Here is a 69,707-nt window from a genome sequence, read left to right as displayed (position 1 = left end):
TAAGGATTCAATACAAAGTTGACTGCTATTAAAAGCATACATATGATCGCCATATACGACGAACCAGAATTTCTAAACATAGCACCATTACAACTTGAACTACCTAACAAGCTTGACAGCTAACAAAAGAGAAACTGTATGGCGATACAGCAAGAGGGAACCAAAAGAGAACTATCACCCCAAACATTACATATACAAGCCACCTAAATTCTAGGAATACATCTAGGCTTGTCCCATCAAAAGAGGAGGCAGTTTCACGAAACAGAGCACGGTGTGCTCACACCCCAAAGGTTGAACTATTTCGGTAGGTTAAACAGTCTTCCGGCGTTTGAACACAGTGTCAAGTTCAGGTGGAACAAAGAAGACCGGGGTTGCAGAAGTAGAACCAGGAACAGATGGCCTGACAAAAGAGGGTCTGGACATGCGCTTTTTGGGGGGGAGAGGAGCAGTAATCATAGAGGGTATCTGAAATGGACAACCACGGGGAGTCAAGCAGTCTTGCTCAATCACAAGGGCGCTAGGCTGAATAGTTTCTTTAACCCCGGACATGCGCTCCCTCACAGTCGAGCAACTTTCTTGTTCAAGAGAATACACAACAGCAGCGTATTTCCCAGACCCATAGTTCGCATCTACAAGTTCAAAAGCATAGAGGCGCATCAAGCAATAGATGGCCTTCTTTGCTACACTTTGCTTAGCATCCTCAAGAGTCTCTGTATAATCCCCAACAACAGACTCCATAGCATTACTCTTGTGCGGACTTGTGAATGTCAACCAACAAACCCAAGTGTGAGGCCCAAACTGGAGATGCTCAATAGGAGCAAGCAAGACTTGAGTCTGGGCAACCACGGTGCGCAATACTCCTATATAATCCAGACGCACGTGTTTCACAGAAACTCGAATGTCCATACAATGATGTTCTGGAGGCAGGACCTGTGGATGTCCGCTTTCAATACCCTCTAACTCAACTCTCTTGAGACGATACAACCTCGCACATCTTTCAAGGGCCCTATTGCTAGCAGAAGTAAAATCCTCAACAACAACATCATATTTTTTTATAAGGCTACGGACAGCCTTCTCAACAGCTCTCTCGCAAGACTCCTCCAGTGTAGGAGCTTCTCCGCCAATGTACACATAAGCAATTGCACTCGTTCCCGGCCTCACCGCCACGCAAACATTATTTTTATCTATATCTAACATATCGTACATTGGCTTTGGAAAGTGCAAGCACTCTACAACCTGCCTCAAAAGAGGCTGAAAAGGAATACGGATTTGTGCGGGCGGCACTGCCATAACCTGTGATGGGAAAAGGCTAAATTAAGGGGATTTTAGGCACATAAGCAAGCAAACAGTCTGAGACTGGGCACGTATATGGTTAGTCACTGAAAGCAAGAAGTACAAGAACTCGCTGTTGGACTTAAAATCAGGATTGCAGATGACCATGCAAAATGAACAAGGCAATTAGCTTGTTAGCCCACTATACAACTGCTCTACAGGCAGCAACAAAAACTAAAACACTCAAATGTTGGCTAACCACCCTAGCACAAACCTAGACCTAACACTGGATTTTTTAAAATATTGGGATGTAAGTGTATGATAAACATAAAGGGGGGAAACCTTGCTGGGCTCACCACTATTAGCTGTGTGTACGTGTTGTCAGTTAGGACCAATTGAAAAAGGTGAGTCGGTTCCAAAAGACTTAGGTTCTCGTTAACTCTTGTAGCCAACCACACTATAGGTCACAGTCTGATTCAAGTAAGCACACTATAGGTAGCTATTCAGTCAGGCAGACTACATGGAGACAGTGACTCCGTCAGCCATACTTACTTATAGTATTAGGATTCGATTGATATTGAGCTATCCTATATGTTTGGGATTTTAGTGGCACTGTATATCCAGGGACAGTTGAACTCTCTTCAGTGTGTAAACCTTAAACACTACCAACAAACACACAATACACGATACTCCATCTATATTACGACTAAACATACCAATAGTAACAGATTGATACCCCGAATCACCCCGTAGTAATTAGTGTGTGACTGCTGAAAATTGCAATGCTATGTTAACTGCCACCCAATTGTCCCATTTCAGTATGCTATCACAACAAGCCAAAGACAAATATATAATCAGGTCAATGGACAAAACATCACCACACACATGGATGCACACCTAGGGCTTACACTATAAGCATAAAAGGATAAGGCTAGAGGGCGGTTGAAGGGTTGACTACCTCTAATGTTGTGACCCAAATATTACAGGGAAAAAGAGGAAACTCGGACGGAAATGAATGCTTTGGTAACCCCCAAGAGAGTTAATAAACCAGCAGGCAATGGCAAAACATGTATATGCATACAACTAAGCAACAAGAACACAATCTATTCAAACCAACGCTGCCTGTATTGCAGGCCAGGACGGAAAAACTATAATAACCGGCACAATGAACAGCAGGCAGAATAGTTCGGGCACTAACCTAACGCACTCAAGAGGCAAAGCAAGGATAGCCGGAAACACTCGGAACCAAACCGAGCAATGATGCTTGCAACACCTGTCCTGCCTATGCAACAACAGACAAGAACAAATGACTAAATTAGTTGTCCCCAGATAAAAACACGGATCCAAAATGCAAAACTTAGACAGTAACAAACGGCAGTTACACATCAGTTTACGTAAATTAGCTAGCTAACTACTCTAGCAAATATATGCCAAACAACAACTGGATAAAACATGCCTAATTACAAAAATTGGAAACAGAGGCACGTGTTCGCTCCAAACTACACGGATAAAAATTAGCATCAAAGGGCAGTTATGCATAGACAAAATAGTTCTATATTGTGTATGTGCGCACACACACACACAAGTGACAGGGAAAAAGTGCAGTAAAAGGCAACACGACGACCTAGCCAACACAAAGACCAAGCAACAAGGCAACTTGTTACAGCATTGAACCTCAAAATTCAGGGACGTTACCAATAAAGACGGCAAACTGAATTAGGGATCTCAATGCATAAACATCTCAATATTTCATCACAGCTTAGGGATATGACTACATAACTACCTTAGTGCATAATGATCCTCATCTTGTATTATATAGAAACTTGTGTTAACTGAAAGAATGGCACCCCAGAAGAACGGACAATAAATTTACAAGTATGTGCACAGAGTATACAAAATAACACTAAACAAATGGGAAAAAAACGGATGTTCTTTTTTAAAAACACCAGCAAAGGACCAAGGAGTGCACATTCAGTATTCACCGATACATGTCCATAGATCGTAGGAGGATTTCCGTCAAGGGTAGACAAAATTTCTGGTAGATCATATGGCTTGGGATTTTAAATAGGCAGATTACATTAGATTGACAACAAACGAGCATCAAGAAGCAACATTACAACCACTCTAATTATGTGAGTTAACATGAACACATAGCTAATCTTAACCTTGTTATTAGTATGAGTAATAAAAGGGAGCAAAGCTGATTGCACCACCTTTCCAAACAAAGGAAAACAACTGGTAAAAGGGAGCAAAGTTGATTGCACTACCTTTCCAAACAAAGAAAAACAACCGGTGAAGCAAAACCCTAAAAAGGAAAGAGAACCCCCCTCCCTTTATATATAGGTGTCTACTTTTGGAAACCAGCAGTTCTAGAAATTGGAAAAAGGACAACTGATAAAGCCCTCTAACACACACAGCCACAAAAAAAGGGATAATAAAAAAAGGCAGCATGGTGTGATTTTGAGTAAAAGGAAGGTTGTACTATCCCAGGAAAAGAGGGATGTGCACAAGCCGAACCCAAGAGTAAGGGGAAGGTTGTACTATCCCAGGAAAAAGAGGGATGTGCACAAGTTGAACCCAAAAAACAGGGTTGTCTTAGAAATCTAAGTGTGAAGCTAAAACACCATAAGTAATACTGTAGAGTATGAATTAACATGTAATGAAGAGGATTAATTCCAGAACCCAAAATCAAGAGAAAAAGGATTAATGCACCACAGTTAAGGGGAGAAAACACCACAGTTAACACTCCAACCTACGAATGAACATGTAATCAAGAGAATTAATGGAAGCAACAAAAAATAACATAAGGCTGAAGATGATTAATGCACCAGAATCAACAATTTACAGATGCAATCGAAAAAGAGGTAAATTGCAAAAGAAAACCCCCAAAATTACTCTGAATCAACAATTTCCAGATTCAAGATTTAATCGAAAAAACCCTAAATCGCAAAAAAAACTCAAAATTAGTAGATGATAAATATAGAACATACCTGTTAACAACCTATCAAGTTGTTAATCAAACCACCATCCTAACCAGTAACCAAAGGCGGAAAGATTTCAAGCATGTGGGAAGCAATGAACTATTTACCAATCGAATGATCATCTAGGAATGAAGGTTTGCCTAACTAACCAATTCAATTGCGTCAGGTAATGAATTCAATGCTTCCCACAGGCTGGAAGAGTTCCGATCGTCGTAGAAGAATAGCGCCGCCGCACAAGATAAGACGAACTGCGAAGAAGCAACAAGCTGGATCAAAGGGAGCAAAGCGAAGAAGGAGACACAGGCGGAGAAGGTGAGGCAAAAGGGGAAACAGAGGAGAGAAAAATGGAAGGAAGAAACAGAAAGAAAAGAGAACCGCCAGTAAATTAAGAAAGCAGGAAATAAAGAAGGAAAAATAAAGAAAGGAAAAGGAATTTGGGAAAATGCTTGAATCAAGGTTTGAACCTTGGGTGGCTTAGCAAATAGCATAGAGCAAACAAAGGGAAGGGATGTAGGGAAAATTCCTTATGAATAGTGAAAATCAAGGATATAAGACTCATAACACTATGCATAAGCATAGTGTTTCCATCCCACACATTTTAAAGGTTTGGGATTTCCATGAATCGTTCTTGGATTCACTACCAATCGAGGAAATTTACTGTTACCTTTCTAAAAGGATTTATTGCAGTGCAAGATATTTAATTATAAACAATAATTAAAACATTCATTGAAGCATGCAAAGTCTAAACATTTATCATGAATAATAACTTGAAAATGAAAGCAATCATGCAATTTAAACAAGTCATTAGCATTTTATTCGAATTATGTGTTCCGGCAGGTGTGAATAAAATGATTCCAAGACCCTAAAACCATTGAAGAATTAAGCACAGTTTGTCGACTCAATTCTAAAACATTTTAGGTAAGAAAAAGCCTTTTGCTAATAGTCTAGAAACTATTCTTGGTTGATAGGTACGTCTAAGAACTTATTAGGTAAACCTATCGATTTTGCCACGACATAAAAGGACTCCTTACTTATATCGTTGAGTTTCACCAAAACTAACATGTACTCACAATTATTTGTGTACCTTATCCCTTTAGGACCAATAAGTAACACCTCGCTGAGCGAAAACTATTACTAGATTGATGTAAAGGATATCCAAGTAAGTGTTTATTTTGGCATGGCACCTTATAACTCAATTTTTAAGTTTGGAATTTAAGGCTCTTACTATGTTGGTTAGATTTTAAGTGAACTAAAATCCTTAATCATGCAACATAATCAAGCCACAATCTCATGCATTATTAAGACATATTTAAAGCAATAAATAACTTAAAGCATGCATAAGATAAATGTGATCTAGTATGGCCCAACTTCATCTTGAAGCTTCAGCTTCAAAGTCCGTCTCGAAAATCTCCGTGGGAGGCACCATTTTCTTCAAATAGGATAAGCTATAATTAAACTAATTACAACTATTTGATGGTACGCAGACCATATTTGAATTGAAAAATAATTTTGGTACTTTAGACCAATTACATTCAAATTAATGGTACGCAGACCATATTTTCTATCCTATTTGGGCCATACTAGTCACTTCATAACCTGCAAAACAGTACATATACAATATATACCATTCACCCATTCATTATCATGAATGGCCCACATAGCTGGTTAGTAAAACACGTTATGCATCACATAAATATTTGCAGCAATTAATCAAGGGCACCAATAAACTACAAATTATTCAGTCCTTATTAATTCTAATCAAGTTGTTTTAACCTTAAGGATTTGTAGACCTAATCAAGAGTTTATGACTAAAAGGGCTCCCACTTAAACCAATAAATTCATATGCTTTACTAATTTTAAACATAAAAATGTATTTCTAGTCTAACCGGAAACATACAAATTTAATTAAAATTTAAAGCTCATATAAATTTATAATTGAATCCACATATTTAATTTATTTTCAGTCGTATTTAAATTAATTCATGATTTTAATTTTAGTAAAATAATTAGTAAATGATTTTAATTTTAGTAATAATTCATTTATTCTAATTATAATATTCAAAATTAAAATCCAAGAAAACAATTTAAATTATTAATTTTAAAATTAATTAAAATTACATAAACTGAAAATTTCAAATTAAAATTTTAAAACGATCTAATCGTAACACAAGGTACGCAACATCACCACGCAACGCACAACCATAGGCCACACGCACGCAGCCATCGCTGGCCATGTGCGCGCAGCCTATGTGCTGCGTCGCATCCATCACTGCACACCATCGCAAGGCGCCTCGAGGCACGCTTGGCCTCTGGCTCGCTGCGCGCGCCTGCCCTCGACGCATGCGAGCTTGCGCTCGCTGCTCGAGGCAGTGCTCGTAGCTTGCGAGAAAGCGCTCGCTGCGCGCGAGCGTTCGTCACTGGGCGTAGCGCTCGTCGCACGCGAGCTTGCGCACGCTGCGCGCGAGGCTTCGCACGTTGCGAGAGGCAGTTGCGTCGTGGCGCAGCTCGCCTGCTGCCCACACGCGACTGTCGTTGCCTTGCTCTCGCCCTTGCCCACTCGCCCATCGCACATAGCACACGACACAAGGCAGGGCTGCTGCCTTGTGCTCGTGCACCATAGCCTTGCTCGTTGCATTCGTACCGCATGGGCGACGAGCTCCCTTGCTCGTCGTCGCATGCCCGCACTATACAACACCCCTTAAGGGTAACACGTAGCGTCCATTGCTTTGTGCGTGCAAGTTATATGAGCGAATCGCATAAAAATTAAAATTTTATTTTCAAAATTAATGACAAATTAATAAATCATATTAATTTCATAATTTTAGGGCGAAAAATCGAAAATTTATTAATTAATTGATTTCCGATTAACATGGATTCAAGTCTAGGTCATAAAAATTTAAAATTTAACACAAATTTACAATTTTTATGGTGGTTTTTAATCATAGGTATCTAATTAAATTATTAATTAATTATGAAAATCAAATTAATTCTAAATTATTCCAATTTTCAACAAATTATTCATAATTACAAATTAGATTGCATAATTAACAAGGCTAGGCATTCAAACTTGTTAAACATATACAGTAGGTCAATCAAAAATTCAAGATTTATCAACAAGAATCGCAAATATTTAATTTAACATCTTAAATTTACAAACTTTTGCGTTCGAAAAACTAAAACCTCCGAAAAGTCATAGTTAGGCTTCGAATTTGGAAATTCTGGGTTTCGGAGAAATAGATTATTTTTGTCAAAATTTTATAATGCCTTTTACATGCGGAATTGACTCAAAAATCACTCAATTTGGTTGAGTAACGAATATTCTGCCGAAAAACTGCGTACATATAATTAAATAAACGCAATTTGCAATTAATTAACAATTACGAAAATTAATCACCCCTTTTAATTTCTTGCAAATTTGTATAATTTAACCATGTTCATGCAATTAGATTATGAAAATAATAAGAGGCTCTGATACCACTGTTAGGATATGATACATATGACAAAACATAAATCATGCGGAAAACCTTAATGCCAGGAAACATATTATTTACACATAATCATTTAGCATAATTTAGGAGCATACACTTTGTAGCGTGCCCTCCCTAGCTGCGCCCGAACCGAACAAGAACAAGTCTTTAGGACTCCAAATGTCGTCCCTCCGTAGATAGTCCACAGTACGTCCGGATCCGCCTCAAGTTAGACCAACTAGAATCGCCCTTAAGGTTACTAGGAATTTCGGCTATTGTGTTTGCAAGTGTATGGCTGATTTTTCTTTCAAAAACTTACCCTTTGAATACTTCAATCGTATCTATAAATTATGACCCTAGGCACTTATTTATAGAGGTATGGAAAAGGAATTATAATCCTATTAGGATATTAATTAGTTTAATTAGAATCCTGCTAGGACTCTATTAAATAATCATTATCTAATAGTTTTAGGATTTAATCATATTTCGAATCCCGATTGCTTTAGGATTCCCGCACGAGCATTGCACGAGCACCGTACACCCGCGCAAGCCTTGCGGCCCACGATAGGCGCACAACGCTCGGCCCACTGCTGCTGTGCTCTCGCGCGCGCGCCCCAGGCCTTGGCTGGGCCTGGCCTTGCGCTGGGCCTGGTCAAGGCTTGGCGTGCGATGGTGCATGTGGCTCGCTGGGCGATGGCCTGGCTTCGTGCTGGGCCTTCGTCTAGCGGGCCTCGTCCGATGCTAATTCGTACGATACGCTTCCGATTAAATTCCCGATTCCGGAATTCATTTCCGATACGAACAATATTTAATATTTCCGATTCCGGAATTAATTTCCGTTTCGAACAAATATTTAATATTTCCGTTTCCGGAATTATTTTCCGATTCCGATAATATTTCCGATTCTGACAATATTTTCCGTTTCCGGCAATATTTCCGATTCCGACAATATTTCCATTTCCGATAATATTTTCCGATACGTACCATGTTTTCGTTTCCGGCAACATCTACGACTTGGATAATATTTATATTTCCGATACGATCCATATTTCCGTTTCCGGCAATATCATCGTTTCCGGAGTATTCAGTTGCTTGTGACGATCTCAGCTCCCACTGAAACCAAGATCCGTCGATTCCGAATATCCATAGATAGAGTATTTAATGCCATTAAATACTTGATCCGTTTACGTACTATTTGTGTGACCCTACGGGTTCAGTCAAGAGTAAGCTGTGGATTAATATCATTAATTCCACTTGAACTGAAGCGGCCTCTAGCTAGGCATTCAGCTCACTTGATCTCACTGAATTATTAACTTGTTAATTAATATTGAACCGCATTTATTAGACTTAACATTAAATGCATACTTGGACCAAGGGCATTATTTCCTTCAAAAAGGACCTAATTTGTGTTTTTCGGTCATGCTCCGGTGAGTTAAACATGGGTTAACTTGCCGGTTTCTTAACATTAGGTCCCAATTGGTGAGTAAATAAGATTAAGGTACTGGTTGGTGATTTATGTGAAAACTTAGTCCAATCTCGTAAGTCAACCTAAACTAATTTAAGAAAGTTTCGGTAAGGACACCTTTTGATACTATTCACAAATGTCAATTTGACTATTATTTGTGATTTATGGGTAAGAAAAATAGAGTAGTGTGGGGTCTTGTTTGATTCGTCTTGATACGTAATTTCAGAATATCAACTTTTTATAATTTTTACGAATACAAATTAGATATATTAGAGCATGAATAATGGGAGTCTCTGAGAGGGGAAAAAAGAGCTAGCTCTTAGTTGGGAAATGAGATGCTCTTTATTAGAGTTTGTAAGATAAAATTCAAAAATAAGAGTTATCTCTTACAAATAAGAGCTAGTGTCACATCATTTTTTTGCATGAAAAAAAAGTGAAAGTGAGAATAAGAGCTAGTGTTAAATGTTTGTCAATTTCCACAAATTTTGGGAAGATACTACTTCCTTTGTTCATTTTTATTCGCAACGTTTGTCACTTTCACGCATGCCAATGCACAACTTTGATAATTAATATCTTTAATTCTCTTTAAGCAAAAATTATAAAAAGTTAATATTTTGACAATACGCATTAAGACGAATCTAACAAGATCCCACATGACTATGTTTTACCTTACGTATAAATCACCAACATAGATCAAAGTATAATATGTGAATAGTGTAGAAATCACAAACGTTGCGAGTATTAAAACTCGGAGAAAGTATTATTTTGAGTTGGTGCTTAGATGACGAGCATGTTCGGCAGTAGCGTTTGAAGTAGCGGGTAACGTTTTGACCTAATCAAGACGCTACTTGTAAAATTTGTAAGTGTTTGGCAAGATAACGGTTTAGGTAATGGTTAGCGGTAGAGGTATCGTTTGAGTAACTTTTGTCAAACATTAAAATGATTAGCTTTTAGCTTTTGACAAATTTATAATAAAGTTTTAAACAATATTCTACCTTTTATTTTATTTTATAATTCCGCTACTTTTACCGAATACAAATATCAGTTAGCCGCTACTTTGACAGCTAACCGTTACCCACTAGTCCGCTACTATTCACCGCTACCCGCCACTCTAACTGCTACCCGTTACTCAATCGCTAACCGCTAACCGCTACCCTCGTTAATTTTGCCGAACATGACCAACATATATGAGAGATTAAGAGACCCTAAATAAAAATCTACTTTTATTATTATTGTCATTATCCAAACATTTACATTGACGAACATAAAAAATCAATGGTACTCGTTATTTTGAAATTCGAAACAGAGGAGCAATTTCACCAAAGCTAAAAAGGTTGTCCCGCAAAACCCAACTTAACGCGCTTTCTTCACTCCCCCTCACCACCAAAATCACCACACATTTTCTCTCTCCTAGGGTTTCGTTTCCTTCTCCAAATTTTTCCAACCTTGTCAGCAATGGCGGAAGTGCTGAACATGCCCGTCGAACCCATCGATAATCGCCGTCGCAACAAAGACAAACCCGACGAACCTCCCACCGACTCTTCCCCCCCTCCACCACCACCACCACCTAACCGCCGCCGAGATCGCGATTCTAGAGAGAGAAGAGACGACCGAGATTTCGATCGTCCTCCACCTAATCGCTACTATGATCGCAATAATCGAGGTGGTGGTGGAGGAGGAGGAGAGAGAGACAGAGATTACAACAACAACAACAACAACAAGCGAAATAGAGGACTTAGCCCTAGCCCTCCTCATCCTCCCCCTCCTTACCGAGATAACCGACGTAATAATTATTCTCCCCCTCCTCGACGGTCTCCTCCTTATCCTCCATTTAAGCGTTCGAGACGAGACGAAGGTGGATATGATGGAAGAAGAGGGAGCCCCCGTGGTGGCGGTTACGGCCCCGGTGATCGAAGGTTTGTCCTTTGTGAATTTACGGTAGTTTGGATATTTTCTTGGTGATTTGATTTAGTTCAATGACCATTGAAGTTGAGTTGGCAGTTTAATTTGATGTATTTTGATGAATTGGGGTGTTGTTGATACATGTACAACTATACAAGTGAGGTTAGGCATTTTTTTTGGCGGAGTTTTGATTGTTTTATTGGGAATTTGTGACTTTTTGTTTCTTTTTAAATTTTTATTTAGATTGAATGAAATTGTGTTTATTTTAATTTTAATTTTCAGTCATTTGTTGGGTAGAATTTAGTGTGAGTACAATTCTCTTTCAAGTTCTTGATTCGGTAATAGGATTTGCAGCCGTAGCCATAAGGAATAGTTGATTAAGGTATGTTTATGCATCAATATGCTTCCCGACTTGCTTGAAGTATATTTTCTACTACGGATCATATGATTGACGGAGTAAGGGTGACTCTATCCGAAGTATGGGGTGAGTCTTCAGGTGAGTTTCATGCAAGACTCTTGGTTATAGAGTAATTCAATACAGTAAGGTACAAACTCCACTCAATATTTTCTACTACGGATCATATGATTCACGGAGTAAGGATGACTTTATCTGAAGTATGGAGGTGAGTCTTCAGGTGAGTTTCATGCAAGACTCTTGCTTATAGAGAAACTCAATACAGTCTGAAGCTTTAAACTCCACTCAAGACTCATTGGTGGGCCCATTCAAGTGGGTTTGCCAGAAAATGGATACTAACCACTACATAATGTTTTTAGGAATTTAGGAGTGAATATGGGGATAAAGTGTAAAAGTAGGGAGAGTTTGAATATTAAAGTATATAATGTGGCAGATTGTGAGGGATAAACTCACCTTTGGGGGGGTGTTATTTTGGAAGGTTGGGAAGAGTTCATCATGTATACAACTCCAAGAGTATAATGTACCTTTTTTTTATGGTAAGAGTTAATTGCAATCGAGCTACCCAGACTCCAAGAGTATAGATTATGTACATTTTTTTGAATTTCCTAGGTAGTCCTAATCTATTCTCCCTTTAGCAGCTGTTGTATTTTGTAACAACTCTCTCATTGTGAATGTTTATTTGTGCTAATAAACTCATGCTTGATGAATATGTGACCTAGGTATGTAATAGGAATTGCTAGAAAATTTATCTTCCTTCTCAAGTCGTTAAAAGGTTCCACATTATCAATCGTGTTGGCTACACATGCATAACTCCCATCACCCATGCATTGATTTATTCCATCCTCAGAGGGTGCATCTATGCACATTTGTTTTTCTATTGCTTGTTTTAAAATTTCTTGTCTGTGACAGATACAGTACTAAACTTTATCCTTGCGCAGCTAAGTCTCAATAGTGTTATTTATAGGCCAATTGTTTCTGAAAACAGGTTTGGCTATGATCACCCTGGTGGGTATGACCGTGAAATGGGAGGCAGGCCAGGTTATGCGGATGATAGGCCGCATGGTCGGTTTCGTTCCGGTGGCTATCCTGGTGGCCCATCTGGTAATTATCTGGTTCTTCGTTCTTCAAAATTTCGAGATATTACATTGTTGTTTGGCTGTTTAGTGAAACTGTGGAACTTCACTTACAGATGCTTTTTTTAATTTCTTGGAGATCTCTTTTCAATCCCAATTTTTTTAGAACTTAAGTGTTTGCTTTTCATGGAATTGCTAGGATCCGACTTTTAATTATTCACTAGATTTTAGCCCTTGCGATGCACGGCTTCTATTAAATTGTTAAGCTAAAATAAAACTCCTATGTATACCAACTGCTATATTTTTATATATTAAATTAGATCAGTTTTGATTTTGGTATAAACTTCATGTTATAATTATTAGAGTGTTTGATTTTGGATGAAATTAATAAACAATCTATGTGACACCTAATTATTTATCTACGTGGCACTCAATTTTTTTTAATTCAAAAATAATTTCAAAATCTTATTTTTCATTGGCCGAAACCATTAGATTTTCTACGTGGCGCTATAATATTGGATTAGTGATTGATTTTGGGTTGAATTTTATTTTAGATTAGTGTTTGATTTTGGATGAATTTTATTTTAGATTTATTTTTAATTATTAGAGTGTTTGATTTTGGATGGAGTTGTATATATTTAGTAATTAATTAATTAAAATATCTATGTGGCACCTAATTAATTATCTACATGGCACTTGATTTTTTTAATTCAAAAATAAATTATAAATCTTATTTTTCATTGGCCGAAACCATTAGATTTCTTACGTGGCGCTCTAATAATTCAGAAAATAATACCCCTATATATGTATTAGATTTGATTTGTTGCGCTACGTAATCAATTTTTAGAATAATTTTCAATCCGTAATATATGTTTTTTTCCTATTTTTTTGGGTATAGGGATAGGATTGGAGGAGGATGGGCTATGATTAAACTTAAACACCAATCAAATATATTTACATTGTTTATTGTTATTGAAAAAGTTTAACATATGTTAAATTCTTTTAATTGAATAAAGCTTTTATGTTATTTTATTTAATAAAAAAAATCTAATAAGTCAATGTGAATAAGTAGTACTCGTATCTTAATCCAGCTTATTTACATGTATGCTATCACTTAATTTTTTTTAAGTAATATATTCATTAAAATGTCTACTCCGTACATGCATAGAGTAGTTTTTTTAATTAGTACTCGCTGGGTTGAATTTTATAAATTAAATTAGAAATTTGATTTTGGATTGAATTTTATTTTAGATTTTATTTTAAATTTTAGAGCGTTTGATTTTGCATGGATTTGTATATATAGTAATTAATTAACTAAAATATCTGCATGACACCTAATTATTTATCTACGTGGCAATCAATTTTTTTAATTCAAAAATAAATTAGAAATCTTATTTTTCATTGGACGAAATCAATAGTAATCTTACGTGGCGCTCTAATAATTCAGCAAATATGCCTCCTTTATATATATATATATATATATATATATATATTAGATTTTTCTCACAAAAAGATAATTTGAAAAGAATATGAAGTATTCCTACAACTTTACAAGTTCTAAGAAATCTAATAATCTTTCAAGTTTTTTGGAACGAAAGACTATCACTTTTCTGAAAGCCTTGTTAAATATATTAATTTAAGATAGTTTGTGTTTACAAATTGACTATAGTTTCCTTTAGACATGAGAAGTGTAGTGCATCTACCATTTCTTTACATCTTTATCTTCTCTCTCTGAATAAAGGGAGCTACCAGAACATAGAAATGAAGTCTGTGAGATCCTTCAAAAAAATTTCCTGCTATTCTCCCTCATTTTTTTGTTGTAGATGCTCTTCGTCTCTGGAAGGCTGTTAAGAGGTTCATCCAGATTTTTTTATTGAAGTTGCTTACTTTCCTTTGGGTTATTGAGTGTGGACATGTTATGAACACTGTCGCCTTTCAAGGCAAAGAAATAGATCATGGATTTAGGGCTGAAACTAACAAATATTGCTCTGAATCACCTGGGCTTCTGAACTTGGTTCCAGACTTTTGATCTTTTATGTAAAATGGTGCTGCCAGCTCTTATGGCCCTTGTCAAAAATCGCAAGACTGCATTTGGTTCAGAGACATGCATATTGATTCCGTCACTTAGAACATAGCTCTACACTTGTTGAATGTTGGCTGCTGAGTTATGACACTTTTGAGGATATCTTATGAATGTTGGCCTAGGACAGTTCTTGAAGAAATAGTGTTTTAAATGGTTGGATTGATGATTTCTTCAACCATTTGTGATACTATTTTTCCAAGCTGAGTCCACGTTGCCCAAGTGGGCCAGATCTAGTCATTCTTCTTGGTGATATACTATCAAAGTACCCCTTATGCAAGTGATCTAAAAAATTGGCTGCAGGTATGACTGTTGTGAGTGGTCCAGAGATATACCTTTCTTTGTCTGCTTGTGCCCCATCCTTTTCTATACCTTTTCCCACTGTTCCTCTTATTTTATTTCCACCCTTGTCCGCAACCAAATTTCGTGTTCAGGCATAGTGCTGATTTATCTCAAGCCCCAAATTCATGCCTGGTAAAGAATATTGGTTTTCATTGGATCAGATAATGATTTGGCCACTGCCTCCATGCACTCACCTTACTTGCTGAAACTACTGTTATTTGTTCTAAATAAGTTGTTTTTTCAACGTGCCAGATTGGGATTCCGGGCGTGGGGGTTATGGTGACTCGTCAAATCCAGGGAATGCTCAGAGGTCAGTATTTTAGTGTCTGATAATAACTATACTTCTATATAAATTGCATCTCATTTACATTATAGAAGTATGTTTTTCCTTCCTGACTACAGAACCCATAGATTGTACATGAACCCTTTGTAGAGCGGGAACTTTATTCTGATTTCTTTGACAAATTACGATTGCAAAATAGCCAGCTTATTTATGGGTTTTCTTTTCTTATTGTCTGCTGTCTACACTAGCCCTACTTACATAACTATAGTAACCCACATTGTGGTTACCTCAAAAGGCAAGAAAAATAGTGCATGTTGGAAGGCCTTTGGTCCAGTGTGCACAACTTTTTAGTTGTTTAGCTGTATAGATTATAGAGAAAATAGTACATTTAGGCTTATTCCCTTTGTCTTTCTTTTTGCCTATTGCATTTTCCCTCTGCTTTCAGTCTTATGCAAGTCTTTAACATTCATCTATATTGTTTCTGTTGCTTTCATTCTTCTAATAGAGTAAGAGATGTTGTGTTACTTAGTGGTTAGATGATCTCATTTTGCTGATGTGTGCGGGCCCCCCCCCCCCCTATCTTTGCAATGGTTTCGAGCGCTCAAAGTATTATTCGGGGTTGTGAACCTGTGTCCTCAGTATTTTGGACTATTATGATGTGAGTAAACACTACTTGATCACTGTTGCATCTCAATTGACACCCAACCGTCAACTTTGCAACATTAACAAAGCTGTTATTGCCTAGTGCAAGTCGTGGGAGCAAACTAGTTATCTCATTGCCTTTTTTCTATTTTTTGATGGTTGAAATACTAATTCACTTATATCTGCAGCAGTTTAGGGCTTGTAATCAACTATTTAGTTGTTATCCTTCATTACTTTCTGCGTTTTACGTTGGTTTATTTTTAGTTTTAAACTAATATGATGATTTCAATTCTTTTTAATTCCAGAGAAGGTTTGATGAGTTACAAGCAATTTATTCAGGAACTTGAAGATGATGTGTTACCAGCAGAAGCGGAGCGTAGGTATGGACAACTTTAGTTTGTCTATTTGTCTTATAGAAGGTATTGACATTAATGTTTTGTACCTGATGTTATTGTTTGATGATATCCAGGTATCAGGAGTACAAGTCAGAGTACATTTCAACTCAAAAACGTACATACTTTGAATCTCACAAAGATGAAGACTGGTACTTATCTTTCTATCTTCTTTTAGGCAATATACTGTTTTAAGTGTTGAGTTTACTAATTGCACTTTAACTGAATACTCAGGTTGAAGAATAAATATCACCCCGCAAATTTATTGACTGTCATAGAAAGGTATGCTTCATTTCTATTTGGAGCATGGTGATCCCAGGTTGTCAGTGCATGCTCTTTCGTCGAATTTATGTTCAAGTGTACTTCTCTACCATTTTGATCATGGTCTTCTGCTGGTGACTTGTTTGATTATTTGGTAAAAGATGTATTTATATTATATAATTAGTTTGTTATTGATCTCTAAATGCCTCTGACATTCATACTCCGTAATGTAGGAGGAACGAACTTGCACGCAAAGTTGCAAAAGATTTTTTGTTGGACTTGCACAGTGGGAGCCTTGATATGTGAGATCTCTTTTTTTCTCTGAGTCAAAATTTGCCGCCTTACTATTGCAAGCAGATATTTACTCTTTGTCGATATTTTTTCAGGGGTCCTAGTGCAAATGCCTCAACCATGAATAAATCAGGCCAGACTAGTGAACCAAACTCTGAGGATGAGACAGATGTTAATGGTAAACGGAGGCGCCATGGTCGAGCTCAGGCGAAGGAAGCTGATATATCAGCTGCCCCTAAGGCTCATCTTGTTAGTTCCGAGCCAAGACGAATTCAGATCGATATTGATTTAGCTCAAGCACTTGTCACAAAACTTGACTCTGAAAAGCGAATTGAGGACAATATCTTATCCAAAGATGATACTGACAAAATGAGTAGAGATAGATCACACAGTGGATCAATTGGTCCAGTTATTATCATACGCGGATTAACTTCTGTTAAGGGTCTTGAGGGCATTGAGCTTCTAGATACTCTTGCAACTTACCTTTGGCGTGTTCATGGGGTTGATTATTATGGCATGATTGAAACTGCAGAACCTAAGGGCCTCCGGCATGTGAGAGCCGAGGGGAAAAATTCTGATGTTTCTACTAATGCTGCAGAATGGGAAAAGAAGCTCGATTCCCATTGGCAAGACAGGTTGCGGAGTCTGGATCCACTTGAGGTCATGACTGCAAAGGAAAAGATAGATGCTGCCGCTGTTGAAGCTTTGGATCCTTTTGTGAGAAAAATTAGGGATGAAAAGTATGGGTGGAAGTATGGTTGTGGTGCTAAGAGTTGCACAAAGCTCTTCCATGCTGCTGAATATGTCCACAAGCATTTGAAACTTAAACATCCAGAACTCTCGATAGATGCTACAACCAAAGTACGAGAAGAGATATACTTCCAGAACTACATGAAGTATGGCTTGCCCTTTTTCTTCTTCCCATGTTATGTTGGTTGCAGGATCTTGAGCTGATTAGAATTTTTCTTTCTGCAGTGATCCAAATGCTCCTGGTGGGCAACCTGTCATGCAGCAATTTGTACCGGTAAATTCCTCTGAGTTTATTATGGTGTCATAGATGGATATGATCAATACTCCTTCATATAAAATAGTTATCCCTACCCTGAAAAGGGATACAAGTCATAGTCTCATTGATGCAGCATCAGCTCAATACTTGTTTCTAAAATGTTAAATCATGAGTAGTTTTCCTGGTGCTTCAACTCAGATTTTCAAGCTTGGCCTTCTATGTTGATATTTTACGTTTATTTTTTAACTATTCCTTGCTTCATGTAGAAAGACAAGCTGCAAAGACGAAGACCGGGAGCAGACAACCGTTTGAAAGATGATCGGGGTAACCGTAGAGAAAGAGACCGAAATGGTGGTGAGAGATTTGAAAGACCAGAGAATCCTCAGGCTGATTTCCCGCCCAACAAAGATGGCCCGGACAAGGGCAACTCCGATGAACCAATTTTTGATAATTTTGGCGGACAGGGCATGCATGTTGCACCCTTCGCAACTGATATTGCACCCCCACCTGTATTGATGCCTGTTCCTGGTGCTGGGTATGTATGGTTATCTATGTTTTCTGTGTGTATGTGGGTGGAAGGAGTAAGCTGCCTTCGTAAAATTTGATGAAAGATTCCATCTTTTTAGAGACTAAGCTTCTCTCGTTGTAAAGAACCATTACCTGTTAGTCCAATAAGAGGGTTCTTGAGATAGTTTAAATAGGAGAACTAGTTATTTACCTACTCTCTCCTCTCCTCTTCCATGGTTCATTCTTTTCCCATCCCTTAGTTGTCTTGTGAACATTTTATTTTATTTTATTGTAATGATGCTTAGCCCGAAAAAGAGGATTCATGGGAGATTAAGGTCTGGCAATAATTCTCCATAGTCTGTGAATCGTTGTTATGCTCTAGAGTTTTAGACTTTTGAGAGAAGTTTACAAGTTATATACTAGCTACTTATATGTAGGATCACTATCCAGGATGATGGTTAGTGTTGTAGTATTCACTGTTAGAAACTCATGTCTGAGATTTCAGCATTAATAGTTTGTGTTTGTAAATGCAGTCCACTGGGACCTTTTGTGCCAGCTCCTCCCGAAGTTGCAATGCGGATGCTACGTGAGCAGGGTGGACCCTCTCCTTTTGAAGGTCCAGGGAGAAATGGGATGGGTGCACCTCCAATTATTTTACCGCCTTCTTTTCGGCAGGATCCTAGACGTCTGCGAAGGTACTTATATTTGAAAATGTTACTGTCCTTTTTTAGGCTCAAGTATGGTTTTCTTTCTTGTAATTATTTTCTGGCTAACTCTTGTCCGGAAAAGGTTCGTCCTTGGTGTCTTTGGGATGCCTCTTTTGGAGGATGACATAAATTTGAACGAGGGACATGGCATATTGTCATCTGTGGATGAATTGTGCTGTAATCTTATTTTGTCTTTGATTGAAATTATTCCCTGAGAAACCATAAGCCATATGCAGATGCTGAATCTTAATCTGAAGTCGACTTATAATTGGAGTACTATTTAGCGCGCAGAGTTGAGTAGAAATGCGATAGGACATGCTCAGAAAAGAGTTATTAGTGCGGTGTCATACTTATTCTTGTCATCTGCTAAAGTGTTTGATAATTTGGTTTTATTTCTAACTTGACTAGGAATTAACTTTGCTACATTAACTTAAAATAAATGCTCTTGATGCAGCTACCAAGATTTGGATGCACCAGAAGATGAAGTCACTGTAATAGACTACCGGAGTTTGTGAAGTTGATGAGATGACATCAATAGTTGTGCCATCTGCTGTTTTACTGATGTAATTGCGCTGGGTTTTGAGAATTTGGCAGTGATGTGTATGTGATTTAGATCGAATCTGGACTTGAAACCATGGATTGGTACTTTGTGTAAATTAAGACTGCTGTCATCATTTTTGGAGGCACTTTTCACTTTTGCAATTTCGTATTTGATTTCATAAGCCAGTTGTTGAAAAGAGAAGCAGAGACTGACTACATAGTCATAGAGTATGAAAGATACATTGATTTGCCTTCCTGATGTTTTTATTGTCAGTTATATCTTTACAAGAGACTCAGATTTTTAGGACTTAGTCGAGTCTCATTATTTTATTTTTCACTCTTTACTTAAAATAATCAATTAAGAGGATCTTTGTCTATTATTATAAGAGACCGTAAATTAGTATTTTTGGAAAGATAATTCGATTTCTCTTCCAAAGGCTGATTTATCCGAGCCTTCAAATATTCGATTGCTGGTTTACCCGAACATCCAAGTTTAACATCCAAGTTTTCCTGCATCTGACGAGGATTACAGTGCATTACTCCTTCCGTATTTATTTAAGGGATACACTTGTCTTTTTCAGCCGTATTTATTTAAGAGATACACTTGCCATTTTTAGTAACTTATCAACCCCACCATCTAATTAAATAATACATCAAATTTACCCTATGATCCACCATCCTATTAAACAAATAATTTCATAAACCCATCCCAACTCCCACCCACCAAAATGACATGGTCTCCACTTGTTTAATTATTAAAATATCTATCCAACCCCACTTGTTTTATTATTTTATTTCATTATTCTTTTTTTAATACCCGTGCCCGTCCAAGTGTATCTCTTAAATAAATACGGAGGGAGTATATGCTAACAAAGTAGTAATCCGAACGCTTTTTTTTTTTTTTTTAAGGACTTCACGCACTTTTTTTAGGTGTTAAACTCAGCAGTAAAGGGAAAGATTAAAACCCAAATCCCCACTTAGCTTTAGTTTTATGCTCAAAACCATTTTTTTTTGGTACTAACTAAACTAGTGTTAAACATAACTAAAAGTAATAAATCATAACTAATTGAATAACAAAATAATTAAGGTATAAAGACAAATAGTGAGTAGTTATTATTTTTTAACGAACTTATTTTTAATTAAAAGTCATAAAATCTTAACTAATTGATCTCATTGCTTAACTAATCAGTTTTATTGTTTAACTAATTAGTTCAGTGCTTAACTAATTGGTTCAGTTGCATAACTAATTGATAACGTTGCTTAACTAATTGAATTTCAGACTTAACTAATTGGTTTCAGTGGTTAACTAATTAGTTAAAGTGCATAACTAATTAGTTCCCGTGCATAAAAGTGGACTAACAAGTTTATGGAAAGATATGTTCTCAATCCCACAGCATAAGTGTTTTAGTGGTCAGAAGCAACCACCAGTTCCTGATTGAAACAATTCTTGGATAAATTTCAAGTTTTTATTCAAGTGAATTGAGCGTCAAACATATTTCACATTGAGTAACATTCAGAAATCTGCGCATCAGTTTATAGGAGCACACGAATACCAAAGACCAATGATATGGTTACACACTAATGAATGTAAAAAGACATGTACAAAGTGACCTTACCCGCTATGAAACAAAGCTAGTACCTCCATTCCAACTGTTCAAAAAATGGCAGACTTTTGTATATACTTATGGCCTTGAATTGAAATGTTGGAAAAGAAGGGGAAGAAACAAAGAAAACCTAACTAGTTGAAGAAAATCACACCTATTGGAAGCCAAATCCTAACCCTACACTTTAAGGTACAAAACTCAACTAGTTATTTCCGCTGCTTTTTTTGTGGCTGCTCTGTCTGTGGCTCGACCTGCTAAAGAAAATATTACAAGCAGTAGTCAAAACCCAGATATATATAATAGCGGTAATACAATATCTTATGGTATAAACAAACATAAGTCATATCTCAATAAATTAAAGTCAAATCTAAAACAATTAACATCATATAAGAAGCACAAGCCCGGCACTAGATTTGGACCAAATCTAGACTGGTTCATCAAAGTTCTTCAAAGAGTAAGAGATTAGGAAATTGATAAATTCTAATTTATCATATTTACATATCTGTTATACTCTGATGAATACTCACAAAAAAAACCTTCCTCGCGAGTTTTATTGCTTATTCTCACATGATTTATGTTATGGAAGGACACTAACTCGTGATGATATTCAAAATATTTCTAGACAATTTCACATCTATAATGTGTCAGTGTAACAATGCATGAAAAAAAACTGTAGACAAGATAGTATCTTAAGATACAAGCCTTGCAATATCTGAGGGTTACTCCGTATAAAATTCATTTGGTAGCATGAGACAGAAAAAGAAAAAAGAAGTGCAGATTATTCCACCTCATTTTGGAAGCCTCACAAACATGACGTGATCAGTGACAATGTCTTTTAAAATAAGATTTTTGATATAAAAGTACTAAAATGGAGGTGTGAACTACTCCCCCTCCTTCCAAAAGAAAAAATGATGGGAACGGGAGATTGGGAGAAGACGAGAAGGAAGTGCATACTGGCTGTAATGTATAATTGCAAGTTAGTGATTACTATGAGTATTGTGGTTCCATCAGAATGTATAAAAAAGATCACATATTGGTATCAGAAACACTTACCAAAACTGATAATTGCTCACGGATATATGCCATTGATCTTAACATGGCACCTAATGTATCCCTGGAAACCTGAAACTTCACCTCAGACTCTCCAGAGATCGTCTCAGTGTCTTGGAGCTAAAATATGAGAGAACAATATCAAACAAAAATATATTACTTAATCACAGTCGGGGTGACTAGTACAATGCATTGAGCTTAAGGAACATGCAATAACACACATATAACGGTTCTTAAAAGTGGTTGACCTAACTTAAGATATCTGATGGTAGATATACTGAAAGATGCACAAGAATCTAACACTGAGTTTGTTGTACTTCCCTTTCTTTCTCTTACCAACCCTTGAACCCTTGTCCTCAAGCAACCATAAAATGATTTTAGCCAACAAGACACAAGAACGACTGGTAACTTAGCACTGACTTTACTCTCCAGATCTCTATACATAGGTCATAAGCTGAATAAATTTAGATGCATAAGGCAGCATAACGTCACAAGAGTACAGTACAACTATCAGGCACAAAGTTCTACAAAAAAAACTGAACTTGTATCAACTTGGCCCATTATGAACTAACAAAAATGAATACAAAAGAAGGTCCTATATTCTATTATTGGAAAGGTCAAGACCTTATTACACCACACTACAGAGACCAGAGAGCCAATCAAATATCCAAACCAAGTAACAATTGTAATCGTCTGGTTATCTTGTACACATGGTTTGACTTCTTATAAATGAAATGATTCAACAAAATACATTGCATATTGAAGCAAAGTAATGCTTAACAAGTTGGGTATGGTGTATGACCTTGCAACTCTTCAGGTTTCTTCAAGCAAGATCGTTTGATTAAATAAAAGATGTCTTTAGAGTAGCCGCACTGAAGTTCCTCTCAATCAGTTTGGTATTTAAGAACGGAGTTATTAACAATTATCCAAGATGTTCTTGGTCTTGAAAGCCAGCATTCTTCCGTACTCCTACTATTAGTTTTCTTCAGTTGCATAAGCTCTTCTTTTCTTTCAATATCAAGCATAGAGGTCTGTTTTACATCGGGCTTTAGGTTTTTCTAAAGTCTAAACTACAACATTTTGCCATGACACACACCAAACCTACAAGGCATTAATCTAGACAAGTTAACCTTTAGACAGTAACATATACTTTTAGGAAGCCCTCATACTAGCAGGAAGATTTCAGCTGAAAAGGAAAGAAAAGGTTTTGGGAAGTCTGATAAGGACTACAGCAGCCATAGTCTATGATTTCACAAATTTCCTATTTCGCTATGCTTTAGACCAGAGTTACCAGAATAGAGATGTGTAATCAATCATGTGCAGAATATGAGAAACATGCCTTTAAATTGATAACAGCAACCCTATTAGCCGGGGTGGACAGCTGTTCACTGATGTGGGCCATAGATTTAAGCATAGGTTCCAATGTGACTGTGGAGAGCTGAAACTTAACTTCTGACTCCACCGCAGGGTTCTTCCTGTAATCTTGCAACTGCAAAAGCAAAATGTAGTAGGAGAAAGGACAGTTAATGTCAGCTTCTTAGAATGTGATTAGTTCTCTATCAAAAAATAGGAATGGGATTATGATGTGTAGAAAGGGAATATAGAAAAAACGCATTCGGATTAATAAAAGACTTGTATATATCAACCCATATACACCAATTGCTCCTTTAACTTAGAAAATTAACCAAACCAAAAAAAAGAGGAAGGGTAAATCAAATTGTTAATTTTGGGTTAACCAAGTGCTCCAGCACCCCTGTCTAAAATCACAGGATACAGTGTCAAAGAGAGGATCAATTAAAGAGAAGTAATACAGTCAAAATTCAACATGGTTGCTCTGTACCTAAGGAGAGGGATTATGAATGAACTGAAACGTTATAACTACTACAGTGACTCAATAAGTCAAATACAATACTCGTGATACTTTCATCAATGTTGCTTTTAACACAACAACAACATTTCTTATAGCCACAGAATTGTTCATTCTGAGAAGGATAAAAGTAGAAATCAAAGCAGAACTTAATTGAATCTATTACTTGTTTGAAGTTCCAATGAAGTACCAGAGACCGGGTAAATTCAAAGGAGCTATAGTCCTACACAACAGCAGCAGGAAAGCCAGATTCAGCCCAAGCAAAAACGGTTAGTTTAGAGTCTTTGGCCCATCCCACTTCCATCAACTTCTCGGTTACATAATGCCTTATTTGCTACAATATCTAGGGAGACAATAGGTAAGAAATAAAGTAATTCTCGAAATATCTTCTAAGTCAAGTATCGTAAACAATCCATTAGAGACTAGCTCACCAGCTGGAATATATTCTGCTTTTTACGGGTAGAAACCCAACTTTCAGCATTAAAATTTCATTATGGTAGTAGACTGCTTTGCCCCAGTAAATACCAAATAATCCTCTCGCATGTACAATTCGTCATCAGTGATTTTCTGCCAACATTCATCTTTTGCGATGAAGATCTCACGAGTCAATGGAATGGGAGGGCACCCTAATCTAACCCAACAACTAAGGGAAAGGGAGACCTTTTTCAATGGGGTATGTCACGTATGTGCAACCCTCCTTTCCCTTCAAAGTTGAAAGAAAATAACTCAAAATTATCCCCCCCCCCCCCCCCCCCCCCCCCCCCCCCGCCCCCTAATGTTTAGGTAGATGGGTAAAGGAAAAATAGACATGATATGCAAATTTGCTTCATGGTTCCAGATAATAGTCAAGGGTGCCAGTATGAAGGACCTCTCCCAACCTTTATGCTCATTGTTTCACCAAAATACAATGCAAGCATCTTAATTCCCTATAATATGCCAGGCCTCAAGTGTTCCAAGAGAACCACAATCAGAAGATACAAACCTTTAGGTTGATTACAGCTACTCTATTCGCTGGTGTTGAATTCTTATTCTCCATGACCCATGTCATTGACTTGAGGCAAGGGAGTACAACCTAGTCATGAGTATAGAAGGAGCATAATCAGCAATTGAACACCATAACTGATGCATAGAGGAGCATGTAAAGGTTATCCCTTGCATACCATGTTGTCTGAGGGGCCATCATCCCGTTGAACAGATGTGGGGGCCATGCGTAGAAGATTCATACCGCTGACATGATGAGGAAGGATGGCAGAGTCATTAAGGTTGAACTGCCTGGTAACTTCGTCTTGCCTGGGCCATAACAAAGGTGTATCAGCTGCAGAATTTTTCCTGTCATCATAACCAGAAGCGGACTTTTGAAAGCTCTGAGGTGAAACCTTCGCAACAATTTTCTTCACAGCAGCAATCTTCTTTGCCCCTTCTCTCAGACCATTTAGAGCTGCAGCATAGGTGTCTGATGTTGTTGCCCCTACCTCTGCATATCTAGCTGCTTCTCGGCATAGACTGTTATACCTTGACGGAGTTGACTCCTGTGCATGATCTGCACCAGGCTCATCCAATGCAACCACACCCTTAGCATTTCTAGTCCAGCGCTTCAAAATGTAATGTGGAGGTAAGGTCAGAACATTGGTCACTGTGAATACTGTCAAAATGTGTCTGCAAAGAATGCCAGAATACTCAAACATTAAGCAGCTACAGCTTGCCCTCATATCGGAGATGTTCAGAGTCACTGTATATGCTTTATGGTCATCTTCAAATTTTGCAACTCTGTACGTGCTTGTTTCACCATCGCTGTCAATCCTATTTGCGGTATATACAAAAGTCTCTACCAACTCATCTTGAAACTTTGAAAAGATCTTCTTCGTGTAAAGGTCGGCAGCCTGCTTTTCCATAGGAGACGGTGTACTTAGAACTGGAGAATTCGAGATCGTATCGAAATCAGCATCCATTTCCTTTTCAAACCAGTACTCCATAGCTCTTTCGTACTGTCTGAAAAACGTAGGCAATGTGGTATGTTGATTTACATAACCAGCGAAAAAAGAACACTCGACTCCTTGATTGGGTGAAACTGCAGCGAAAAATGAATCTCGGAAATATACTGGTACCCATTGTCTTCTAGCATTATATAGTGACTGCAGCCAATCATTCATTCTCAGATCGTACTTATCAATGATAAAATCCCAAGAAGATTCAAATTCGTCTATTGTTTCCGTCAAATTGATACAATTATACAACTCAACCTGAAAATTAGGATGTGCAAGACACACATGAGCCAGCCTCTCCTGGCCTTCTCTTAATACATGCCATTTGCTTAAGCAGTGTCGGGACTTTGGTAACACCTGACTGATTGCAGCCTGTATGACTCTATCTTGATCAGTGACAATAGACACTGGAGGGTGGTCACTCATAGCAGTAACAAATGTCCTCAGCAACCAAACAAAGGAAGCCTCGGAATCATCTAGAAGCAATGCACAAGCAAACAAAATTGTTTGACCATGATGGTTCAGTCCAGTGAAGGGAACAAATGGCACCTTATACTGATTCACTCTGAATGAAGTGTCTAGCGTAACCGCATCACCAAAATGACTATAAGCTGTCCTTGACCTTGCATCTGCCCAAAATGCATTAGCCATTCGATTATCTTCATCAAGTTGTATGGCATAAAAGAACCCAGGGTTCTCCGCCTGCACTTTTTTGAAGTAGTCCAGCATATTTTGGGCATCTTTGCCCCATGTCCTCCTTGGGGTTGCAGGTTTGATGGCATAGTTTATGCCGTTAGAGCTTTTGACCTGTCGGTTTGACTCTACAGGAGATATGCGATTTGCTTCTACAGATGTTTGGCTTACATGATTTCCGTCCATAGTCACATACATAACACCACTTGGAACCATAACACCTGCTTGATAAGCTTCAACGTCATTCTTTGCTGTACCAGCAAAATGCCCGTGTGGCCGGATACTGTGCACCTTATCAGGGCTCTCTAAAGGATGGTTGTGCCCCTTAACAAATTTTGTTACAGCCCACTTGCTACCCTTCAATTCTATCTTCAGCATGGCTTCACATACATGAGAAGAATTCTTTTTCAACCCCTCTTTCGTACATACAAACTGTCTAGATGTGAGAGCACTATCGGATCTAAAACGACCAGTCTGACAAATTTTGGTGCTGAAACCCTCAAGCCTAGCATATTCATCATAGAATGCCTTGGCAGAAGATTCAGAATCAAACTCCATCCCAACACACGGCTCAAGGATAATAACTTCATCTTGAACCATATAAGCACCAGTTGGAGTCACCTCTCCACTCTCAACAGCTTCAGCATCTCCATTATCCATTGAGGCACGAATCCTCATGTTCCCGTCTTCTACATCAATAATGTCAGCACTCATGCCAATTCATGCTGTAAAACTACAACATCTGCACCTCTAAGCTACCTAGAAATCCACGCCATAGCCCTCCAACGCAACAACGTGGACACAACATGCATATACATAACCAGCTCCCAACTGCAATAGGGTACCCTATCAAATTGACATTATATATTTCTGACAAGGCATTTGTGATTGACCTTAAGGGCAATGATCATAAGCTCAAGTTTATCCAAGTAAATTTTCAGCAATTTAAAAAAATTACCCAATCAACACCTTATTTAAGTGTAAATTCAATCAACACCTTCTTAATCAATATTAAAATTTTAGCTCCCACTCTCACATAGTTAACAAAAAATTTTAAAATCATAAATTTAACCTTCAACTATACGGAGTATCTAGAATAATCCAAAAAAAAATATACTAGCAACAAATAAGAAATCCAACTATGAAGCTCGGCTTAATTCCCAGTCCACCAAATTACAGCAAAATGAAAAAAAACAACCATCATACCCATTTTTAATTAAGGGTCATTTTTTGTTTTTTCATACAAATTTTGTTAGAAATTAAATTGAAATAAAAGATTTTAGAAGCTCAAATAATCAATCGAATTAGATATTGCCAAATAAAGCAAAAAAAAAGAGAGGAAAATACCAGGAATTCCGACAGGATGACAAAAAAATGAACTTTAATACTGTATTTGGAATCTGATTTAATAAAAATCAAAACAGAAAGCTATAAATTGAAATGATCGGAAAGTTAGGGTTTTTGTTTTGTCGCCGGGAGAATTTGCAAGGAGGGATGAGAGAGATTAGTGGATGTCGCAAAGAATCTGAAAACAAACAAGGACACACGAACTTTCAGCCGTTGATTTTTAATCATACGGCTGATAAAGAGGGTTGATATGAACCTATCGCAATTCTTGGAATTTGAGATCAGAGGATTTCTTTATTTCTAATTGCATAATTTAGTGCCATTTTATTTTATTACCCACTTCTCTCTCTCTTTTTTTTACATATTTTTTTTATTTTTTATAATTGTCCAAATAATGATGTAATGATTTGTATACCGTCTCGAGAAAGGATTATTCTAACATTTGTGTATTTTTCCTTCTTAAAGAAAATAAAAATATAATAGAGTATAAAAAGTGTTCATCTCAGATTATTTTCTGCCGCAAGTGATCCGTAAGTGTATGTGTAGAATAGCGAATAGGTTTGTCTTGCACTCACCTAAAAGTGTTCTAAAAATGACTTAATACACTCACTTAAAAATAATATAGCAAAGCTTGAACTTGTTACCTTAGACTTCCACATCATAATCACTACCACCTCTACCAGTAGTGTTAAATGTCATTTTATCATCGAAAATTCGAAATAAGTATTAATCCTCAATACTGTAAAAAATTTCCATTAAATATATGTGCTCCTCTTTCTATACATTGACTTCCATAATACGCTCCCTTAAATAAGTGATTATAACGTTCAACCTGTAGTGATGGAGGACGGTAGGATGAGCCTGAACAATTTTTTTTCCCCAACGACTCTAGCTTGAGTAACGCAACTTAAAATTAACATTAACTAACATCAATTAATAATTCCATCACTAATTGCCTACTATTGTAACAAACAAATTAATATAAACTCTCTCAAAAATCCTACGAAAACAATATCCAGTCTTCAACAAAGTATGTAGCAAACATTGTCGTGTTATGTCATAACTTATCAGCTTGCACTGCTGCACGCCCTGCACTTATTTATCCCATTAACGAGGTTTTTGGAATTGTGGCAATTATATTGTAAGCTTACCCTTTTCCTTTGAAACAATAATCGATTTTTAAATTATTTTTTATAGTTTTCTTTTAAATTTTTATGTAATCCCTTATGTCTTGGATCCAACCTTGCGCGACCATCTCATCCGCATTTACTTTGCTATTTGCGTTACTTGTTTGTTTGTTTTTGCACGTTGCTAGAGGTAAATAAAATAAGAAAGTAATAAAAATATTTAATAAACATCAAAACTTGATCCATTACGAATTTGACAAGGTGGTTACTTTTCAAATCATATCAATATATAACAAGTATGAAGATGTGACTGAAAGTACATAAGAGAGTTACGAAGTTGATAATATTACCTTCTAGTTTTTTTTTTTTAATAAAAGGTTGATAATATTTAATCGAACCCGATAACCAACCAAAGGAGCCCAAGACATAATTAGGCCCAAGACCACTAATCAAGGAAATCCTAGCCCAAAAAGAAAAGGGAGAAGGCGGTTTATAAATCAACCCCTATTATAAATACCCAAGTATTTAGAAAACTTTTATATAAAACCTCAATCATTCAAATTTCTTTGACCCTTCTTTTTTGCTCTTTCTTTCTCTCTCCTCTTCTGCCTTTTTACCGGCGATTTCCCAGATCTGCGAACTCCACCTGCTCAATTCACGATCAGATCATCTCTGCGACTGTAGAACCAGTGAGCTCTCTCTATTTTCCACTCTCTCTCTCCCCTCTTCATCTCTTTCTGAAACAATAATATATGGCAATTAGATGAATTAAAGCGACGAATTGATCCACAGTTTTCAACTTTTCTTCGATTTTACTGAAACCTTAATTATGTTGAGGAATTCAATAATTTTCTTGAAATACCCACTTGTTTATATGGAACAATTTTGGTTAATTATGCAAGATGATGAACTGGGTAATTTTTCTTTTTTTCTTTTTAGAAATTAGATTGAGAGTAATTGAGAATTAAACCACAAGGACTTCAGTAATTTGGGTATTTGGAATTTAATTTTAATTTTAATTTTACCGAGAAGCAGTTAACTCATGATTAATGTTGTTAAGTTTTTCCCCAATTTGATTTTGAATAGGAGAAGAGAAAGGGGGATTAATATGGAAGAACAGGGCTTGGAAGGTGTTCAACCTGTGGATCAGTCCAAACATCCATCTGGGATCATCCCTACTCTCCAGTAAGTTTGATTGGATTTGTGTTTTTTAACCTGAAATCAGGGCTTATGTTAAACTTAGCTAAATTTGAGTATTTAGTTTAACTAGTTGTTGGCCGCCGTCCCCCAAGTTAGCCAAAAAAAAAAAAGCGAAATTATTATTGTCATAATTCAGTAATTAAAATTTGAAAGCTTTTCCAGATTATTATTATAGTATTAATTACAATAGTGATTTATGGTATTTTTCAAAGCGGGAGCATACAACACATTGACAACGTAAGCTTTTCGCCTACTTCTTCACAAAACGACACAGTTTTGAAAGTGTACAAGGAACTAAAGGGAGTGACATCATAGTTAAAATAAGTATAGAATACAATAACTATTCTCTTCCATAGCTGCAAAAATATTTACTGAAGCACTGACAAAGATTCTTAACGAATACAATACCAAAAGACCAATCAAAAATAACAAGCCTGTCCCAATATCTTATTTTGCAAACTAAAATGCTAACACAATGCCACTGCCGATTCCGGATCCCCTGATATCCTTGTTAGGGTAAGCCTCATCAACCTTGCAGGACATTTGTCTGACATTATTCAGCTGATAAGGGAAGATGAGGGCTTAGGAGAGAGGAGAGTCCTACTCCTGGATTGGTGTATTGATATTGAAATGGTGATATAGAAACCGCGGTTGACATCTGCGTGCTAAGGCTAAGTGATAATCCTTGCAAATTCTGTTCACCATCAACCATACTCATCTGACTTCTAGATGTCAATTGAAGTTCCCCCAGCAAAGAATTACCCACGTTTTCACTCATGGACTGAATACACATAAAATCCCCCGGTAGGTGGGATAAACATCATCTCATTTCTACCATTCATCTCAACACCATTTTGGGGATTCATTGGTGAAATCTCTGAGAATGAACCAGGTGAAGATGTAAGATACATCATCATGTTGCCATGGAGAAGAGGTGACTCAGAGTATGATGCAAATTTTTGGTCCCTGACATAAGGTGCTGACAGGACATCTAGCTGACCACTTGAACTCGGGTAATAAGTTGCCATTTTGGTGTGAATTCTATCTTACTAATTCTCAAAAACAAGCACAATTCCAACAGTAGAAACATCAGCAGATATCTTGATATGTCATATGATCACAGTTCATGGACCAGTAACAACCTAAGATCAAACTGTAAAATGCATAGTAACGATATCCATAAATAACAACTCCGTACGTTGTAAATAAATTGTTTAGATCATAACTTCAAAGAGTTTGTCTTTTAATTACTAAGTTTGGCTACGTTTACACGAGATCATTAAACTTTTGAAGAAATTAAATTTAAATTCCTAATATTTTCATAAACATCTAAGTTCGTTACTTCTTGTTATAATACAAATTACGACCACCATCATCATTCGAGAACTGGCCTTCCAAGCAAGAATCCATCATTGTTTGAATGTTCCTGTCACGAATCAAGTCAAGAGCCTGAAAAATATCAAGTGATGTTCAGACGAGCTACCATATTAGACACAGAACACCACCAAAAATTTACATTTCTGCAAGAAAATCACAGACTTTATAGTTATAGCATCCTATATATCAAACATTTCCACGAACTCATGTATTTTATTGTCACATGCAAGCTGAAATTTCCTTAATGAATATCATTGCCACCCCACCTTGAATCAGAAACTCAAACACTTTTCTGCCTTACCTAGATTAGATCAAACAAAATAAGAATAGAAAATAAGAGTCAAACAAGAGACTTACATGGCTTGGAGGGATATGCTTTCCGCTTAACAGATCAAGCAAAAGGGTTCCAAAACTATATATCAAGCTCTCTGGGGTCACCCTACCCATCAAAAGTAACAAGTACAAAGCCATCACATGTACAGACATCAAGTTAGTCATTCATGATAATCAATCAAATACAAAGCAGGTATTTAAACAAAAAACTGATGCACGTAAGGCTATACTTGATTGAACACATATTTGATCTTTAAAATTGTGATTAGTCCGTGATATTTTTATTTTCTGATAACGATTCTTTCCCTAAGAAAAGGGAAGATGGAACTCGTGAAAATATTCGATTGCAAGTGGGGGTGAATGAACACTATATGAAAGTCTGGCTGTACACATGCCTCGAAAATGGAAAAATAGATTCTCATATCAAGAATGACAGAAGCATCACTCTCTGGTGAAGGCCCTATTCCCAGAAAAATCAGACCCACTGAATTTATTATACCAACTCTAATGTCAGATTATATATTCTCTATGTTACGACAATGAAGAATATTTTAGTTTGACATCATTGAAATGGCAACCACTTACCATTCCTCAAATACTCGGGTGGAGTAAAGGCCAAATTTGTACTGTAGCTTTTCCCATCTCTACTATTTTTCATCAAACCAAAGCAGGAAAGTCTAGGATCACCTTCCTACAAAAGCAATAAAGAGAAAAAACTATAACACAAGAATGAAGGATCTAAAACATTAAAATAAAGTACGGAATTTACTTTTTTGATGGGAGTATAGATATAATTTTAGCTATCTTTTCATGTAATAGAACTCCTTTCGTATAGCAGGGATACACTTAAAAGTTCCTTCCTAAATAATGATAAAGTAAGCACCCAAAACCTGAATAGGTAAATTGCATTTAAACATAACAAAGCATGTTCTCCAATTTATCAAGTAGGTCATCAAAATTTAACGCGTCTGAGGGAGCTAGAAAGAGCTCCTCTAGGAACCAAAATGTTTGCCAAAATAACCAAATGTTAATCTCGGATACAGGGTCTAAGCTGTTCCATGTGCTTAACCCCCGCGGAAGATATTAATAAGTGTATGCATGATGCAAATCATGGGATACCACAATAACAGACTGAAGCAAAGCTGGTTTCATTTTTCTCCTAGGTACTGCAACTTCAATTGACAGTAGTTTCATAACAAAATCTTACCAAGTTTACGTGCCTCTTCCAGTGGCAGCTCCTAAACATGCCTAGCGTGAGGACTAAATGCAACGAGGAAAACTTTACCACCTCCTTCCAACGATCTTCTCAACTTTCAAACGCGCATTGTTCTGTTAAACCCGTGGATTTCAGAACCTCGGAAGAAAATGTCGGTCCCTTTACCAGCAACCAGATTTTTTATGTTTAATATTTTAGTAACTCTAGCTCTTATCTCTCTATGTCCTCAATTTTTTCGTTCTCTTCCTCTATCTCTCATCTTCTTTTCTCTATGCCTCTCTGCTGCTATGTCTTTCTATCATTTTTTCTCATTTTCTCTAATTTGTCTCTCATCAATTCAAACTTAAATGAAATGAATTCAAAACCATAATTTTCAGAAGAACTGAAAGAGTAAGGTGAATCACGAAAATATATTATTACCAGGAAAAGAAAACTACAAGAAAAATCACTAAGAATGAAGAAGCTCTAGAAAAACCAAAACAGTAATTCTAATCTCACAATTAGAAAGATGGGAAAATATATTTATAAAAATTAGTACCTTGCACAATGGCTTTGATTTGGGGAGAGATAGACATCAAATTGTAACTTACTCATTTAAAACAAGCACAAGGAAGGAAACTGTAATAAACCAACAAGGCACTGACCCACCTGTTTTGGTTTATAGCAAACGCAACAAAAAGGGAGGAGCAACAAAAAAGGAGGGCAACAACACAAAAGTGGCAGGAGTTGGCACATAAGGGCATAAGGCCGTTACCACTACTTGATAACCGGAGCAACAGTAGCAGAGTAACATTAATGCACTTAGTAATATAAAATTATAAATAGTAGAGAGAGGAAAGAGAAAAGGGTGTATTGTATTGAGTATTGAGAGTTTTTGACCTAAAGTCACTGAATTAAGAGATTGATAGCCTAAAACTATTACTTTTGTAACCTTACACTTGAGTAATTCAGAAATCTATAATTATTCTCTTCCATTTGCTGTGTTATTTGCTCTATTTTCTCTGTTATTTGCTGGTTGTTGTTGGAAAGAGCAGGTGTATTGCAGAAATACAGTCTAAGAAGGACACGGTCAACACCAAGACATCGTCAACCATTAAAACTTCAAAAATGATTGAATTAGGTACTAAATTCAGCCATGTCAGAAGCAACCTCTCTTTGAAAATCCAACCAATAGCTGTCAACATTGACCCTCTCTTTATTTCACCTCATTTTCTAAAAATATCTTAATCCACCCAAAATCCTCTAATTAAAGATGGTGAGAGATTACCCATACAGTTGGTGATGTTGAGGGAAATTCAGCACATCGCCCCCGAATTCAGGATATGGTCAAGTCAAACATTAAAGAAAATTGACTACCCCACCAAAAGTCACCTGGTTGCAATACCCAAAATTCAGGATATTGGCTGTGACTCTTGATTGCAATACACAAAATAGTAGTTCAATGATTACTCTACCAAAAGTATCCTACTTTATTACAAACAAGAAAATTAAGACCAACAAAGAAACTTACATATTTTGCTGCAGTGGTGAGATTCCAATCAATTATTTTTTCTAAGTCAATTGAAGTAAATCAATTATTAAATGCCTTCTTCCCCTTTAGAAGTTGGTTCATCCCAGCATAGAAAACATCGACGTGCATCTGCACGGTTCAAATTGAGGAATAGACATGTTCTTCTCCCTATTGAGCTCATGCGCACTGGATATGATTTCAAAAAACACAAAACAAAGTCAAAGAACCAAACTTTAGCAGCCCAAAGAAACAAACTGAGAGGATATAAAGCTTCTAGAATGTAATACAAGAGATATCAAGCCTGAAAGACCAGGCATTGATATCTTCAAATATATAAACAACGTGAGCAAAGAAGAGGGCTAACCATGGTAAACCTAACAATCAATATGAAAACTGAAACGACCCGCACTCAAAAGGGGTTATGAGAAAGATTTTAAACATCAGCGAAGGAAAGTGAGGAAATATTTGGCCTTTTCTTGACAATTACAAATCAAATGCAAGAGAAATGATTCTACATAAATGATAAAAGTGAAATCAAATTCTCTGAAAGCAACACAAACCAGAGGTAACAAAAGTAAAAACACATACATGCACAATCACTCAAAAAGTGATCAAATCACCTAAAATATGTACATCTCATATCCAATTTTCCCCACTATACCATCGACGCTGGTGAGGGGAAAGCTCTTTATATCAAGCAACTTATGAACACAAATAACGCAACTGGTCAACAGCTAGCAAAAACGTTTTGGATACTACATTATGTTCGTTGTTCTTCCCGGTGTCGACTTACAAAACATAAAATAAGTTAAGTAAGCTAATGTTTGTGCCCTCCTATTCCACTTACAACTAAAACTTCCTACAGAACACTTCTTTATTCTTCTAATCCTACTTGTATTCAAACGAACAACCATCAAAATACACATCGACTTGTTCAATTTCATACCGATACTCGAAATTGACCCCAACAACAACAACAACAAAAATTAAAAACCCCTGAATTAATTATTCTAAAACCAATTAATCAATGACTGACGCTTGCAATAAAATCAGACATAAGAACCCTAAAAGGCTGACTCCAACAAGCTACTTATGCCGATTTATCAAATTAAATAGACCATTAATTGACATTTCTAAATAAAATAATTGAAAAAATTGAGATTAAAACTCAAACCTTGGAAGGGTCAACTTTCTGGAAGTTCTTGGCGAGGTAATGACACGATCAACAACCTCAGATTTGTTGAGGAAGGAACATCGGTCCTCATCAGGAAAGTGGCGGTGAGAGAAGAGGAGGTTGAAGGAAGACGAAACCGAAGATGGAGAATGTTTTAGAATTGAGCCCATTTCTCTCAAAAGGTGTTTCCATCTTTGGTGAGCTTACTATCACCGGAATTGCCCCTGCAAATGAAATACAACAATTTTTATGAAGAGTTAGTTAATTAACAATTAAATTACTGAAATTAGGCCATTAAAAAAGAAAAAAATTGAGATGTTTAAGATACCTAAAGCCAAACCCTAAGTTTCAAGAACTCTGCCTAAATCCTAAATCCAATCCTTAAACCAAACTGAAATAAAAAAAAAAACGGATTTTTCATGAAATGCCCCTGAGGTTTGCCTTAATGCACAAAATACCCCTAAACTTTCCAGAATGCACCAAATACCCCCGAGGTTTAGTATAAATACACAAAATGCCCAAAAGGCTAACGAACGTTAAGTCCCCGTTAGCGTATGTTTACCTTTTTGCCCTTAATAAATCGTTTTATCTATTTATCCTAACATTAACCCTTAATTACATAAATTAACCCTTAATTACATTAATAAACCTTAATTAAATTAATTAAACTCTTAACAAATTAATTAACTATTATCTAAAAAAATCAAAAATCAAAAATCAATTACCCCCAATTTTTTTGGATTCTCCATTGCTGCTCTTCTCTCGATTTTCTCTGTCTTCACCACCTTCTTTCTCTCCAATCCCTTCTTCAAACCCATCACTCAAAACCCCATTTTCTCCCTTCTCTCACACACCCAAATCGATTGAACAAGACCAAAACCGAGGCTCAGATCTGCTGCAAAGTTTCTCGCGACGATCTGGGCATGCCTTTGGTTCGCTGGAGCACGCTGGTGTTGGTGGCGGTGTGTGGTGTTGGTTGCGGTGTGTGGTGTTGGTGAGGAAGAGACGGGATGGTGTCGGTGGTGAGGAAGAGAAGGCGTTGGTGTCGGTGGCGGTGTGGGGTGGTGGTGAGGAAGATAAGGGGTTAGCTAGCGGGGCGGTGTGTGGTGGTGGTGAGGAAGAGCAGGGCTGGTGTCGGTGGCGGTGTGGGGTGGTGGTGAGGAAGAGAAGGGGTTAGCGGGACGGTGTTTAGTGGTGGTGGTGAGGAAGAGAAGGGCCCTTCCTTCTTCCTGCCATGGAAGCCAGTTGCTTCCACCTCCACAACTTCACAGGAATTTAATCACCATCTTCATACCCATCAAACAACAACAAAGATTTTCTCTCTTTTCCCAACAAACAATTAGATTAAGATGCAAATTTGATGATTTTCGTTCTCAATTGAGAAATCCCATTGGAACATGGTGGTGATATGGGCTTCCATGGTGCTTCCATGGAGGACAGGGAAGAAGGAAGGGGAGAGAGAGAAAAAAACAAATGAAAAAAATTAAGAAATAAAAAAGGAAAGAGAAAAAATAAAAATAAAATAAAATAAAAGTTAAAGTTAACGGATAAGTTAACGGAGTTAACGGAAAATAGGCATTTTGGTCATTTTGTGTATTTATACTAAACCTCGGGGGTATTTGGTGCATTCTGGAAAGTTTAGGGGTATTTGGTGCATTAAGGCAAACCTCAGGGGTATTTCATGAAAAATCCGAAAAAAAAAGTGACGAAACTAAGAGAATTTGGAATAAATGATTCATGGAGATGAGATAAAGATTTAACAATTAAAACTCACCTCACAAACATAAAAACTAAAGCAACTCTATGAACAAAATAAGGAGGAAGAATGCCCGATTGATTAGTTTTGCAAAAGTAATTAAAATATCATAAGATCAGTAACTAAATCAATCCCTTGACTACAACTTAGAGTTTCAATTACATTGAGAAGCATTGGAACAATGAAAAGAACACCAAAGAACTGATGTCTTCAAAATTAGCAGAAAGACGAATTGAAGAACATAGTAGACCCCGAGCAAGACAGAACGATCCGAAAAGACAAAAACAAAAATATTAAAATACATATTCTGTGATCAAGAATCACGAACTCAGTAAAAAAACCAAACACTGATGAACCCAGAAAACACTAATGAACCCAGAAAAGGAAAATAAATCAAAGAGGCTAACCCAGAAAGACGAAGAAACAATAAAGCATGTTCAATTAACAAAGGAACTCACGAAAAACTACAATTTATTAATAACTCCAATCGACAAAGCAATTCAGCTTTTATGTTTTACCCATCATCTAAATCTTTGTAAATACCCTAATTATTAATCATAATATTCTACAATCATCTGAGGACTGATCAACATAATTACACACAAAAACCAAAAATAAATCAAAAACCTTCTTTCTCAAAATGTGAAATCAAATGATTACACTTTTCTCATACACAAATTGCAAATTTTCAATCAGCTAAGTAAGTAAGTCATTAAGCTGAAGCAAGTCAAACCCAGAATAGAAATTCATCAATATGAACACTATGAATCAAAGTACATCATCAAAACCATGATTAAATCAGAAAAACAAATATTTAAAAAAAACTAATAACACTAAAAAGATGGGGATTTGTTATTTGAAGTATACCTTAAAGAGTCCCCCAAAGAAGTTGGTGTCTTAATAAGGGAACAAAGAAGCTTAAGATTGCTAAAAAGTATAAAAACCTTATACACTAAAGACAAACTGATCCCAAGAGATTTTGCAAACAATAAACCAACCCACCCTCAAAATCTCTTTTCAATCGTAAAAACAATGACACACCCAATTAGAATAATATACTCACTACAACCAACAAACTATACATTATAAAAATCAAAACTTTATATTACACATACGAAACAAAACCCTAATCACCAATCATTTCTTACACAAAATTAAATTAAATTCAAGAAACGGAAAATAACTAAAAGAGTGAGAAATTACCTTGAGAAGATCCAAGTCAAGAAGTTTAGCACCAGCTTTTGAATCCCAAACATCTTGTAACTAAATCAAAATCATAAATTAAAATCTAAATTAGAATCATAAATTAGAACCTGGGCATAAATTTAGAAGCAACAATCAATAAAGTAACTAAATCAGAACAAATTCCACCCGAAGCAAACGAAGATTATCGCATGTTCCAGATGAAATCAACATAACGCAAATAATGAAATCAACAAAACGCAAATAAAAATCAGATGAAATAAACAAGCAGAAATCACAAATAATGATCGAAGTAGATTGAATTAGAAATGCAAAATAGAAGAACAAGAATAATAGATTACCATTAGAAAGAGCGAAAATGAAGACGGGAAGACGAGAGAGCTTCGTAAAGTGAAGTTGATGCGGCACTATCGATCCACCGGACACCATTTTTGTGGAAGATGAAAAGCATCGCCAAGTCTATGGAGTATGAATTGCAGGAGAGATGAGGAAAAGGGAAGAGAGCGAATTTCAATGGCGGAAATCGAAGAAGGGAGAGGAGGGAGAAAATGGGGGCGGAAGAGATGGAGTAAGACTGTAAGAGTTAGGGTTTTCCACGGGGTGAAAGGAAAAAGAAAAGGAAAGCACGAAGGAGGGAATCCGAAAATGAAAGCAAGTTTAAGGGCATTTTGGTCAGTGAACTATTGGATGAATAGTGAAAACTAAGTTCTCACTTTTAAAGGTTGTAGGATTTAGTTAAATTTGAGTATCTAGTTAAATTGAGGATTTAGTTGACTTTAGTTAAAATCACATCCGCAACGTAAATTTACAGATTACATCGTATGTAAAACGACCTATATAATGTTAGAATGACTTATGATTTGAAACTAACAAAAGTTGGTTAGTTCCTTATATTTATAATCATGAATCACGAAACATACCAAGTATCTAGCAAGATTTCACAGGATAATGTTATACACAGTAATATACTGCTTATTGCTTCTTATACTGGGGATAAAGAAAAAAAGTCAATGTTGATTAACTTTGACCGTGAAGTCAAAGTGATAGAGTGTCTGTGACTGTTTTTTTTCTGTGGTTAAACTAGGTGCCAATAATGGTGCTATTGCTATTTGACGAGGGATATTAATTCTTAGTTTAAAGTACTTGCATAAATTGATCTTTTTCTTAATGTTGTGTTCCGGGTGAAAATTTATGTTTCCGGGTGAGTATGTGTTTTTGATTTATGAATTTTTTATAATTGGTCTCAAACTCTCAATGTCCTTTTTTGGGGAAGCAAGCAGTTATATCAGCATGCTGATTTTACTAAACCTAAACGTTGTTATTATGTTGACTTCTTTCTTATTATAGGAACATTGTATCAACTGTCAACTTGGACTGCAAGTTGGATCTTAAATCCATTGCGTTGCAAGCTCGTAATGCTGAGTATAATCCAAAGGTTCGATTATTAAGAGTTCATGACTTCATGATGTGCAGTGTTTCTTTTTTACCGATATTTCATAAATTTTCATAAAATTCTCCTTGTTTGTAATTACCTTATTATACTCACTATCGTTTTCTCTTCTGTTGATGTGTAGCGTTTTGCAGCAGTCATTATGAGGATAAGGGAGCCAAAGACAACAGCCCTAGTATTTGCTTCTGGAAAAATGGTGAGCTTGTACCTTAACTCTCTGTATGTTGAAGGGCTTCTTATTTATTAGCTGGATAGTTATATTTCTCGTTAAGGTACTAGTTAGTGTCTTATCAGACTACTACTTTATTGTGTGTTTACTTATACTGCCTGATAACGAAATGGAGTGCTTTTTCACCATGAATGCCAGCTTACATTGGATATACATCTAGTTAACAGTGAACTTAAGAAGTTTAGCAGCGAGTTTGTTTCTAAGAAAGTTATTTATTCGATGCTAAGATAGTAGTATATGTTTATTTTCTGATGATTATCTGGTAATCTAGGTATGCACTGGAGCTAAGAGTGAGAATGATTCAAAATTAGCAGCTCGTAAGGTAAGTCATTATGAAGATGAGATGCTGTTCCTTTTTATGTACTCGGCTTTTGTTTTCCCAATTCCGGGTTACTGTATCTCATGTTGTTTTGTCTTTCAGTATGCTCGAATTATTCAGAAGCTGGGATTCCCTGCCACATTCAAGGTATCTCTTGTTTTCCTTTTCCCTTTTATCTTGCCATTTTATTTATTCCACCATTTTGTTTGAATCTATAAGAAATCTATCCTTTAAAGGAAGCAGGGTTATCCTTGTATGCTACGAGTAGTAAATCTTACGATTTAGTTGTCTTTTGCAGAATTTCAGAATCCAGAATATAGTGGCATCTTGTGATGTGAAATTTCCTATTAGACTGGAGGGGCTTGCATACTCTCATGGTGCCTTTTCTAGTGTGAGTAGTATCATCTCTGTTTGAGCCTGTCACTGTTTTTGTCATAGTTAGTATCAGAACAATGAGCTATCTTTGATGTTATGCATCTATTAGTAATACCTTCGTAAAATGGCCCCAAAAGTATTAACGAAGCCTGGAATTCCATGGAATGTTGTATTAACAATGTCAGGAATTCCGTGAAATGTTTTTGGTTTACAGTATGAACCAGAACTATTTCCTGGGTTGATCTATCGAATGAAACAACCAAAGATTGTGCTGCTTATATTCGTCTCAGGAAAGATAGTTCTGACAGGAGCTAAGGTAAGATTTTATCTTATTTGACGGGATTGATTTCATGTCAAAATCTGAATTTTTGAGATGGATTAGTTTGAAATGATTTGCTTCTTGTCTGGTATTATGCAGGTGAGAGAAGAGACATACACTGCCTTTGAGAACATATATCCAGTGCTTACTGAGTTTAAGAAAAGCCAGCAGTGGTACTGAACACTGAACACTGAACACTGAATATTTTATGTCATGTTCATACTTGAATTTGCTGAATGTTGCTGCTATGAGTGTATCAGTTACATATTTCTCTTCTCTTGAATGTTGTTTGTTTTACAAGGATTTCAATGTGCATAATTTTAATTGAAGTTACTCTTGTATAATGGCAGATTAGTTGAAGTTGCTGACTGCTTAGCATGACAAGCACATTTCGTCAGGCAAGCTGTAAATAGATGCGACATGGAGCACCTAGTTTCTGTTAATTAGAAGATAATGAAGAATGATGATAAGCCACAAAACCATAAAGTGTGAAGTTTTAGCCTGATTGCCTAGTATTACTCTATAGAACATCTGAATTTTGTTTTGAACTTCTTTCTGAATTCTGAATCCTGAATAATAATAATATGGAACTGTTTGGATTAGGGCTCATCATAATCAAACCCGGTACATGTCTCAAATAATCTCATCTTCTTTAATTTTATTTTGGTAATGTGTACACTAATACCCCAACAGTCGAATCCCGAGGTTGCCATTGTTGCCTTCCTAGCTTTGAGATGGATGGAGCTGAAGCACAAAAAAGACGGGTTGAACTTCTGATAGTGTTATTGCTATACGCATATTTGTCTGATATGACCACAACCGAGTATTGAGATGAACATTGGCCAATGTGGTTTTGCTTTTGTCATAATTCAGGGTCGAGATAGGAGGCAATTACCATTGATAATGATATGAAGGAATCCTAATTAGTAAAAGGTAAACACCACGTGAAAAATCCAACATGTGAACGGCCTCTCTCTCTCTTTTTACGTTATCATTGCACGAGGTTGGCTAGGACGCTGGTCACCAGCGACAAATTTATCCATACCCATCAAAAAAAAAAAAAATTGGAAAAGATGGTCTATCCTTAAATAAATGTGTAAACATGTTGCTAACTTGTTATATACTGTCAACGGTAATATAAGAATTGTCATCATTTGCATAAATACTGTCATTATTGTATTGAAATACTATCATTGTTGCCGATACTTTGTATTTTGTTTGACTTTTCAACGCATTGAGTGAAAATATCATTTTACCCCTGGGTATGGATAAATTTGTCGCTGTTGACCAGCGGCCTAGCCAACCTCATCGTTGACATGGGCTACCTTTCTCTTTTTGCACTCTCTTTCCTCTTCTTAATTTATATATATACAAAATTAATCGAGTGAATCAATTAAAAAGAACAGAAAAAATATAAATATAATTAATATTATATTATATCGATAACTAAATTAGTCTATACCTAGTCTATCTACCTACTATTTAAAATGGAAAGCCATATATAATTAGGTGATGTGTGTCATCCCCTCCTTCTCTCCATCAATATGTTTGTTTGTTTATTTTTGTTGTTTGCTACTTCGTATATTTGCAAATCCAACGTCTCTTCCACTTTATCTTCTTCATTTGATGTTGTTTGCTACTTCGTATATTTACAAATCCCACGTCTCTTCCACTTTATCAATTCACATTTAATTCATATATTCATTCAACACATTCCACTCCATCTCCATCTTTAACACACTCAAAACTAATTCATCATTTGATTTATATATTCTTTCAACCTTTAAATTACATCTCTATTGGGGTAAAAACATACATTTCCACTAATAACACAAGCCGACATACGCAATTTGGATAGTATATCCGGGTGCACAATGCTCATTGTGCACCCTGATAAACATCCATTGAGAATCTAATGAACATGGAGAATAATTTCAATGTATATGTACAAATGAAATATTGGACTACATGTTATTTGAATTTGAACTATATGTTAATTTGGTACATGTTCTTTGGGTATGAACAATATGTTCTTTGTAATTGAACTTTATGTCTATTTAAAAACAGGGTGCACAGTAAACATTATACACTTAGATGTATAAACCATATTTTGACCACAATAAACATAGAAATTTAAAAAACAACTAAACAACCATCTATACTAATCTATTAAAAGGCGTTTATAAGAACATATATATTCCACGTAAATCTCTTCTTATTACGCCACATCACCACTAATAAGTATTATGACATGTCATTGACAATCAAACACTAGACCTCTTGAATTAAAAGTTACACTTCTTACCATCTTAACTAGCCACATTGATGTTATATTTTACCATTATAAATATAAAATATAAATGAATAACAATGAAATAAAAGAAAAACAAAAGGGAATTAATTACTTAACTTATAAATGTATAATTCTTCTCTTTTCATCTTAAGATTAAAAAATAAAAAATTTAGTGTTATGGAGTGTAATTATGAGTACGAAAGAGGGAAACGTTAATAGAGGTATAATAATCAACTAATCATGAAGAAGAGGACTCGACTTTGTTTTGATATTCGGATACGGGAAGGAAATTTGTTAACTGGCCACTAATCTTGCGTGGAAATCCGATAACATCACCACCTATATAAACACATATTTACAAAAACTAAACCCCAGTAAAAGTGAAACCCGGAGCAACGTCCGGGCAACACACTAGTTATATAGTTAAAGCTAGTTTGAGTTAGAGCTGTCAAAAGCAGACCCGACCCGAGAAACCGACCTGAACCGACCTGTACTTTTAAGGAGCCGGATCCGAGACCCAAAATGTTGTTTAAATATGAAACCCGTAACCCTATCCAACCCATTAAAACCGACGACCGATTTCGACCCGTTAATGCATGACCCGGACCCGAACCTGGCACCCGACCGGAAAATGACCCGAACCCGATTCAACACCCGAGCCGATGGCAACCTGAAATCGATTATAACCCGATGAAGCATGTTATTGACCCAACTTGTGACAACGAGTTACCTGATTTTACGCGACCTGTTGACAACCCGATTTGTCATTGACCTAACTAAATAATAACTTAAATCAAGTTAATATTATCTTTTATAATTACCTAATCTAGAACAAGTGAAAAGCGTTAAACCAAATTTAACCAAATTTATAAAAGTTAATTATCAGGTTAAAACTTGGCTAGACCTGATAGTTATCAGACTTATAGTGAACCCCACCTGAATTTTAACCGACCCAATAATTATCAGATCCGAACTTGACTGCTACAAGTCTGACTCAAACCTGACTCGTTAAGACCTGAACCCGAAATTGTACCTGACTAGAAAAAAACCCGACCAAACCCGACCTATACCGAAATAAAAAAATAACCCGACAAATAATCAATATGACCGAACCCGACCTGCACCCGTGTGATAAATAACCCAATACGACCCAACCTGATCATAACCCAAGACCCAAAATGATCAGATCCGGACCCAACTCGAGTACCCGTTTTGATAGCTCTAGCACTTTGAGTGAAACAATCATAACCAACGAAAGATCGCGTATGGTATGGTCAAACAAGGCCAGTATATTCCTAAAGCGACACAACTCCGGCCAAAAAGAGAAAAAACTAACATCTGTTAATCTGTTATCTGTACCGGTCTCAATCAAAACGAACACATAGTCCCCACTAACTTAAAGTCTTAAACCCAAAACCTCCAAGAATTCCCAATTCCAAATTTCACCATTTTTGATTCTGAGAAAACAAGAGAGATGAAGAGCATTCCTTTGATTCTCATGGGTTGCGGAGGTGTCGGGCGACAGCTTCTTCAACACATTGTCTCCTGCAGACTCATCCATGCCAATCTTCATGCAAGTTCCTTTTTATTTCCATCTTTTTTTTCTTCATTCTCATTCTCTTTTTGTTTTTGGGATTATTACATTTTTTATTGAATCAAATTATAACCCCTTTCTTCAATTTCATCATTTTTAAGAACTTTCCAATTTGATTTTGCAGGGCGTTAGATTGAGAGTGGTGGGAGTTGCAGACAGCAAATCTTTGCTTTCTGTGCCGGATATATTCACCACTGAGCTTGATGATAATTCAATTAATGAAATTTGTCGCCTCAAATCAAACGGTTCTTCCCTTTCTTCTCTCACATCTTATGGTGAGTTAATTAATTGATGTCATTATTTACCAATTCTTTTTGGTGTATTAGGAAGGATAAAGATGTAGACAACTAATACGAGATTTATTCATTTTTGTCTACTAATTGTAGAGAAATGAATCTGAAACTTAGCTAGCTGTTTGATTTGCTTAAATGTAGGTGCTTACCAAGTGTTCTCCAATTCTGAGACGATCACTAATATTTCTGAAATTGCAAGCCATTTGGTTCGATCCACAGGTTTGTTCCTACTCCTTGATCGAAATCTGAGCTTAAGGGGTTTGATGGTATTCTAGAGTAAATCAGTAATCAATAACGATGTAATTGTAAATTTTTAGTGACAAGTACTATTGTTTATCAAAAAGGAAATTGCTAAATGTTATTGGTATGGGCCATGGACATTGGACAATACTTATCCATTGCTCTAAGAGCTATGGTTAGCAAAATTCTTTTGTGAAAGAGAGGCTAAAGTAATTGCTAATTTGACATAGAGGGAGCATAGTAACAAGGGTTTAGCTATACTTTGAATTAGAAGCTCTACATTTTTATTATTCTTATTTATAGAACATATTATTGGTAAAATTGGAAGAGAAAGTCACTTTCCTTTCTTGTATGAGCTTTGAGATAGCCATGGGTGGAACACAGAGGGACGGGAGCCTCAACACCCTCCAAGTTCTGATTTTTTTTGAAAAAACTAGTTAAAAAGTAGGTAATTTTCTTACTTGGTCACCCCTAAAGATGCAAAAGTAAGGTTTTAGTTCGCCGCTGGAGATAGCTACATAAAGAAATGACTTCGGCAAAGTGAAATTCAACTAGCCTCGTGTTTAACAACCACTTGCATAGGTGTAAGAGTTGATTTCTGATGGATATTTTCTGCCTACTAGTTGCATTCTTTCTGGTTTCTCTGGATATCGTGCTTCACATGCTCTTTTCCCAGAACAAGGCTTTGGTTCCTTTTGTATTAGGTTTCCCGACTTCAATTTGACATCACTTAATTGCATTGTTTCCCTATCCCCACTGCGCTGTTGTAAAATGAAAAGAAAAAAAGTAATATTCCCCTCAAATCTATGAAAGGAGGTTTGCCCATTTTGCGAATTCATGTCATGGGTTTCTGGAAACCTGGATTTGTAACTTTTGTATAAAGTATAAGCCATGATTAGGAGTGTTGTAGTCTCTCACACTTAGCGGACGAAATTATGTGTTCAACTTTTTCATGATAAAACCTTGCTTAAAGCTTGAAACACGTTTTGCGTCTATTTCAAATACTCAGCTGTGTGGCATGTCAAACTTGGCTTGACAGGATTGGCTGTTGTAGACTGCTCTGCTAGTTCAGACACCATAGGGATATTGCAGAAGGTTGTTGAAATGAATGGCTGCATTGTACTTGCAAATAAGAAGCCCCTTACATCCTCAATGGTAAAGATTTGTTTTAATTTTTGTGTGTGTGCCTTCTCTAATTTTGGGGTTAAGGATAGTTAAATAAATGGCACTTCTAGGCACTCCTATTCTTACTTCACCCCTTCATTTTACCTATATTTACATTACTGATGTATCGTATTGGTCTATTATCGCTGTCTGATCTATTCATTTCTTCTCACCTCCTTGGACATATGAACTTTTCCGACTATTTCTTTAATCAGACAGAATGAAGTCAAGCCTTTTCTTTTTCTCCCTTTGCACCTGGATTATTTGCAGTATCATCCTCCATTTATATTGTCCCCTGGAAGATGGAACAGTACCCTATATGTCCTGAAAATCTTGCCATTGGTCCAACTTCTCTTAACCTTTGTGGTATCTGTAATACTGCATTTTGTGCACCCCATTTCCCCAAGTCCTAACGCAGAGTAGATATTGCCTGTTGGTGTATGTTTTGACTTCATACTTTTAGTCGTCTACAATGTGGCTGATCAAGTGCAATCTAATCAGAAGCTTCTTTGAAATGCAGGAGAATTATGATAAGTTGGTCTTACACCCACACCGTCTTCGACATGAATCAACTGTACGTCTTATCTTCATAACCTTTGATTGATCTTATGTACACAATGTGTAGAATGAATTTGTTTAGCCAATCATCTCTATAGGGTTTTCTTGTAAAAGCATGCACATCTATTCCCTCTGCTCCCCTAAAAACTGGTTTTATCTTCTCCTTAGCAGGTCCCAGTAATCCAGTATAATGCTCACTTACTAAAAGTACTTTAAAAAGTACAACCTTTTTTTTTATTCAATTTTTCATAATACCCTTACTTGATTCCCAAAAAGTGCTTGATTCGACACATGATTCAATTGAAAGTAGGGCACATGGCCACATGTAGCATAATACATAAAGTAGGAAACTTATAGCATAATACATAAAATCGATAAGTAAAAGTGAATTTTCTTAAAGTTTGTGAACATTCTTAGTGGACATTTTTACCAGGACGGTGAGAGTTAGACTTTTATTTTCCCCGTGCTTTAGCTCCCCCTTAATCGGAAACCAATTTATCAGCTAACTTGAACTTGTCTGAGGCAAGACTGTACATAGATTATATTATCTCTCTAAATCCTGCTGTCATCATACGCATAGTTACACTTTTAACCCTCAAGTCCAACATTCCGGGCTTCCTGCAGTCTGTAGGCATTAGGTCTATTCCACTATCTTGCATGCTATTGCATTTCTTTACATCATTTCTGTTGCCTCATCTTCTTGACTTCTTTGCATTGGTTTTCTGATAAAACTATTCCTTGGTACGCGGTATTATTCTTCATGGTATATTATGACATGAAATCTCTGAATCAACCTAGATCATCTAAAATTCATACAACAATGATTTGTATGTTATATTGTACTTCAGACCCTATTAATATATATTGGTGGAAATTGTATTCTTTTTTATGGGGTCTTGTATTTGTGGTAGGTTGGTGCTGGTCTTCCAGTAATAGTGTCCATTAATCGGTTACTTTCATCTGGGGACACTATCCATCGTATTGTTGGCAGCTTGAGTGGTATTTTGTTGTGCCAGTCTGCAGTTTTCTCTCATCTTGGTTAAATTTGCTGTAGACCTGATAGTACCAGATCTTTATGAATCACATCCTTTCTCTTTCTAATAGGCACATTGGGGTATGTCATGAGCGAAGTAGAAGATGGGAAGCCTCTTAGTGAAGTTGTGAAAACTGCTAAGGCTCTTGGTTATACTGAACCAGGTGTGTACATTAGCTTTCTGCTGACCAACATCATGGTTTTCCTGTAGTATGCTAAATTTTTGAAAAAATGATTCTTCTAAATTGTTGATTTTGTGCAATTTCTTACCGGGGTCAAATCATACGATCACTTGTAATTTGACACATGATTGTTTATTAGGGAACTCTAGACCTGTCTCCTTTTTGTTTAAGATGAGAAGACTACAAATGAGACATAATTATATGTGTGGAACCTGTATGAGTTATCTGTGACCAGAGTCCCAGACTATTTGCGTGGCATCTTCGGGGAATTATGCCTGCTAAAACTGATAAGGCTAGTGCATAGAACTATGAAAGGTGGAAACATTTGGTATAATCTCTATGTCTGGTGCTTTTCTTTATTATAAAACATTTGGTATAATCTCTATGTCTGATGCTTATCGTAAATGTGATGCTACAATTTTACCTGGGGCCATTTCTACATCTATTTAAAGCATTATGGAATTCAATCAAGGGTATTTTCAGCTCCTTTTATATATATATTTTTTTTATGTTGGATCCCTTGGTCGGTCACAACTGGAAAACAGCCTCCAGCCTCCATCCTCCTCCCATCCCAAAAGTCCGCTTAAGTTTCGGGTATTGGAAGAGAAATGATGAAATCGGTCTCTTTGCTTAGAACTGGTCATGATTATTATTGATAGTTTGAAATAAAGTTGGATATGTTTTACTATCTTTACCGTGATGTTACTTATAGGACTTGAAATTATGTAAACTTATAGGACCTTATAGGACCGTATTAAACTTATAGGATCTTATAGAACTTATAAGACCTTATTGAAACTTAAAGGATCTTATTGAAACTTACCTTTGGAACGTATAAGATCTTATAGGACCTTATAGGAACTTATCTAAACTTATAAGACCTGAAACTTATTTAAATAAGGTCCTATAAGTTGAAGAGAACACCTCCTTATGGAGTCAAAGTGCATGCTCTTACAATGAACACTCAGTTATATACTTTTGTCTAGATTGGCTTGATACACGATTGCACATCTCATGATAGGATTGACCAGAGATGAATAACTCACTTTTCTGAGACACATGTTTTCACAAAAGCACTTGTAAATTGTGATTGATTCAATTCTTGTGATTACAGATCCTCGTGATGACTTGGGTGGTATGGATGTCGCAAGAAAGGTTTGTGCTATGACTAAGCATAATTAGTTGATTTTTTTTTGTTTTTGTTTTTGTTTTTTGCATCTACTTCTTACAAGGTTTTGTGGTCTTTCAGTCATCATAAAAGCATTGATTGAACTTTACATTTTACGACGTCCAAGAAGTTGCTAACCTATCCTGTAACTTGGTTGCATAATCATAAGTTATATTGGTAATCTATTCTGTACTGCTAACTTCGTTGCCTAATCATAAAGCTATAGTCTTTGATCAATTTGGTATCTTGAAAATCCATACTGTATGCTCCAAAAGTATTTCAGAACTGACCAAAAAAGGTTTTAGGCATGAAGCCAGTCTGTAACTTTTTTATGGCAATTCAAGTCAGTCTGTTATTTCAGATTAATATTATCCCGTGTCTTTAAGGATACTTAGATTTATCATCTAAAATGTTGACTTGGCCACTTCTTTTTTTTCTCTATTAATAAGCTGTTGACTCGTATAGCTAGAGGCTTTGTGATTCTGATATTGTTTAAATGGGTTGGAAATAGGCTTTAATCATTGCTCGGCTTCTCGGACAACGAATTGAGTTGGACAGCATTAAGGTTGGCAATAATCAGTTTTTAAACCTTTATTTATGCTTTTACCCAAAGCATGATAGAGCCTAATTCTTGTATGCTTTAATAGGTGGAAAGTTTATATCCTGCTGAAATGGGACCTAATGTCATGAATGTGGAAGAATTTCTTGCTACTGGTGTTCCACAACTTGATAATAATCTTGCGGATAGAGTCGAAAAAGCAGCTACCAACGGAAACGTGCTTCGCTATGTTTGTGTGATCGAGGGTTCTAGGTAGGAATCTTTTCATCCTGAATGTATTCCGTTGGCCCAAAATAAGTGAAAAAAGGCAAAACTGTCCTTAAATCATAGTCTACATTTGATTAAACAGTCATTCACTATTTAGGAGAAGTTGGTACTGTACATATCACATACTTCGTATGTGTTAATGCTATTGTAGCTAGGGGATAAAATGATTAATGTTGTAAAGTTCTGAAAGGTGTTTGGATGTCGTGGGTCTCATTGTTTGCAGGTGCGAGGTTGGAATTCAGGAGGTTCCCAAAAATTCTGCCTTAGGAAGACTAAGAGGAAGCGATAATGTGGTAAGTATCTGGTAAATTTTGTGTGCAATACTCATTATTGTGCTTATCTATAATTCATTTACTTTGCCGGGGTTACATTTGGGTACTTTTTTCTATACCCAAGTGCAGAACTTGATAATTTCAAAGAAAAATTATTTATGATCTAAACTAGCGTAATTGAAAAGAATTCTTTCTGATGGTTGTGCCTCAGGATACGGTGCTTCGTCTCTAAGCTTCTGTTAATGCGTGTTGTACTTGTGATTGACGCGTATAAGCTTATGATTTTGTCGAGCATTGAGTTGGTAAGGTGATTGTGTACCCTAAATCAATCCCTAACCATTCAAGTGTTATGTAAATGCAGGTGGAAGTATACAGCAGGTGTTATAGCGAGCAACCGTTGATCATCCAAGGTGCCGGAGCTGGCAATGATACAACAGCAGCTGGTGTCCTTGCCGATATCCTCGATATTCAGGATCTCTTTACTTGATCACATATTTCGTGAGCACCAACTTTAAATTCTACTCCCAGATGCACAATATCCAGAATTTTCAGGGTTTACAACTTTAGATCTAGGAAACTACTTATTTGATGTGGAAATAAAAGTCACTCTTCTATTTTAGGATGTCCAGAAAAAAAATCGTAGTTGGCAAAATAATCAAGTAATGGTTTGTGACTGATTTTACCATTATACCCTTGCTAAGATTATTGATCCAGTGTACAATCAATATTGATATTGTAAGGCGGGTATAAAGTTATTACTTAGTAGAATTTAAGAGAGTACCTGAAGAACAGAGATGTCGCCAACTGAATTAATGACAATGCAACTGACAGAAACAAGTAAGAACATGAGAATATGAATCCGATTGTGGTTAGATGGAGTCAGAAGTTAGCTACTTCCATCTGGTCGAAGTAGCAGCCTGTAGGTCCGGGTTGAGATAAGAGGGCCAATCTGAGTGGTGCTTTGGCTCCGTCTTCTGGAGTCATAGGTCCTGTATGCCAGGGTAAATCTGTATTAACGTATCCAGGATGAACACAGTTTATGTACATTTGAGGGTATTTCCTAGCCAGAAGTCTGGTGTACGCGTTAAGTGCTGTCTTGGAAATACCATATGCAGGCAGCATCAAGGGCCATCCATTCTCTACCAATGCTTCTTGTTTCACATCTTTCTTAAACTTTTGCAGTAACTCATCAATCCTGCCTTCTGTTAGCTTCTCTATATCACTAAACTCACTTCTAATCTCATCATTTGGAATTCTCTGCATAACATCCCAAGTCATATTTCCATCAGTCTTTTTTTTTTCTTTTTTTCTGGAGTTGTTGACCATGATGAGATTAGAAGTGAGTTAAAAATCATACCCACAATTCTCCTCTAAGAGAGGAGACATTCACAATCCTTGCACCGATACTTGAGAGCTTTAACAATGGAAGCAAAGCTTCAGCTACTCTTTTCGTGTCGTAGTAATTTGTGTTTTCTGCTTTTTCATATGTGCTTCTCATCACCCCTTTAACCAAGTTTGCTGCTTTTCCAGATTTCTAACAAATACCACCACTGAGTTTTTGTTTTCTTCAAACACAAATAACTGAGATTTAATGTAATCAAGTATTAACCATACCCAGGCTAGACCTGGTTATTGGACAGGGTAGTCCAATGGATATAGGGTTAGGGTCAAGTTAATAGGGCTTTTATTGGGCAGGGCTCTTATTGGACAGGGCCTCTATTGGACAGGGTCATTATAGGGTCAAACTTATACTACAATTATTTTGAAAATTAAAATAGTAATGATACAAAAAATTACGTGTATAGCTTCGTATTTACTTGTACTTGCACATGGCTCTTTTGTTTTTCATTTTTCATTGCTCGTTTATTGACCCGCCCACTAATGACCCGCTAATGACCCGCGACCCGCTTTCGCCCATTATCGACCCGCTAAAACTGATCCTTTCAATACCCGACCCTCTTTTGACCCGCACCGACCCTGACCCGCCCCGCCCGATAACCAGGTCTATACCCAGGTGGCTGCATCAATATTTAAGGCTCTTAATCCTTCATCGTCAACCTCCATCCCAGAAGCACCTGCATTATTCACATACAGTGATTTACTCATAGCAGACTTCATACCCCGGGGTTACCTCAAATGGGCTAGGCTCGGATTAGCATTCCCAGTAGCTCGCCTAATTAAAAACACATGCTACCATCCTAAGACAACTTAATTTTCCCGGCTTGATCTCCGGTTGGATCATCCCTAGACCCTAGATCACGGGGCAATTAGCAACTAAGCTACTCTTGGAGTTGCGACCTTTAATTAACATCAATCAATAACTACAAAGTATATACTAAAAGACACATAAAAAATGACACGTTATTACGGAATATTTCTTAGTGTATTCTTAGTTTTTTTTTTCTCAGTATATAATTCTTCCCTCTGTGTCGGTGGTGGTTGCAAACTGTGGAGAGTTTGGTGTTAGGTTGTAACTTTATACTTGGTAAATAATAACATCCTTTATTTGCCAAAAAAATATCTAATATGGAAAGAATATTTTTGTAACGGTTCAAACATATCCTAAAAAGATATAATATGCATTATAGAGGATCAAATAGTAAATGAAATTAATAGCATTTGTGCACGAGTTTTAAACTAGTATAGTACTAAGTTTATGTTGAGCTTTATATTATATGGTCAACTATATATAGCGTCATAGTTCAATTGGATAAAACTCTAATATTTAAATTGATGTTGCATGTTCGAATCTATGCAAACCATATATTGCACTCCCTCTGTCTCTTTTTGTTCTTTACGTTTGGTATTTTTCACGCGTTTTAACCTTTAATTAATTTGCATCGAGATTCCTCGATTTTTTATTTTAAACAAGATAAATTGCGTTTATTTATAATGTTTTCACTTTTATCAAAATTCTGATATTTGGAAATGAGAAAAATTTAATGTACCAATAAAAAAGTGTGAGAGATTAAATGACCAAAAGAATTTAATTGGTTAAAATAATAATTGGACATAAATTTTGATAGAATACTAAGTCTTTTGTGTGATAATATAAAAAGAAATGTAAAGAAAATTTTGAAATATCCAAAAAGAAAAACGTAAAGAACAAAAAGAGACGGAGGGAGTAAGTTGTAACAACATCGGGAAGACAAGTAGGTTTGGTTAGTGATTAAAGAGAAAAAGAAAAAACATACCAAGATATCTAATCTCCCAAACTCAGCCTCAATGAAATGAACCAATGAAGTGATGCTATCAATATCTGTGACATCCACTTGATGGAACACCACATTTGAGAGGTCTAAGCTATGAATTTTTGAGGTGGCCGTCAAAACCACCGTCACCTGGGCGACCGCCAAAACCACCGTCAAAACCACCGTCAAAACCACCGTCAAAACCACCGTCATCTCTGGCCGTCAAAACCACCGTCACCTGGGCGACCGCCAGCTGCCTGCAGTAGCGGATCCAGAATTTTGAGATAGTGGGTCACTATTTAAAAATTGATGAAACTTTCACTAAAATTATTTATTTTTTAAAAAAAAATTGAAATTTTAACTATAAAAAAATAAAAATAAAAATCAAGTGGGGTCAAGGACCCCACTGAGGGCACCGTGGCTCCGCCACTGGCTGCCTGGCGATCTCGAATCCGATGCCCTTGTTAGCTCCGGTAACTACTGCAACCCTACCAAAAACAAATACGGTTGTTAAACTAATAACTTACAAATTGAGAAGCTAAATTAAACAGATCATTTTACCTTTCATAATCTTTGTTAGGACCCATTTTGCGTTGAACTTTGTAGACTTGTACAGAGGGAGCGTATAGGATATGGAACTTTGGTCGATTTTCTTATTTAGAGCGTTTCGCACGTGTCAGGAACCTTAACGATCTCTAAATAAATTTTTGTGTGCGTGTGTGTTAATTAATCAACTATTCTCCTATAGGCGTACTATAACGTCATTTATATTTGGACTTATTTTAGTACCAAATTAAACAATCTCACATTCTCACTAATGCATTACTCTGTATATCTAGAGTACAAACTTTTAGGAAAGACGGTCTAACCGTTAAACCAACTTTTAGATGAGCTGGACTTCCAATTTTCGCGGGTCAATCTAGCGGGTATGGATTCAATTTTCGGGTCCTATAAAATCCTAATTTTCACCAAACTTGAAACCCTAATTCACTTTCTCTCTCCTCCTGTGTGCTCTCTCTCTCTCCCCCAAGATCTCTCTACTCTCTCTCCTCAGGATATCATTTGTGCCGACGAGGTTGAAGCATGGGACGACGGCGACGAAGGATGGTGACGGCGGCGATGACGACGAAGGATGGTAATTCGTCCCTCTCTCTCCTCCGTTCTCCTTTGTTTCAGTTTTATTTTTGTTTCGATTATAATTCATTCAATTAGTTTTTGTTTTTCATTTTATGTGATAAGGATTTGATTGGTTTTTCATGCGATTAGGTGATCTCGGCGGTCGTCAAACTACCGGAAACTAATCCCAATCTCGCAGATGTGGATGCAACGACGGATGCGCTAAGAGTGGTGGTTGTGGCTGGTTCCCGACGCCGAGTATTTCATTCGATTCACCGTCGATGAGAGGGAGGAAGGAGAATTTGGTGCTACCGCGCGTTGGTGTTGGTTTTGTTGAACCTTCGGTGGTGGCGGATGGTTGTGAGTTGTTGTTGGTGTTGTGGCGAGATGTCGAGTAGAGTAACTGGTGCTTACTGCTCCAGTTCATGCTTTACAAGCCTCTAATATGATTTTGGATTTGTATTGTAAATGTAAACTAATTTTGTTTTGTGTTATTTATTTTAGTAATGTTTAAATTAGTTATAGTTAAGAATTATTCTATTTTAGTTATACTTTTGGTATATTTAGTTATGAAATAAAATGATTTAGTTACGTTGTTTTTTCATTCTAATTAATTTTTTAGTTATTCTTTCGTTGTGTCGAGTTAAGAATATTCTCATTATAGTTAAGAATAGTTCCGTTTTAGTTATGAAAAAACTTTGTTTAGTTCGAAATAATTTTATTTTAGTTAAGAATAAATTCTTTTTAGTTACGATTAAATTTCTGAGTTTTAGTTGAGATTTAATGAGTATTAGTTAAGATTTTAGAAGTTTTAGTTATGATTTCAAGAGTTTTATTATGATTCCGAGAGTTTTAGTTAATATTTTATGTATTTTAGTTATGATTTCAAGAGTTTTAGTTAAGAATTTCTACGTTTTAGTTTTTATTTCAGAAATTTTAGTTATGTAATTTTGAGTTTTAGGTAAACAATGTAACCAATTAGTTAAGAAATGGAACTAATTAGTTAAGTAATGTAACTAATTAGTTAAGCACTGAAACTAATTAGTTAAGCACTGAAACTAATTAGTTAAGCAATGGAACCAATACCTTTACGTATATAAATAGATTATTTGTTAAACCTGAAATTCAATTAGATTATTTGTTAAGCCTGAAACCAATTAGTTAAGCAATAAACCAATTAGTTAAACGATGGAACTAATTAGTTAAGCAATGGGACAAGTTAGTTAAAACAATGGAATCAATTAGTTACGCCTGAAATTCAATTAGTTAAGCACTAGAACTAATTAGTAAAGCCTGAAATTTAATTAGTTAAGCAATAAAACCAATTAGTTAAGCAAATGATTAGTTATGCCTGAAATTCGATAAGTTAAGCAATGAAACCAATTAGTTAAGAAATGAAATTAACCAGTTAGTTAAGCAATGAAACCAGGGTTAGGGACGTTATCTTAATTAATATTGAATCATCTTATAATTAACGCGAGTATGTACTTTTATGCATAATATTTTCTATAACTTGAGTTGTCCACTCCAATACAGTATTATCAATAGAATTATGAAAATTATGAAAGTATGAAACACATTCAATCTCATAATGGACTATGTATATCATAGGCAGATCATTAGGACCCATCTACCTATCAAAACATGATTAAATCTTATTCTTAACTTTAATCACATTGCACTATATTTATCACATTCATGATGGTTTTAAAACAAAGTTATATATATATATATACATATATATATATATATATATATAGTTCGTAGTATTTGTCGAGGTACGACTCAATAACAAAAGATTTTCCCCTATTGCGTTGAATTTATTGCAGTTCAGAAGAACAGGATGCAACGATACAAGATAAGCAATCATTAACAACGTCAAATTACATAAATTTAATTATTAACCTTAATTAAAACGAAATGATTTTTAACTAATGAATTAGTTAAGCAATGCAACTAATTAGTTAAGCAATGAAACCAATTAGTTAAGAAACGAATCCAATTAGTTAAGCAATGAATCCAATTAGTTAAGCAGTGGAACTCATTTGTTTAGCAATGAAACTAATGAATTTACAATTATAAATATACTAGTTGTTAAGCCTGAAATTCAATTAATTAAGCAATGAAACCAATTAGTAAAACAATTGATCAACTAGTTAAGCATTTAGACCAATTAGTTAAACGATGAAACTAATTAGTTAAGCAATCGAACAAATTAGTTAAGCACTGAATGTAATACCCCATATTTTTAGGCATTTTATTAATCATTTTATGCATTTTTTTAATATATATTTGATATTAAATTATTTTGGAGGGAAAAATATTCAAATATTTTGGAGGGAAAATATTCAAATGTGAATATTATTTTCAAAACTGAATTAAATTATATTTTTCATATTTTATTAATTCCTAATTCTATTAGGAATCAATTTTGGAGAAAAAGAGTTTTAATCAACTTAAAATTATTTTATAAATCCGAAAATTATGTTTAGTATTTTATAAAATCAGTTTTATATTATATGATATTTATGAGAATATATTTCGGAATTTTTTTTGGAAAAATAAGATAATTCTATTTAAAATTGGATTTAAAGAGTTTTACCGATTCAAAATTCCCTAAAAATCCGAATTCTTTGAGATAAATTCTGAAAATTTCAGGATAAATCTTAATTAATTATTCAAGCCTATGTTTAAAATTTCGTGATTTTATCTTTTGTATTTCTATTTTAAACGATTTTACTCTAAACCGAATATCACCAAAATCATGGCTAGATTCAGAATCCTATCACAGCTTGAACACCAACCACGGCCATACCCCTTAGGGTTCCATTCTAACCCTAAACTTAATCCTATACCTATAAATACCCCCTACTTCATTCATCATTCCTCACACCAAAAGTTGAGAGCTTTCCCAAGCCCGCTCTTAAACTTCTTCTCCCTCTTTGGCTCTAAACCTTCTTACCTAAAACCCTTATATCACCACCACGACACCTCCGTCGTACACTCCTTGCCGCCGACATCTACCTCTTGGTGTCGTGTATTCCACACCCCAATTGTTTTCAAAGTCTTCTATTTTACGGTCAGTTTTTACTATTTAAACTCTTCTAAATTAATGCTGTAATTTTTAAAAGTATATTTTTTTAAACCATGAGTTCGAAATTTTGATTTATAATACTGTTATTATGCATGCATAACTCATGAATTAAATTTAAGTCCATTAGATTTATTTTTATTAATTTAATTGTTTAACCATGAATTAATTAGGGTTTTATTTATTAATTGTTAGGAACTCGTGAGTGATCTGTAGCAGGATCAATCTAATCTTTGTGTGAGGTTTTATTTAATCAAGGTACGTGTATGTGGCTAGATTATTATATGAATGAAATCTATGTATGGTTTGATTATTAACTTCAAATTATTAATTGTTTTGAAATTGAAAATTGTGAATTATTGATTTTGAATTGTTTCTTGATTTGTGAAATTTTTTTGAGAATTTTTGAAAGGTTAAATATTTTTCTTGATTTTAATATGATGATGGATTTGTTCAAGTGGTGTTTGAAATAGTTTGTTTGGTTTTGATGAGTTATAAATCTTTATTTCAAAATACGTTGTTTTCTTTAAAAATAAATTTGATTAAATAAAAGGAGGATTGCTGGTTGGTTTATCATATGGTTGGAATTGGATGGTCTTTTATGACATTATTGTACTTTTATAAAGTCTCAAGGTTATCTTTCATTATGAATAGTGTCAAGATTCTAAATGGGAAAAACATTTAGATTCGGAGGGAGTACTAGCCAAGTCGGAGACCTTAGGGATTCTGATCAATAAACTTCTGATGTTTCACATACAAGAACCGTACAAATACGTGTTTTCGACAGCTTTGGTGAAGCAAAGTAATGGTGTCATCAATTCTCTGCAACTCCGTTGACATTAAAGGGAAAAGAGGACCAACCAAGAGGAGCGAAGAATTGTACCATCAAGGAATTTCCGTTAGTGATGCAACTTATGAAGGACATGTGTACTTCACCCAAGGTGCATTAAGTCTAATACCAAGTTTCAGATTAATTACGAACAATTAATTCAGTGAGATCAAGTGATCGGAACAGCTAGCTGGAGCCATGCTTCCGATCATTGAGTTCTAATCTATATTCGGCTCACAGCTTACTCTTGACTGAACCTATAAGGTCACACCAATGACATGTAACAGATCACCGGATTAAATGAATCGGAAATTCATTTAATAGCTTTCGGGAATTAGTTCGGAAAAACATAATATACGATGTGACGTTGGATCGGAATCGTATATCGTATCGCGAATATTCGTAAGCTGAGCGAAACGAATAATCGTATCGTACGACAGTGATTCGTCGTGTACGATACGATAAATAATAGTCGTAAGGCGTTAGTCGCGAATACGAGCCGCAACGGAGCTGCCGGCCCATGGAGCCAAGCGCGCATGTGTGCAAGGCCCAACGAGCCAGCAAGCTCCTAAGTTACACAAATATAACCTTAGGGTTATATTCCACACTCCTAAGTTATTTTTCCTAACCCAAAAAAACCTAATTCAGAAATTACGTAGTTTTAGTTTTTTTTTTTTTTAGAAAATAAAATTAGAACTACAAGGGTAAATAAAACAATTAAAAAAATATATAAAAGTAAGAAGATGACACGTGGCAAGAAAATCATTGTGTTTTAAAATATTAGTATAGATTAGATAAGTTCAAATAACATGTACATCCGACCATTATTTTAAGATATTTTCACAGTCGTTGGTTTAATTCATTCCAACATTTCCAAGTTTAGGAGATCTCTCATTAATGAATGAATCCAATACCAGCTATCTACCACGAGCTACAACTCAATGTTAAACAAAAGAAAATAAAGCCCATATACTCATTACTTGTGAGAAACTCTACCTACATTTTGTAGGCCCAAATCCCGCATATATTTGCTGTTTTTTTTAGCAAGATGAAAGTGATCTCTACCTACTTTTAAAGCATGTTTGGTTCAATTTATTTTACTCCCTCCGTCCCGAAATACTCGTACCGATTTGACCGTCACATAGTTTAAACAAATTTAATTGACTTATTATTTAATTAGGTAGTAGTTGATATTGAGTACTTTTTTTTATATAGTTAGTGGGAAATGTGTCAACTTTTTGAGGGTGGTGGTGGGTGGGGTGAATTTTATTTTTATTTTTTTAGAGGTTAGGAATGCAAGTGGAACTTAACGTAAGTGAGAGAAACAATATAAAATTAGAAAAATTTGTCATTTATAGAAACGGTGCAAGTATTCCGGAACAACTTTATAAGAAAAGCGGTACAAGTATTCCGAAACGAAGGGAGTAATTATCTAAACTTATCCGACCATACATTATTTGAATTTAACCGATTTTTTATTATACGGAATACTTTACTTTGTAGTATTTGAATTTATTTTCGGTATAATAGGTCTTATTTGTGAGAACTTCTTTATTTGAAATAACTTTTTAAAAAACTCCCCACTCCACTATAAATTCAAATATGAAGTAAGTTTCTACCTTCATAATCATCGAGTATTTTATTGATCAATGTATATGTACCATATTTCAATGCCTTAAAAATCTCTTTAACACCAAGAATTTTGAAGAAAATTTTCCTAAAACGTACAAGAAAATTGGTTTTCTATTTTAATTTGGGTTAAAAAAAACCTATTGACATGTTATTAATTAATTAAAATTGACTAATTATTGAATATTGTTTACCTTAAAAAATGTGGTCTAAATGTGCAAGTTTGAAAGCTACAAATACTTTAAAGGAAGAAGAAACCAAAATAGCAGCTAGCTTTTCCATACGGCATACCTTGGCAATCCCATTCCCTACCTTACCTTGGTATGGCCTGTGGACAACAACAACAACAACAAATTTAGTGGGTCCAATTGCATGTGAGCTTTTACATTCAAGTTTCCTTGGTGGTTGGATGCTACATTGTTCTCTTAAATTTTGGGTAAGCCAGATTTCAATTTCGTTTTTGCATCGATTAATTATGTTGCGTTCTCTTTCACCTTATTTTTATTACTTATTTATATCAGAAAATTTAAACTAGATCATTTTAGTTTTGTAGAATTGACTAGAATTACACTAATAATTATAAAATTTTGCTGAAATAGAATTTTTGGGTTCAAATAAACACAACTTTTCTTTTAAATCGAAAAGGCTATAACGATAACCTGTGTAGTTGTGTAGCCTTTATTAGTACGGAGTATTACCATTAATTTCATTAATGATTGCACACTAGAAAATGTAAAAAAGAAGAAGAAAAAATGTAAAAAAGAAGAAGAAAAAAAGTGAGAAGAAAAGGTTGGAAAAGTGAGAAAAAGGAAAAGTTAAATATTGTCACGGCATCTTTGATCTTTCATGGAAGAGGCAAATTGTGAGGTTAGCACATTGAATTCCAAAACAATAAGATAGTTAGAAGTTAGCCTTTCACATTTATTAATTTTTCACATTCAGCAAGTTGTTCTAGACCTTCTAGTCTGGCATGAAATTGATCCGATATGAGTATACGACATTACGACATAAGTCGAAAAATATATACTTAAAAAATATACCTGTATTACATACTCAGTACGGAGTATATATATACGGAGTAGTATAGTACGGAGTACCATCATTTTATCATTTTATCAAACACTGACCATCATTTAACACTCTCACTTTCACCAAAAAACAGAGCAACCACAGAAAACAGGCCAAAAAGCAGGGGAAGAAAGAGAGAGAGAAAATGGCGATATCCTCGGAAAGTACGATGTGGGTAGTAGTGATTTTAGGCCTAATTTCAGTTGGAAGCTTGAATGTAAAGGGTCAATCTCCGGCGATGGCACCGGCGCCGGATTCGTCGGGAACCGACTGCATGACTCTGGTATACACAATGGCAGATTGTTTGACATATGTTGAGAATGGGAGCAAATTAGCAAAGCCTGACAAAGCCTGTTGCCCTGAGGTAGCTGGAGTGTTGAAGGCAAATCCGATTTGTTTGTGTGAAATGTTGAGCAAAAGTAAAGATTTTTCACTGGATTTGGATTTAAACAGAACTCTTCATTTGCCTTCTATTTGTAAACTCCAGACTCCTGATGTTAGCTTGTGCTCAGGTACTCTTTCTAATTTACTACTCAGTACTCAGTACTCACTATCTATTTCTTTGCTTTTTAAGAACTTACAAGGGCTTATAAGATGTGATTTTATGTTATCTGGAATTGGTAATGTTGACTGATATAGTTAGTGTTGTTTATCTCAATGTCTAAGAAAGCGTTTTGATTCAACTCGGATCATCTTTGGAGCTAAGGCATGAAAATGTTTAATTAGGCAACCAATTGCTTGTTGGTTCAGTGGTGATTGGGGCTGAACTTGGTAGGGAAAACCCGTGTTGATCCCCGCAACACCAAAAAAAAAAAAAAAAAAGATTTTGGCCCATCTATTATCATAACACAATTAATTTGTTGGGCTATTTTGGTGTGCCAAAATCAACTTCCGATAATATGGTTCATTATAAAGTTATGTTGGTTTTCCTAGACACTAAGCTCAAGTTATTCCACAATGGTCATATTCATTGGCGGACCATGATTTACATGAATAAAATTGTCCGCCTACCCTAATGTATTAGGGTAACTTAAGTTTCAATGGCTAAATTAAAACTAATCAACACCCAACTAAACGGAGCATTGAATTGTGTGCCCCAGCCCCAGCCCCAGCTCATAATCTGTTATATATCATATGGTTATCTGTTAATTTGGCATTTATTTCATCACTTATGTTGTTGTTGTTGAGGAATGGTGGGAGTTAAGCCACGTACTAGTACAACACCATGTCACCTGCAACTACAATATCTTGAGTCTTGACACTACTACATTCATTTTACTGTATTTCTTAACACCACATGCGACTATGCGAGATGAGTCGGTCAACCAGTTTCGGGTCAAACAAAGCCGGGTTCTTAAACTTACTTGGGTAAAACTAATGTAACTTCCTATGATTTTTTTTGAATGTGTCGTGTGAAATGTCAATTTCTGGTTAAAATTCTGAGTTGAATATGATGATATGAATTCATTAACCTACTTACCATTTAATTTTAATTTTAATTTTCTTCTGTTGAAGCTAGCTTTCTCTGAAACATCATTGAGTTGTACTAAGGCCCTGTTATTCTGAGCTTTATTTGGTTGAACAGAAGTGCAATTAAGTCCAAAGAACAGAGTCCTATGTTATAACCAAACACGTGCCACGAACAATTAGGAACAAATCCACAAATACAATATTGAACAAATAGCAAAAGCAATAATAAAATACACAAGTAGATTTCTTCCTCTCAAATATTATTTTATTATTAAGTTCTGCAAAATAACACAATAACCCCTTCTTCATGCATCGACACTTTAATGCTCCACGCACCCTTACGCAATCCACTGTGCTCCTTGCTTGTAGTTTTGACTCGTATATAAACGGTCGTTGACCCCAACCTCCAATTCGTATACTCGTTGGTTTACTAAGTTGTGTTTATTTCCTAACAGCCTAAGTAGTACGGTAACTAGTAAGATATAAAGTAAAGTTAATAGAATATGTGTTACAGCGGCTGGGTATCCAGTAGCAGGAGGACCAACATCAAGTGCTGGAGCTGGACCTTCGTCAGCAATGCCAGGTAATTAAAGTCGGCCTTCTCTCAATTTAGATGCATGTATAATACAAGTACAACTCCCTTAAATAAAACATATATTGTTGTGCAGGTGGGATGTCGCCTGGAGCAGCAGCAGCAGCAGCAGCAGCAGCAGCAGCGATGTCTCCAGGAGACGCTACAGCTACAACAGGGAAGAATGGAGCATCATCGAATGTACATTTCAATGCTGTTTCTGTTGTGGCTGGCTTAGCAATGGCATTCACATTCTTGAAACTTTGAAGATTAGACTCACCCTAATACCTCTACATCATATCTGTCCATGATCGTCTTGCTTAAATGTTTCATTATACTCAGGAATTTATTTGCCCATTCACATTTTTATTTGTTGTACTGCTAAAAGATTCTAGTTTACTTAATTTTAGTTTCTAGTTCAACTTTTCAGATTAATAAACAAAAAAACCCATTTTAAAATATATGCTCATTATTGGCCTTGCTACTTCCTCCTAGCTAGCTAGCTAGTGATCAAGGGAGGTTGTAATTTGTTTTATTCATAACTATCTACTTTTTAGAACAGATTTAGGCAGCACAAAGATTTGTGCACACTTGATTTTCTATTCAACCAACCCAGCCTACACGACCGTGTCTAGACATGCAATGCTTCTGCCCGGATGACACGGCCAACATGACACTTTAATCACTCTATGCTTACCTTAGATTACTCCGTAGGTTATATATTATGGAGTACTAGTTCACTACATTACGACCCATGCAACGCACCGTTATTACTAAAATTATTTATTATTTCTATAATAACTAAATTAAAGACTTGTGATGTTAGGAAACATGAAAATAAAAAGGGCCTGATATATGCAAAAATATAAATTCAAAGTGCGTAAAATAAATATTCAAATGAACTAATTAAATTTGCATATTGCAATTCAAAGTTAAGGAATAGTTGTATACTTGTATGCATGTAGATCGATCTAACAAAGTTAACCACACCAAAATGACAAACCCAAGACTAATTTCACCAAATGAAGAAGAAACTCAAGCAACAGAAGAAAAAACTCAAGCAACAGAAGAAATTAATGCATGGAGCTATCAAAATTGGCATACTAATGTTTCTGATTCTAGTATTTGTAATGAGAAAGTGAATGATGTGTAGCTTTACAAAAACGTAGTAACAACAAAATTTCATCAATAATAATGACATTTCATTTCCTCATTAAGTAGCTTTACAAAAGTGTGCCCCCGACACGCAAAATATAGACAACGGTTTTTAAGTGTAGCTTTACAAAAACTTGCTCCCATAGGCAAGAGATATACCCAATAAGTTTAGCTTTACAAAATATGCTCCAATATGCAATGAAATGAGCATTTACCAAAAAGTTATGCATAAATCAGAAAATCAAGTACGCTTCCTTTTGTTTTCCCTAGTTGGTGAATTACCTTGTTGCTGTGAACCAGAAGCTTCAGGGTCTGCCCCTTGTTGTGAACCAGAAGCACCGGCAACAGAAGAACCAACAGCAGTAGAAGAACCAGCAACAACAACAACCTTCTTTTGCTTTGCAATGGCTTCACCTCTGCATGTCCTTGCATTGTGTCCCACATCTTGCACTTATCGCACCTCACAGTACTTTATTTTGGGAAAGATCCCACAATTATTTTATTACATCTCTATTTCCACAACCATAAAGTAAGGGTCTCATTCTTTCTCACATTGCATTAAAATATACACTCCACTATCTACGTTTCAATAAAATAATACCCCACTATATATCCACTTTCTCATTTACTTTTCTAATAAAATACTATGAAATATTTGATAACCAAACAACAACTTGTCTCCTAAAACTATGTGTCATGGTAAGTTTCAAAATTGATCTCGTACAGAGGAAGTATTAAATAAAAATGTATTGAAAACAGAACAAAACAAAAACATGTATTATATGCCACTTCACATGTACTACATTCCACTTTTCTATGTACTACTACCTCCGTTTCAAAAAGATCTTTACAGTTACTATTTGCACGGACTCCAATGCAATATTTAACTACTAAAATATCCAATTTCGTATGGGAAAAAATTATAAAAATTTGATATTCAGAAAATACATTCCGAGACCAATTTAACAAGATCTTACATGTAACTTTTTGATGTATATAGTGGTGAGAATTTACGGTCAAAGTTTTTATACTTTGGACACATTTTCCAAAGCGTAAAGAACTTTCTGAAACGGAGGTAGTATATATATTACACTTTTCTTAAACAACCCGAGACTTATCATACACAGACAATCAGTCTTAGCCACTAGGCCAAGATCTCATTGATACTCGTACTTTTTAGTTAATAGGACTATAAATATAGGAAGAAAGGAGTATTAATAGATATGTGGGGAATTGATTTTCACACACCTCATGTGAGTCGCGCATAATATTTTATTTTCTCAGAAGTGATGTGGAAAAAATGGGGTGTCAATTCTCAATTCGACACGTTGCACCCGATGGGTTTGTCCAACCGTTTAGAACCCGCAAGCTAGAATCTGAATTTCGATTCAGCACGATTATATTCAACCCGAATCTAACCAACCCGTTAATATTGATCCGATTAAGATTTAAATCCGATAACAAATCGGTTTGTGACAATTCGAATCCTTTTAATCTGAACTGAAGCTGACTGAAACCCATTTATGCCCGTATCCGTTCCAACCCGAGGAAAATCCGTTTAATCCGATCTGTTTACAATCCGTGACCCGTTTAATCTGAACCGTTTCAATCCGTAACCCATTTAGTCCGAACCATTTCAATCCTGGACCCGTTTAATCCAAACTGTTTATAACCTATAACCCACTTAACCCAAACCGTTCACGATCCATAACAAGTGTTATTATTCGTTTGTTACAGTAATCACATATACATTATACTTAATCGATTATTAAACTAAGTTATATACAATATACTCAATACGAAGTACCTTTTAGTACTGATCTTAAATTTTTAATATTTTTATAAGTGAAATATCGATTTTTTTCCCCTAATTAAGTCATCGATATTATAATTATAGGAATCGAATTGACCCAAACAAGATTCCAACCCGCTACTGATTAACCCGATCCGATAAGAACCCAAATTGATATGAACCTGAATCTGATGTACCGCTACCCGATTAATTTGATCCGATGTGAATCCGACCCAAAATTAGTTTGACCCGATATGAAACCGAACCCGTTATAATCCAGCTAAACTCGTTAACAATCTTTCACGTTCCAACCCGATCTGATTCATCCCAGCTCGACCTGTTTACAACCCGACCCGATATATATAAACCTATGCTTTCGATCTGATCCGATCTGTTAAGTTGTAAACCCGATCTGATCCGATCTGTTAAGTTTTAAACCCGATCTGATCGAATCTGTTAAGTTTTAAACCCGAACTGATCCGACCAGTTAGAAAAATAAATCCGTTCCAACACGATCTATTTTATCTAGTCCGATGAGTCCGATCGAAACCCCACCCGTTAATACGATAGGATACCCTCAAAATCAAAATCAAAATCAAAATGGTGTGTACAAAATTAGTTTTCAGATCTCTCAAACCCTAGCCTCCATTAGTGAATTCTCTCAAACCCTAGCCTCCATTAGTGAATTTTGAAGGGGCTTCCATCGATTTTATCGGTGGAAAGCCCCAATCTTTTTATTTTGTTTGTTCTTTTTCTAATTTTGTTTGAGTTTTAGGGTTTTAATAATACTTCCTCCTTGTGGGAGGAATTGTTCTCCCTCGAAAGATAGGGTTTTTCTTCTCCTTTTAGGGAGAATTTTCTTAGGTTAGAGGATCCTAAATTTCTGGTGTACGAGGGAGAATATTATTTAATTTCGCAGGAGAAATTGATTCAGCGATGAAGATTTGTGCGGTGTCGCAGCAGATGTCGGTTCTACATCTACAATCAATTGAATCAGATTTAATTCAATATCAAAATTACAACAGATCAAAAGACCCCCTCGTTGAAGGTTGTATCAAACAACGATGTGTTAGAGGGTATACAAGATGTTCGATGCGCGATGATCGTAGTTTTGCAGAAAACGAGTTTTATTTGATTCGATTTGTTATGTATTTGATAGATTCAGATTTCTTTTGTAGATGTCGTATGACTTTTTATTAATGAATTAATTTTATTTCAAAAAAAAAAAAAAAAAAAATTAGTTTTCAGATTTGTGTGGTTACTGCTCAGTTCTCACTCTTCCTTACCGTACTATCATCGGATTAGGCTACGCAATATCCATAATTCCATATACGGAGTACACCGTACCGAATATAATCATACGGTTCTAATTGAATCATCAACGCATAATCAATTAATCACCGTTTATCAGAATCGGTGCTGGATCCCTGTTTTACTGTTTTCTCTCTCCTCTCATTCTTCCACCTTTCTTTTGCTCGATCTCCGCAACTGCTTTATCGTCGTTGTAAGGTAAACTTCTTCACAATCTCCCATTTTTTTCGGACACCTGAATTTACCCTTTTCGACAATCTCTTATTTTCTGTTTATATTTGCTAAACTATTAGCCCAATTTCTCGACATTTCTATTGGTTTCACCCAAATTTTCCAATTAAGTTTAGGGTTTGATTTCGGGGTCTTTCTGCAATCGATTTTTATTGTTATTTAGGCTAGAATTTCTGGGGTTTCCTTGATTATTTTTTTGTCATCCAAAAACTAATTCAAAGAGGTTTGCATTGATTTGTTTAAGCTTTGTTGATTAGTCTGACAAATTTGGGGGATTGGATTGTACAGTAATTTTAGAGGGTTAGGAAGATTATTTTATGGCATTTGAATGCCGGGAAACTTCTGAGGTTTGTTTATCGAAGAAGTTATTGAATTCTGTTGCTCATAATCCATTGAAAGAACAAGTGGGTGGTGTGCAATTTGGAAAAACACCTGTTCATTGTCATAGTAAGAAGGGTTTTTGGAGAGAGAAAGCTGATAGGTCTGAAAATTTAGTCCGTGGATTAGGAGTTGGTAGTGATAAGATTGCTGGTGTATTAGTTGGTCCTGCGAAAGTGGTGATAACTGATGAGGGGGATACCTCGGATTGTCGTCGGTCAATTACTGACCTACCTCCGGCTTTGGTTGCTGAGATTCTAAACTGTTTAGACCCGAAAGAGCTTGGCATTGTTTCGTGCGTTTCAACTAGTCTTTATAAGATTGCATCTGATCATTATGTATGGAAGGATTTTTATTGCGAGAGATGGGGTCTCCCAATAACTAAGCCTTTGAACCCTGGTTTATCGGAAGAGAAGTCGTGGAAGGATCTGTTTGTGGAGAGAGATTTTCGGAGCAAGACCTTTCTAGGGAAGTATAGGCGTGATTTCTTGACTG

The 69,707-nt window shown here is 36.0% G+C and overlaps 8 protein-coding genes and 3 long non-coding RNA genes across 16 annotated transcripts in view; 7 read left to right on the top strand and 4 right to left on the bottom strand.

The window, feature by feature from the left end:
* Positions 1 to 4,856, bottom strand: part of LOC130461403 (uncharacterized) — an 11,110-nt gene extending 6,254 nt beyond the window's left edge. The window contains exons 1-2 of the mRNA XM_056829497.1: positions 4,403 to 4,856; positions 2,471 to 2,554 (exon numbers count right to left, since the gene is read on the bottom strand). The gene's annotated coding sequence lies outside the window, so the exon portion shown is untranslated. The remainder of the gene's footprint in view (positions 1 to 2,470; positions 2,555 to 4,402) is intronic.
* Positions 4,857 to 10,470: 5,614 nt separating this feature from the next.
* Positions 10,471 to 19,885, top strand: LOC110798605 (serrate RNA effector molecule). The gene is made up of 12 exons (XM_022003795.2): positions 10,471 to 11,101; positions 12,488 to 12,603; positions 15,250 to 15,307; positions 16,228 to 16,302; positions 16,392 to 16,466; positions 16,549 to 16,596; positions 16,809 to 16,877; positions 16,962 to 17,762; positions 17,842 to 17,890; positions 18,139 to 18,407; positions 18,913 to 19,074; positions 19,541 to 19,885. Exons 1-12 carry the CDS (start codon positions 10,641 to 10,643, stop codon positions 19,599 to 19,601), a joined length of 2,244 nt encoding a protein of 747 aa, XP_021859487.2. The 5' UTR covers positions 10,471 to 10,640; the 3' UTR covers positions 19,602 to 19,885.
* Positions 19,886 to 21,105: 1,220 nt separating this feature from the next.
* Positions 21,106 to 28,471, bottom strand: LOC110798603 (protein FAR1-RELATED SEQUENCE 3). Of its 3 annotated transcripts, none has more exons than XM_022003793.2 (6): positions 28,170 to 28,471; positions 25,308 to 27,668; positions 25,130 to 25,219; positions 23,620 to 23,769; positions 22,284 to 22,400; positions 21,106 to 21,484 (listed from the first exon to the last, which is right to left on the bottom strand). In XM_022003793.2, the coding sequence occupies exons 2-6, from the start codon at positions 27,534 to 27,536 to the stop codon at positions 21,437 to 21,439; spliced, it is 2,634 nt and encodes an 877-aa protein (XP_021859485.1). In that variant the 5' UTR covers positions 27,537 to 27,668; positions 28,170 to 28,471; the 3' UTR covers positions 21,106 to 21,436. The 3 variants fall into 3 exon arrangements, with proteins under 3 accessions (XP_021859485.1, XP_021859484.1, XP_021859486.1); XM_022003792.2 differs by having other exon boundaries at positions 25,308 to 27,653; XM_022003794.2 differs by having other exon boundaries at positions 21,106 to 21,481; positions 25,308 to 27,653.
* Positions 28,472 to 29,829: 1,358 nt separating this feature from the next.
* On the top strand, positions 29,830 to 42,359 carry LOC110798606 (TATA-box-binding protein). 2 transcript variants are annotated; one of them, XM_022003797.2, is made up of 10 exons: positions 29,830 to 29,985; positions 30,383 to 30,481; positions 40,413 to 40,500; positions 40,640 to 40,711; positions 41,016 to 41,066; positions 41,166 to 41,210; positions 41,362 to 41,454; positions 41,653 to 41,754; positions 41,857 to 41,930; positions 42,108 to 42,359. In XM_022003797.2, coding segments are annotated over exons 2-10 (603 nt in total). In that variant the 5' UTR covers positions 29,830 to 29,985; positions 30,383 to 30,404; the 3' UTR covers positions 42,109 to 42,359. The 2 variants fall into 2 exon arrangements, 1 of the variants encoding a protein (XP_021859489.1); XR_008921218.1 differs by lacking the exon at positions 42,108 to 42,359 and having other exon boundaries at positions 41,624 to 41,754.
* LOC110798607 (uncharacterized) lies at positions 31,673 to 32,565 on the bottom strand. Its single transcript, XR_002536125.2, has 2 exons — positions 32,231 to 32,565; positions 31,673 to 31,945 (listed from the first exon to the last, which is right to left on the bottom strand). It is a non-coding gene; the product is annotated as an uncharacterized lncRNA (long non-coding RNA).
* A 2,985-nt stretch (positions 42,360 to 45,344) lies between the features above and the next one.
* On the top strand, positions 45,345 to 52,148 carry LOC110798618 (uncharacterized). Its single transcript, XM_022003810.2, has 12 exons — positions 45,345 to 45,623; positions 45,769 to 45,919; positions 46,079 to 46,156; positions 47,217 to 47,332; positions 47,862 to 47,915; positions 48,811 to 48,898; positions 49,004 to 49,096; positions 50,229 to 50,269; positions 50,794 to 50,847; positions 50,930 to 51,093; positions 51,332 to 51,401; positions 51,742 to 52,148. Exons 1-12 carry the CDS (start codon positions 45,525 to 45,527, stop codon positions 51,865 to 51,867), a joined length of 1,134 nt encoding a protein of 377 aa, XP_021859502.1. The 5' UTR covers positions 45,345 to 45,524; the 3' UTR covers positions 51,868 to 52,148.
* LOC110798599 ((+)-neomenthol dehydrogenase) lies at positions 52,114 to 54,962 on the bottom strand. The gene is made up of 4 exons (XM_056828775.1): positions 54,575 to 54,962; positions 53,391 to 53,492; positions 52,738 to 52,914; positions 52,114 to 52,637 (listed from the first exon to the last, which is right to left on the bottom strand). Exons 1-4 carry the CDS (start codon positions 54,782 to 54,784, stop codon positions 52,260 to 52,262), a joined length of 867 nt encoding a protein of 288 aa, XP_056684753.1. The 5' UTR covers positions 54,785 to 54,962; the 3' UTR covers positions 52,114 to 52,259.
* A 207-nt stretch (positions 54,963 to 55,169) lies between these two features.
* On the top strand, positions 55,170 to 56,291 carry LOC110798620 (uncharacterized). The gene is made up of 2 exons (XR_002536128.2): positions 55,170 to 55,706; positions 55,838 to 56,291. It is a non-coding gene; the product is annotated as an uncharacterized lncRNA (long non-coding RNA).
* A 2,282-nt stretch (positions 56,292 to 58,573) lies between these two features.
* Positions 58,574 to 61,450, top strand: LOC130460820 (uncharacterized). Of its 2 annotated transcripts, none has more exons than XR_008920929.1 (3): positions 58,574 to 58,766; positions 58,974 to 59,036; positions 59,464 to 61,450. It is a non-coding gene; the product is annotated as an uncharacterized lncRNA (long non-coding RNA). The 2 variants fall into 2 exon arrangements; XR_008920928.1 differs by having other exon boundaries at positions 59,433 to 61,450.
* A 60-nt stretch (positions 61,451 to 61,510) lies between these two features.
* LOC110798609 (non-specific lipid transfer protein GPI-anchored 11-like) lies at positions 61,511 to 64,806 on the top strand. 2 transcript variants are annotated; one of them, XM_022003799.2, is made up of 4 exons: positions 61,511 to 61,672; positions 62,399 to 62,816; positions 64,289 to 64,357; positions 64,443 to 64,806. In XM_022003799.2, exons 1-4 carry the CDS (start codon positions 61,646 to 61,648, stop codon positions 64,610 to 64,612), a joined length of 684 nt encoding a protein of 227 aa, XP_021859491.2. In that variant the 5' UTR covers positions 61,511 to 61,645; the 3' UTR covers positions 64,613 to 64,806. The 2 variants fall into 2 exon arrangements, with proteins under 2 accessions (XP_021859491.2, XP_021859493.2); XM_022003801.2 differs by lacking the exon at positions 61,511 to 61,672 and adding an exon at positions 62,068 to 62,103.
* A 3,775-nt stretch (positions 64,807 to 68,581) lies between these two features.
* Positions 68,582 to 69,707, top strand: part of LOC110798611 (F-box/WD-40 repeat-containing protein At5g21040) — a 3,128-nt gene continuing 2,002 nt past the window's right edge. The window contains exon 1 of the mRNA XM_022003804.2: positions 68,582 to 69,707. This exon is cut by the window's right edge and continues 1,133 nt beyond it. Coding sequence (XP_021859496.1) covers positions 69,152 to 69,707 — 556 coding nt within the window. The 5' untranslated portion in view covers positions 68,582 to 69,151.

The sequence above is a fragment of the Spinacia oleracea genome, chromosome 5 (assembly GCF_020520425.1).
Source record: "Spinacia oleracea cultivar Varoflay chromosome 5, BTI_SOV_V1, whole genome shotgun sequence".
NCBI classification, from domain to species: Eukaryota; Viridiplantae; Streptophyta; class Magnoliopsida; order Caryophyllales; family Amaranthaceae; genus Spinacia; species Spinacia oleracea.
Note: the sequence above shows the minus strand (reverse complement) of the source record. Positions and strands in the feature narration are given on the sequence as shown.

What these genes read in the sequence shown, in the direction of transcription:
- LOC110798606 (XM_022003797.2), top strand. Translation starts at nt 30,405, where the DNA reads ATGGAAGAACAGGGCTTGGAAGGTGTTCAACCTGTGGATCAGTCCAAA. An exon ending in GGGATCATCCCTACTCTCCA is followed by an intron (nt 30,482 to 40,412) that starts GTAAGTTTGATT and finishes TTCTTATTATAG; the next exon opens with GAACATTGTATCAACTGTCA. An exon ending in CTCATGGTGCCTTTTCTAGT is followed by an intron (nt 41,455 to 41,652) that starts GTGAGTAGTATC and finishes TTTGGTTTACAG; the next exon opens with TATGAACCAGAACTATTTCC.
- LOC110798609 (XM_022003799.2), top strand. Translation starts at nt 61,646, where the DNA reads ATGCTACATTGTTCTCTTAAATTTTGG. An exon ending in TGATGTTAGCTTGTGCTCAG is followed by an intron (nt 62,817 to 64,288) that starts GTACTCTTTCTA and finishes TATGTGTTACAG; the next exon opens with CGGCTGGGTATCCAGTAGCA. An exon ending in ACCTTCGTCAGCAATGCCAG is followed by an intron (nt 64,358 to 64,442) that starts GTAATTAAAGTC and finishes ATTGTTGTGCAG; the next exon opens with GTGGGATGTCGCCTGGAGCA.
- LOC110798603 (XM_022003793.2), bottom strand. Translation starts at nt 27,536, where the DNA reads ATGAGTGCTGACATTATTGATGTAGAAGACGGGAACATGAGGATTCGT. An exon ending in TAGCTGTAATCAACCTAAAG is followed by an intron (nt 23,770 to 25,129) that starts GTTTGTATCTTC and finishes TTGCTTTTGCAG; the next exon opens with TTGCAAGATTACAGGAAGAA. An exon ending in GTGAGCAATTATCAGTTTTG is followed by an intron (nt 21,485 to 22,283) that starts GTAAGTGTTTCT and finishes TATTTTCTTTAG; the next exon opens with CAGGTCGAGCCACAGACAGA.
- LOC110798605 (XM_022003795.2), top strand. Translation starts at nt 10,641, where the DNA reads ATGGCGGAAGTGCTGAACATGCCCGTCGAACCCATCGATAATCGCCGT. An exon ending in CTATCCTGGTGGCCCATCTG is followed by an intron (nt 12,604 to 15,249) that starts GTAATTATCTGG and finishes TCAACGTGCCAG; the next exon opens with ATTGGGATTCCGGGCGTGGG. An exon ending in GATCCTAGACGTCTGCGAAG is followed by an intron (nt 19,075 to 19,540) that starts GTACTTATATTT and finishes CTCTTGATGCAG; the next exon opens with CTACCAAGATTTGGATGCAC.
- LOC110798599 (XM_056828775.1), bottom strand. Translation starts at nt 54,784, where the DNA reads ATGACGGTGGTTTTGACGGTGGTTTTGACGGTGGTTTTGACGGTGGTT. An exon ending in ATATTGATGCAGCCACCTGG is followed by an intron (nt 52,915 to 53,390) that starts GTATAGACCTGG and finishes GGTATTTGTTAG; the next exon opens with AAATCTGGAAAAGCAGCAAA. An exon ending in CTCTTAGAGGAGAATTGTGG is followed by an intron (nt 52,638 to 52,737) that starts GTATGATTTTTA and finishes GATGTTATGCAG; the next exon opens with AGAATTCCAAATGATGAGAT.
- LOC110798618 (XM_022003810.2), top strand. Translation starts at nt 45,525, where the DNA reads ATGAAGAGCATTCCTTTGATTCTCATGGGTTGCGGAGGTGTCGGGCGA. An exon ending in GTCTTCGACATGAATCAACT is followed by an intron (nt 47,916 to 48,810) that starts GTACGTCTTATC and finishes TATTTGTGGTAG; the next exon opens with GTTGGTGCTGGTCTTCCAGT. An exon ending in TTGAGTTGGACAGCATTAAG is followed by an intron (nt 50,848 to 50,929) that starts GTTGGCAATAAT and finishes ATGCTTTAATAG; the next exon opens with GTGGAAAGTTTATATCCTGC.